This window comes from Bubalus kerabau, chromosome 20, assembly GCF_029407905.1.
Source record: "Bubalus kerabau isolate K-KA32 ecotype Philippines breed swamp buffalo chromosome 20, PCC_UOA_SB_1v2, whole genome shotgun sequence".
NCBI classification, from domain to species: domain Eukaryota; kingdom Metazoa; phylum Chordata; class Mammalia; order Artiodactyla; family Bovidae; genus Bubalus; species Bubalus kerabau.
This window is the reverse complement of record NC_073643.1, coordinates 33,145,026-33,217,114: the sequence shown is the minus strand read 5'-3', so window position 1 is coordinate 33,217,114 and position 72,089 is coordinate 33,145,026. Positions and strand designations below refer to the sequence as shown.

The following is a 72,089-nucleotide window of genomic DNA, read 5'->3' as shown; positions in this document are numbered from 1 at the left end:
TAAGCCAACTGGAAAATTATAGGATATGTGTAGGAAAACTTAGAGGACATTTTTGTTCATGTTTTTTTCTTTCCTTTTTTCCCCTTCATTCTCATTTTACAGATTCAGTAAAATACTTTTGAGGAGTCAATTATTGAATGGTTTGTAGTCTAATAATGAAGTAAGCTGGGATGGTTAGGGAAACATAAAAAGCAAAAACAAAACTAAACAACAACAACAACAAAGCGAACAAAACTTGGCATGAGCTTCAGGGAGACATTCTTACGGTATTTTTGACACGATATTGATATGTTTATAAAATTTTGTCTAATGTATTTTAAAGATCATCTTTATTTGCAAAAGTGGAACATGCCTACTATGGGACACTTAGATCATATAAACTAAAGAGAATATTAAAAAATAAATGCAGTTTTTATTTTTAATGAACATATATTGTCCCTGATTTACAAAGATGTGGTATTCAAGAGGAGAGTACCAGTGCGTGTTTTTCCTTTACTAGAAAGTCACGATTAATTGACTGTCATCCATTCCAGAATTCTTGTATACCCCCACACTTTTTGAACTAAAGAAGAAAAGGTTGTCTGGATGAATCCCAAATAACTTCACATTTAGGGAAACACACCTCTGGTGTTAAAGAAGATAAATTTTCAGAGAAATGGGGGAGTTGGCTAAGGGTTTGAATTGGCCTTGAAGGCAAGATGGGCCAGTTGCTTGCCATTTATATATCGGTTGACTAATTCTGTTTGAGATAAGATGAGATGCTTTTTATAGTTATGCTTGTACTGGAAAAAGAAGCGCTTAAGAGGGGTATAGGATCACCTGCAAAGAATTTTCATGCCGGCGCCTGAATGGTGGAAACGTGGGATAGTATTCCTTGAGGTCGGGTGGCATAAAAGAGCATCCACCAGTGCACCTGAGACCTGACCTTCTCTGCTGCTGCTGCTGTCAGCCCCGCTGTCTCAGGCACATCACTTATTCTCTTGGTGAAATAGCTAATATGGGAACTGTTCCCCAAAACTTGTTTTTCCTCCTGTGCTGGGGGAAAAAGTCCATAAAAAGGTATCTATAGCTCAGAATTGAGCACTATTCCAATATCCAGGGATCCCTGTGATTTATATTCATGCACCCAGTTAAGTGGATGGTTGAAAGAGAAATGGTAACTTGCTTTTGGAGGGATCGACTCTAATTGGCCCACGAAGAATAGCTCTTGGATTCCCAACATTCTTAAAACCAACAGGCATTTTCTTTTCCTGTTCAAGAACTGCTGCATTTATTGAAGTCTATCTTTAGACTCTTGATGTAATTTCTGAATCGCCAACCATTTTGTAGACCACAACATAGTTAAAAATAAAGTAAGAAATATTGACCAAGACTCCTGAAGCCTGCAAGTGAAACAAAGCTACCACAGCAGAGGTTTACTATGGAATCTCTCTCCTGCAGTTCTTGCACTTTGAAAATGACATGATCTATCCCAAGGAATAACTTAAAGCCTGATCCACTTAAAGAGCTGCAAGTGATTTATCAGAAATGTGCTTATTTGGAAGGTTTAGCAAGACTGCTTATGGGAGGTTGTGGGGTTAACTACCAAAATTGTGCATAACTTGGATCCTGTGTATGGCAATTAATCAAGAAATTATATTCTTTGACTTTCTAACAACCCACACAGAGTGCTACATCTGTGGCGTGTTTAAATAGAGAGAGAGAGAGATGAAATATTTCTTCTAATAAAATGCTAATGGTTTTTGTTTTGAAGAAAAATATTGAATTATTGGGGTGTTAGATTTATCTGTAGGAGGGTTTCTCAAGTCACAGTCAATAAGGACTTAGGACAGAAAACCAGCTACTTCATGAAGATGATTTTCCATTCACTTAAGTGACTTCAGGGTGATGGTGAGAGCCCTTTGTGATGAGGAGGTGAGAGCAGAGGAATAAACATGGTTACAGGGAAGGATAGCGTCCCAGGCCATTACTGTGGGCATTTCTCAACTTTTCAAGCATATTATTTAACCAGCAGCCTGTGGGCATATGTTACTAAAGACAGGTAAGACCCTCCCATTATTGCTGGTGTTCTTCTGCAGATGTAACTTTCACTTAGTTACTCTGGGACCTGAGTGTTCACAGCAGGGTTTTTGTTGGTGGACACCTCCTCGGCTTCAGAACCCAGAACTAACAGCTCTCCTTGAGGCTAAGTTTCACATATTCAATTTCTGGAAATTCAAAAGAGGTACCATCCTCGTAAAAAGAAAAAGGTTTTGGCAACCAGAATGGTTTCGTAAATGTCTTTTTCACTTCTGGGTCCTTAGTGATGTGGTTCAAGTGGTTTTTAAATTTTATTTTTCAATCATTAGCTTTTTAAAAATTAAAAAAAAAAACATTCACGAGACATCTCTTTTGTACTGATGCTGGGCAGGAGACAGGAAGCTGCAATAGCAGCTGACTCTGACTTACCTATGAAATCAGGATTTCATAGCACAGCAAAACAGAATCAAGAGAAATATTTATGGTCTGGTAGATGCAACAGTAACAAAAAAAGCCTGGTGCTGGATGCTTACTGAGTGCCCGGTATCATTAGTCTCTTACAGACAAGGGAGCTGTGGCTTGGAGGTAGGGTAGATCATGTAGTTAATAAGAGGAGGGACCAGCATTTAAAGATCTGTATGGTTCGGGTTTCCTCTTCTTTATCCTCTACTCACTTCCTACAGTAGAAGTGTATATACAAAGCAGTACCCTAGGTCATGGCTGAATTGTGTAGTGTGTTGTTACATGTCAGGTTTTTGCACCCACTGCTTCATGTAAACCTCACAGTAATGCTATGCATTAGATACTGTTATTATCCCCCATTTATAGATTAGCAAACTGAGGCTCTGAGAGGTTAAGCAACTTGACTAAGGTTGAGCAGATAGCATCCGAGAAACAATCTGACTCTAGATTCTTAACCACTACACTTGACTGATGTGAGATCAAGGGAGAGATTGTTTCTGCTTGGGGAGGTGGATAGGTATTAGGACCAGAAAAGGTATAAGGCAATCAGAGAAAGTGAGAGACATGCCCTTGATCAGGACTTGAAAGATGGTAAGACTTAATCTGACTTCCCTCAAGTTGGAGTCAATTGGAGGATGCATTTTTGAACCTTTCAGAAATTTCTTTGAAAGCTCTGTAGATCTAAATTTTAGTGAAAAGCTATTTGATTTCCTTGCATTGTGAAACTCCAACATAATGTCTGGGAATTCAGACTTATAAAACGTGGATAGAGGTGATTTTTTTTTCTTTTGAAATAATTGTAGATATATAAGAAGTTGTAAAAAAACAGCAGAGAGGTACCACATATCCTTAACCCAGCTTTCCTTTATAGTAACACTTTACATAACCACAGTATGTATCAAAAGTGAGAAACTGACATGCAAAATAGTCAACTAGGCTATAGTTCCTTATGTGATTCTGTCAGTTTTTCAATATGAACAACTATTTTGTATAATTCTATGAAATTTTATCACATGTGTAGACTTGTGTAACTGCCCAGAGGTGATGCTTTATAATGCTGGCATAAAGGAAAAGAAAATGTTTTGAACCCTCAGTTGTTTTTTTTTTTTTTTTTTTTTAATTATGTTTTGGGATTACTCTGTCCCTAAAAGAGTAGAATATTCTTTTAATTTTAATTGACTATTACCATGATGCAAGAATGATTAATCATAGTATAGAAAGGTTACACTTGATAGAAAATGATTCCTCTCAGAGGGTATAAAATGACTCCATTAAAAAAATAAAATTCCCGTACATGTACGGTTTAAACCTTACCTATTAGATTTAATTTCTAAATATTTACAGATGGAAATGACCCTTAACTTTTCTGTATATCTCCTGCACTGAGTTGTATATTGAAGGACATAACCTTGTGTTAATACGGGCTACACAGTCCATTGTAATTCTGTGCTTTTTGTTTGTAGCTCTTTTTAACTCAGAAGGATATGCAGGCAAAACCCCCAAGTTTTCAGTGTGTTCCCCAAAGCCCCAGATATCAGAGCTTCAAGAGCTTAAAAAAGGGTTAAATTTTAATGAAAATATACCCTCTCGTCATTGTGCTTTAAATTATAATTTTAAAAGCCAATCATTTGCTTTTTTGACTGACATGTGGCATTTTGGAGAAATTTTTAAATCTTCCAAGTCTGTAAGAGATGAATTTGGGGGGCTTGTAGGTACTGTATTTAGAACAGAAAAAAAAGGAGCGCTCATATCAAAGGGGCTGAATTAAAATCCTTTGTAATTCCGCATCACAAAGAGACAGTCTCAGAACATCCATTTATATGTACATCTGTACATCTGTGCTCCTGCCTCTGACCTCAGCTTTCTGGTTTCTGTCTCCTTTCTTTACAAAATCTTTGCTTATGCATAGATACACACATTAGAGAGGAAATGGGGGCAAATGATTTAGGAATGTGCTAATTAATTCTCATTTGGTCCTATGAACCAAGAAAAAGAAGTGAAAGGTTGTCTGCCTCTGCATGTACACGATGTATATTTTTCCACACTGTTTTCCTTCTGTAGGAAAGTTATGTTCATTTCCCCCTCCCGTTCCCCCTCACCCCCCGGGTTCTTACACACAGTGACAGCTCGCAGCGTCCAAAGTGCTGACATGATGACTTAGAGATGTGATAAAGAGAAACACGGACGGCATTTTCTGTAAGTAACTGTGGTTCCTGCATCCAGAGAACACACGTCATCAGATCCCTGTTCTTGAGTTTCTTAATTGAAGCATCGTAATTTCTAATGAGCAGGTAGATTGCATCCTTTGTTACTCTGTCTTTGGTTATCCGTGATGGCCAACCTTTGCTAAACAAAGATCTGTGATCCACCTTGGGATAGTCACAGATTTTCTTTTTTAAAAGGTTTTAACATTTGATAATAGGTTTTCCAGTAGCTTGAAGGGTGGCTTTTAACATTTCTTTTGCAGTTGAAGTATTTCCTGAGTTCTGTCCAAGCCCTCGATACTGAAAGCAAAGGCTTTCTGACATTTAATAGACAATGTTGTGGCTTTTTCTCTTCTTCAGACAAATGTATAGGCATTTAAACAACCACATCGTATTCTTGTAATTGAGACACCTTGCAGAAATGGCAATTATAGGGTGATTTGTGTCAAAAATATTCAGAATAAATTGTATATTACCTGATGTTTTGAAACTTTCAAAGGTACCTCTCTCTTTTCTCTCTCTTTGACTTTCTTTTTCTCTTCCTTCTTTTAAATATGAAGTAAATGCTTTGCATGTTCACATTTATCCAAGTTGTCCCAGGTTTTCTCTGGATTTAGCAGAAGTCCAAAGGAACTCTCAGAGCAAAACAATCAGTGAGACTAAGGTGTTCTTCATTCCTGAAATGAAAACAAAACAGATGTTCAGGACGCTCTGTTTTGCTCTGGCTCCCAGCTTGGCTGCTTGCTTTGAGAATATTCTTGCTCCCAAGTTAGTTCTAGATTTGTTTATTTCGTCCTGGGCTCAGTGAACTTTCCACAGCCATCCTTTTCAAACAACACTTTTTTCTTTCCTGAGCTGGAGTTTATTTTGTACTCAGCCCTCATTCCATGGGCCCTGTGAATAATTCTAACACAAAGGAAAACTCTCCTCCGGACCAGTGAAAGGGGAGTCTGAGAATACAGATAAACATTGCAGCTTTAATCCAAAAAGCAAAGGGCTTGAGAATAGAGAGAAAAGGAAAAAAACAACAACAACAGTAAAACCTTTTAATGAAGAATTCAATACAAAACAGGTGTCTGATGAAGAGTAAGAAAAAAATAAACAGCGAGAAACTCAGCAAGATAAAGGCACATCCTTGACATGTATTTTAGCTGTTACGTTGTTTTCATGTATGAGGCAAATATGTATTTCTCCAAATTTGAATGTAGAACATACATTTATATATTGAAGCCTATGTTTTTTATGATTGATAGTATTAAGTGGGGTAATAGCCCTCATTTTCCATTGGTTTAAGGGTACAATTTTTTGGCTACAAAAATTATTAAAATGATCTTTGACCTCTGTGGAATGTTGAGGCTAGTGAAATTTCTGGTTATGGAATTATCCTCCAACTGCCTTATAGGGATTTCATTTTCAAAAGTTAGAAGGGAGAGGGACTCTACTCACATTTATATTCATCCAGTGCCCAGTCGCAGATGAATACAAACTTGGGAAAGCATATAGGAGCCCAGGACTCCCACTTAGGAAGGGCACGCTGACGGTGGCAGCAGAGTGGCGCTCTTGGACGTAAATCATTTGTGGTTGCAAATGTACGGGTACAAGAGAATGGAATTGTTCAATCCTTGTAGTTTTAGGCATTGATGCATATGTTTTTGAGGCTGTCGAGAACAAGAAAACAGCTAGTTGACAAATGAAATATTCAAGTCATAAAGGGAAAGAGACGTATTTTATTTATTCATATAGTGAGTGTCTACTCTTTGCCTGCTCTGTGCTTGTTTTAGGGATTACTGTGGTGGCCAGGACAGATACAGTTCCTGCCCTCATGGAGCTTATCCTCTACCAGAGAGGTGGACCAGTGGAAAAAGTGAAACAGAATTCAGCCAAGCTCAAGTTGAAAAAGAGAAACAATCTCACGTTATTTAGGAAGAGGCAGCATCTTACAGTAGTTACCACCCCAGGCTTGGAAGGCTGTGACTCAGATTGGAATCCTGGCTCTGCCATTAACTGGTTCACAGTCTTGTCCAACAGAATGGAAAAGGATCTTATATAAAACCCAGGGCTGAGAATACTGCCTTCAAAGGAAGGTTCTAGAGATTAGATGGCATACTGTAAGTCACTGGCTGAGTTCCTGACAGATAGTGTGCTGAAATTGTTAGCTGCTAAAATATTACTGTTACTATTACCATGATTCTTTTGCCTTTTATGTTCTAGGAGCAGTGTCTGTATTATAAAATAGCTAAGAAATAGTGAATGATATATTAATCAATCCACAAATTTTCTCTGAAACCAACTACCTAGCTTTGATATTATATAACCTTATCTTTTGATGGTTTTTTTTTCTTTTTGCCCATTCACAAAAAGCAGGTTTTTTTTGAATGTTAAAGTTCAAAACTGTTTTCAATAAACTAAGTGTTTTGGATAAACCAAGACTCTGCCCCATGAGATGCGACTGATGTCTTTTCCTCCAGACATTTTGAGGACTAAAGATTAAGCCAAATTTCAGTTAGCCTGTTTAAGAGACAGGGAAATTTGTTAATATTTACTTCGATTCAGGAGCGAGTGAGACATATTCTTCAGTGTGTCTGTATAGAGAAAAAGGAGATCTGTGTCTTGTGAAATCAATCTTACTGTATTAGAGACAAACCCTAGGAGGGTGCTGGGGTAATATGTATTTATATAACTTGATAGCATGGAAGGTGAACTTTAAAAATTAAAATTGTTACTCATTTTTAAAAATCAGGGTGTCTTCTGGTCCATATTCATGACAATTTTTCTATTTCAAAAGTGCTCACATAGCCTCCCCCACATTTGGTCTTCCCCAGAGCAAAAAGATAGGAAAGGTAAAGGTGAGTCAGACAGAATTCAGATCTTTCTGTCTGTCTATACTGTGGATGCTCCCGTCCACCCCCACTCCCACACGTACCCGCCCAGCCTAGGATTTCGTATCACCAAAACTCTTTTCCATGACTAGTTGATGTACCTTCCAGCCTTCTGGTTTGCCTTTGTGGTTCAGTGTGCCTGAAATGCCCTTTCCTGCTGGATTGAAGTGTTGGATATCTCTTAAGATCTGATTCCAGTGTCAGCAATTGTGTGATTTCTTTCCCGGAGCCCTGGGCAGAGTCATCGTCTAGTCTTGTCTTAGGGTCTCGTACCGCTTTGTTCCTCTCCCTGGTATGTAATAACTTTGAGTAAGTGTCTTTCCTGCCCCTCATACACTTTCAACTCCTCAGTGGTGGGCTCTCTGTTTTATTCATTATTCCACAACTAGATATCTGTCTTCAAGGAGTTCACAGTCTGGGCAGGGAGACAGACATATAAACATACCATGGTATGTCAGTTTAGAAAGTGATATTAAATAATTGTCTAAATTAGTGCACACAGATGAGCACTAATTTACTAAAGAACTGTATTTTCTCATGTAAGAAATGAGCAGTAGGCATGTAGGTGTAGTGTGTTTCTTAAAATAGCAATGTTTTCCCCAGTGTTTGTATCAATATTTATATTATTGCTTGTGCTTTAAAAAAAAAAAAAGCTCTCAAATGACATTGTATATCTAATGGTAGTGATGAGGAATTTAGGAATCTGTTGAAACTGTGAAATACAGCAGGCATGATACTTAGTTCTCCAATCCAAATAAAGTATCATTGAACCTGAGCCGTAAGCTAAGACTTTAAGTGCCATTTATTTGTTGAGTTTTGCCACTCTAAATTGCTCACTCTGGCACCAGACCTTTGAAAGTATTTATAGTTTAATTGGTATGTGGTTTATTTTAACTTATATTAAAATGACCTGCTTGTATTAAAATGACATGTTTTCCAAAAACCTAATGTTACCTTCACAACATTGTCCTCATGGTGAAAGATTTCAAAATGTTATTCTAAAAAGCAAGGGAAGGGATTTCAGACAAAAAGACAGCCCATATCTCAATATTTTTGTTTGTATGCAGTTCCCAGGACATAGTTATAAAATCATTTTCACTTTTATAGATGGGTAGTGTTTGGGGCTTTTGGAAAAAAAATTTTTTTTAAGTATTGTTATATTTTGGTACCTGTCTTTTTTTTTTTAATACTCACTCTGAGTTAGTCAAATTACAGCAGGCTCGTGACACCGTAACCTTTATCCATATATAGTCAGCCAAAGCTTTCTGCTGTTGAACTTAGGAATACTTGAGAGAAGGAAAGCATTGCTATTCTTGAACAAATTCAGAGAGTTTAGAAACATTATTTTGAAATGTGCTTCCTTAAAGTCAGAAGAACTTAATTAAGTTCCCAGGGTTAATTGTTTCTGAAGTGTTAACATGTCATTTGTCTGTTCAAACTCCAAGGCAAATCTAATACGGGATTTAATAACCTGTTTATGTGAATAGAAATTTGGGGTGGGGGTGGCGTGGGAGCAGAGGGAAAAGCTAATAGGCTTTTACTTAGTTAGCGGGTTTAAGGAAGAATTCTTTCTTAGTTTGAAACAAAAGGCACATCCCAGGTTCCCAACTCCTTTTCTTTGAGAGCATAAATTGGGATGACAAGGAAGTTTCTGAACAAAACAGTATTTTTATACTTTGTTCATTTCATATTTATCACTAGCTTGTTTGCTAATTTTCATTTGCAAGAGGCAATTCTTCCAGCTAACTGGGTGCCTCAATGGGCCACTGATTTCTTTGAAGTGACAGTCTGTAAATATGCATAAAAAAGGGATGCAATTAGCGTGTGTGTGGTTCAGTGCAGCCTGATTCCATTGGCAAGTTTACCCACAGTGTTGATAAGCTACATTATCTAGAAAATTGGCCGCTGAAAAACAGCACCTCTGATTGCCAGCAAAGGTTCCAGATAACAGGGTGCTGAAGAGAAATATAATTGAGGTTGAATATATTAACCAAGGTGTCACATGCTCCTTAGAAGCTCTAATTTATCAGCATGTTGGAATTTTTATTAACATTTGGAATGCATTTCTACCACGCTAATGAAGTGGAATTGGCAGTCCAGGTTTTACTTATTGTCATTTCTGAGAAGTTAAATGTAATTTCTCGTTAGACACAGTTATGTAAATATATTTGTTCAGGGGCTACAAAAAATTATACATTTTGCAAAATACAAATACATTGTTAAGAGGCCGTGTGACAAATCAGTGATGGCTCCAGTCCTGAAAACCAGCACGGCCACACACCAAAGGCTGCATTTTGTATGTTACAGCTCTTCTTTGTGGGGAGAATTTGAGAGAAATGAAGGAAGCTTAATTTCATTACCTCTGCAACTTGCTCACCATTGTGAAAAGCAGTTGAAATTAGCCACTGTTTTAGCCGACTGGCACATCTGAAAGGATTTTATGATTAAACTATTCTTTTTTTAAATGAGAACGTGCTCAAATTACAAGGTGAATTAACCATTCATGGAAGATGTCTGCCTTTCTTTTTTCCATCCTTTTTGGAAATATTCAAGACTTCTGTTCGTTTTCTAATTCTGATAAGTTTTGACAAATGTTCATTAGCAATAGTATTAATTTCTATCACCTGGAAATCACTTGTGGTGTGCAAACTTGAAATGATTTCAGACTGCACATATATGGGATCAACTATATATTTTTTAAAGCAAGAAAAAGAAATTACAAACTTTGGGATAACAAAAGAGAATGAGTTAGAAATACGAGGGAAAACACACACAGGCAGCTTCAGCTCTAAAATTCTTAAGTTACATGGTGGATTTGAGAGTATTTCATTATTTTAATCCATAATCACATCTTTGGAACATATGTTTGTGTATATCATATATCATAATACAAAACATTTTTAAAGGAAATAGCTGCATTTGTATTGACTTATAAATTCTCTTTTTTTTTTGTGGAAATGATTATGAAGTCCAGTCTATAGAGCATAGTATATTTGTAACATGCTTAGTATTACTTAGCTCTACCCATCTCTGACTTCAGGGAGAAATGCTAGTATTTTTTCTTCCATTACTAATAGATATGATGGTCACAAAGCAGTGGTTACCTTAAGGTGAACGGCCTATCTAAAGCATTTTCTCAACTTTCCCTTTGCATTCACCCCTTAGCAATGGACAGCCTTCTCTTGTCCTTTAGAGCTCGTAATTTTACTACTTCTAACCACTAACCACTACCACTCCTGGCATTCCTTGATCCAACTCTTTATGCCCCTTGCAAATCTTCCTTTGTATGTTAAACTTTTTGTATCTTTTCCTCTGTCCCTCAGCTAGAAACTTCTGATCCCTATCACCAGTCCCATCATACACTAGTTATGTTTGTGTGTGTGTGTATGTGTGTATTGGGGGCCATGAATGGTGTTTCCTTTACCAATAGGGACTTAGGATTGGAACTGGCTATGTCCCAGTGAAGTCTCAAACCTTTTGGACAGGCAGCCTTAAGTTCTCATCAAATAAAGCCTTTCCCAGAATGCCTACTATGGTGAATGCGTTGGTTTCATCTTCCTTCTAGGATCATCAGTTGGGTAGCTAAAATCCACAGCTCTCTGACTCTCTTGCAGCTAGGGTTCTGAAAGAACATAGGCCCCTGCAAGTGCATGAAGATGGTGTTCGGAAGACAGAAGCGAACACCTTTCCTGTGACTCCAGCTGCTGCTGGCAGGCACAAGCCTGAAGATGTTGGGTTTGTTTGCAGACATATCCTTGTGCTGTTCACTGACTTCCTGGGGGTTGAGTGGCAGTGGTGGTGGCCCTGACCCGGGACCGTACCTGTGTCACTGTCTCTTTGAACTCAGCAGTTCCGTGGCAACCTTCTCGTGGCCCACATTCTTGAGGGAGGCAGAGGCAGAGGCTTCCCCGCTAGTCTGCCTGTCTCGCCTCACCTCACATCTGGAGATGCTATCTAACCATCTCATCCTCCTCTGCCTCCTTCTCCTTTTGCCCTCAGTCTTTCCCAGCATCAGGGTCTTTCCCAATGAGTCAGCTCTTCACATCAGGTGGTCAAGGTAGTTTCATCACTACTTACAATTTTCTAGTTGATTTGTTTACTGAAAAGACTTTCATGCTGGTGGGACACAAAAGATAAGTGTCGACTTTCCAGGGCTACAGTGCCATAGTACAGGCTCAAGAAATATTTTTAGGGTGTGGAGCCGGATGAAACCGGCGATGGGGATTAAGAAGTACAAACTTCAGTTATAAAATAAATAAGTCACTGGAATGTAAAATGCAGCATAGGTAATATAGTCAGTAATATTGTAATAACGTTGTATGTGACACGTAACTGGACTTATCATAGTGATTGTATCATTAATGTATAAAAATATTGAATCAGTATGTTATACACCTGAAACTAATATAATATTGTAAGTCAATTAGACTTCAGTGAAAAATTGAAGTATTATTATAGTGAATCAGTGAATGAGTGAAGTCACTTAAAGAAATTTACCAGCCTGTTTTTCATGAGGCCAGAAGCTTTTCCTATTTGAGCTGGATAAATCTAGTGCTTTTCTATGAAGTGCAAGTGTATACTCATGGGTCTTTTTCCTGAAATTAGTTCTTGTGTAAAAAATATAGAAACTATGCTGCATCTAAAATTGAACATTTAGATTTTGCTTTACTTATTAAGATTACATGCACTACACCACAAATTCTTTTATCTGGGTACATTCAAACAGTGAATGAATGACAACACTTTCACTAAATTTCATAATTCAAATATGTTTGGATAGCACAGAACAGCTAATAGTTAACCTGTTTAATGACTTTGTTGATAAGTGCTGACTTCTTAAAAAGCCACGCAGGACTTCTTGGGTTCTTACTTTTCCATCTTAATGACTTGATTGATAACCAAGACACTTTATTGTCAACACTTCTCTGACAAAGGTGCATGTGGTCAAAGCTATGGTTTTTCCAGTAGTCATGTATGGATATAAGAGGTGGACTGTAAAGAAGGTTGAGCACCGAAGCACTGATGCTTTCAAATTGTGGTGCTGGAGGATATTCTTGAGAGTCCCTTGGATAGTAAGGAAATCAAACCAATCAATCCTAAAGGAAATCAACCCTGAATATTCATTGAAAGGGCTGATGCTGAAGGTCCAATACACTGGTCACCCGATGTGAGGAGCCGACCCATTGAAAAGACCTGATGCTGGGAAAGATTGACGGCAAGAGGAGAAGGGGGCAACAGGATGAGATGGTTAGATGGCATCATCGACTCAGTGGATATGAGTTTGAGCAAACTCCAGGAGATAGTGAAGGACAAGGAAGCCTGGTGTGCGGCAGTCCATGGGGTCACAAAGAGTTGGACACGACTTAGTGACGGAACAAAAACAGCAGCTTCATTGCCACTCAGGACATGAGGCAAATGTAGTAGAACAGTCCACTGGGGCTTGAGCATTTGTAAGTTTCCAGGCATCCTTCTTTTGCTAGTTACTTCTGTTTGAGGATAAACAGGACTTGGGCTACACGTTGGTGGGAAAGGTGGTTTGTGGGGGAATCCTTATTGGTAAATTCACAACCTGTCTTCTCTAGAAAATGGTGCTTGCAGCACTGTTGTTTCTGGCCCTCTCCTTGCCTTCATGCACACTCACTTGCCAGTGCTTACCGGGAACATAGTACAGTCAGTGGAAAAACATGGAGCAGTTCAGACTTGTGTTGCATCCTAGCCCTGCCCCTTGCTTAGCTGTGTATTTTCAGGTATCTTTCTTCTTTTCTCTGAACCTAATTGATTAAACATCTTTCTCTCTTGGGTGTGGGGAGGATCAGCATTAGTCACCCTCCTGATGGCAGATTCTGCTCCAGTGTACCCCGTGTATTCATTTTGTTGTGTATCACATCCATGTGAGGTAGCTGCTGCTGCTGTCTCCACGTCTCAGAGGCAGAAACTGAGGTGAAAAGGTTGGGTCACTTGCTCAAGATTGCATTGGCTGTCAAATGTTGGAGCTGAAATTCAGCTCCAGACAGTCTGGCTCTCGGGTCTGTGTGTTTAGTTACTGACTCTTGATTTTGTAAAACAGCTGGCTGAGTGAGTGTCCAGTTAGGGAAACTCGGATAATCTTCATTGCCATCCCCTTGGCCATTGGGAAGTTTTGGACTCTGAAGGCCTTTGTTGTTCTGTGGAACCATTCAGGGGCACATAAGTAACTGGAAGAAGCAGCATTCACTGTTATGAAGGAGCTCAGGATCCTAGTGATTTGCCAGAACTGGTCGTCTTGAAAGACTTTTATAGTGTGCCATTTGGCTTTCATTCCGAAGCCACATGTGACGGTAACATAAATACTCTTGAAGGGATATCATTACACTGGAGCTTAAAGTTTACATGTCAGCTCCCTGTCTTTACAGAAAGTGTTGCAGGCCATTTATCTTCTTGTTTAAACTAAAACGAGAACTCGAGAAAGTTGTTCTCTTCCACAGATTTTGTATCTCCCACAGCCGTGACTCTGAGAGGAGGGCTGAAGTGGTCTTACCTCTGCTCATGCCACCTTTTAGTCATCAAATCTTGGGATGCCTGACCTCCAAAGACGGGCCCAGGACCTTTGTTTATAAGCCGTCCTCCTACCGCTCCTGGGTTTCCTTGCCTGCTTCTTGGCGTCGAGGGGAGGAAGGAGGAGATGTGCTTCTCGGCAGTGGAGACTCACACTCCTCTTGCTGCCTTTTCCCGCCAAACCTTTCCCTTGGTCTCTGCTACTTACCTCTCAGGCCTGAGTTCTGCATGACATTTTACAGCATAACCTCCCTTTCCTTTATAGTGGCTGTCATCTTTAGTTAACCTTCTTATATTTGTCACCCAGTACTGTTCACTGTGAACTACCCACCTACCTATTATCCATCCATCTATCCATTAATCCATCCATCTCTTCGTTTATATAATTCATTTGAATGTCTGTCTTTCCAGTAAAATTGTGAGCTGCATCCCAAGTAGGAGCTCTATAAATGTGGGTTGAATGAATGAATGAGTAGAGATGAATGCTGCTTACATAGGTATCTTTCCTAATGGTAGCCTTTTCAATCATCCACGTGTAATTAGAATCCTAACCACAGACATTGGTCTTTGCTATGAGATAGACCAGCGTGTGTACTTTCCACACATTTCTGTTCCCCATCACACCCTTCCATTCTGACAGCTTCGCGTCAGGTTGTACATGACATACCTGCTCTCACTTTTTTGTCTTGTTTTTCACTATGATGTGGATTAATAAACATACCTCACTGGGGCCCTCAGGAATTCATCCCAACCATTTTGACTGGAGATTATTCAGTAGGGTTTACCTCTTGCCTGCTGCAGCCTTTTGTAGCATCATGTAAGGGTAAAGTGGCGAACAGGAATGGATTTGAAACAGAAACCACCATTGCAATTGACACTAATTAACAGAGCTGAGAAAATCTTTCATTAGGAGCGTTTAAATCATGCAGCCTGGTTCTCCTCAGAAGGGAAAAAAAAGTGGCCTCTGAACCATTTAATGAAATTTGAAGAGATTATTTTTCTTCCTGCATTCTCAGAGGATATATAAGGATTGGAGAAGATACACTTGCTCAGAAGTAGAATAACAAAAAAGGATGTAGAACCCCTGCCTTCACGCCAGTCCACACTTCATCTAGTCCCCATCTCCTGTGCTCTGTGGTCTAACTGGGCAGCTCCCTGCATGACAGAACTTGCCTTCCCTCTTCTAGACTTTTCAGTACTGATAGACATAACCATGAGACTCACAGCTGATCACTTACAAGCAGTGGCAACAGTTGCAAAATGAGCCAACATCTGTTGAGCGCTTACTGAATGCCGGACACATTGCGTGAATTATTTAATTTGTAGCCAATTCTGTGAGATAAATACCATTATTATTCCCTAATTTACAGATAGAAATTGAACCATAGGAGAAGGCAATGGCACCCCACTCCAGTACTCTTGCCTGGAAAATCCCATGGATTGAGGAGCCTGGTAGGCTGCAGTCCATGGGGTCGCTAAGAGTCGGACACGACTGAGCGACTTCACTTTCACTTTTCACTTTCATGCATTGGGGAAGGAAATGGCAACCCACTCCAGTGTTCTTGCCTGGAGAATCCCGGGGACGGGGGAGCCTGGTGGGCTGCCATCTATGGGGTCGCACAGAGTTGGACACGACTGAAGTGATGCAGCAGCAGAGTTAGTGAAAAAATCAAACTAATAAATTAATCTGTTGCAATGAGTTACAAATTAATCTCTCCAGGACAAAATGTGTGTATTTTAATAGTATGTTCTTATAATTATGATGTCTTACCTTAAAAATGGGGGTGGGTTGGGATGGGTGATGTTGTACAGAAGTCAGTGAGGGGGGCAGAGAAGAGGGTTATTTACCATATCTTAAAAAGAGGTCAAGAAGTTATATTTTGTAGGTAGAAATGTTCAGAGGCCCCTCACACCAAACCATGGAGTGGGCACCATTTTCAACTATGTGCTGACCCGAAATCGCTTACATTCAGAATAAATGACCATTCTGTCACTAAACTTCCTAGTTTAAAAATGTTTTGATAGCAAGGATCAACTAATAGGTTATCTGCTTAATGATCTTCTTGTTGGTATGGGCAGACTTCTTAAAAAACCATGCAGGACTTCTTGGATTCTTTCTTTTCCATCATTTTCTTAATGACTTGATTGATAACCAAGGTATTTTATTGCCACTCAGGACATGGGACAAATGTAGAGGAAATAGTCCAATGAAGGTTGAGCATTTGTAAGTTTTAAGGCAAAATCCTGCTTTTATTATGTTGCCTACATTTTAGGATGGTCCATATAGCTATGCCATAGCCGTGTGTGTGTGCCAGTCATGTCTGACTCTGTGACTCCATGGACTGTAACTCACCAGGCTCCTCTGTCCATGGAATTCTCCAGGCAAGACTGCTAGAGGGGATTGCCATTTCCTCCTCCAGGGGATCTTCCCAACCCAGGGATGGAACCCACATCTCCTACATTGGCAGGTGGATTCTTTACCACTGAGCCACCAGGGAAGCCCTTTGTATGGTCAGTGGTGCTAATTTGATTTAGATTGATTTCCTACCTTGACTGAACTTTCTACTACAGTGCTTACCTTCAGTTCACTCTTGGGGATCTCTTCCTGATAACAATGAAAGAGGTCAACCTTCCCTTTACCCAATCCGACCTCTCCTAATTTTTCTAAAGTAAATTTCATATCCTAATTTTCAAGACTGATGTGATAATTGTTGATATTTTAACAAGAATCTCATCATAACCATTGTTAATGGGTCCATCTTAAGCCCAAAGAGTTCTATCATATCACCAACCTTCAAGGTCATAGTGCAGTTACTAGTAATTTGATGGTCTTGTTCCCCCAAGTAAGAGAAGGACTAACATGAGAGGCACAGCAATTGGACAAGTTCTTTAGACTGGAATATTCCTTTAAAGAAGTCATAATCCAATTACCTTGTGAAACCACAAACATAGTCTATGACTCCAGACTTTCTGTTTAGACTTTAAGAAAGAAAACAATATTAAGAGCTCTTGTTTGCTTACAAATGTCTAAGAATTGACTCTTCAGTTCTTCAAATCATCTTTTTTCTATATATATATATATATATATATGTATTTTTTTTAATGGCAGCTGTACTATTTCCAGAAACTTTCCAAGACAGTCTTATGGGGTGTGGCTGGTCATTTCAGTTATCACTAAGAAAAACATGGAAGGAGGCAGACTCTGGTACTGACAAAGAAAATCCTTTCAGGAGGCTGGTTCAAGGACCACAGCTCCCCTTCCCTCTCTTCTCACATCTTCAGATGTTATAGTTACACTAGACACCTCTGTCTTGTGGACTCATAGCTGTCCTTTATGGGTGCCCCACTCCCTTTATGTCAGGTCTCAGGTTTGAACAATTTTTTTCCTCATTTCAGCCAAAGCAAATTTGAGTGTTTTCAAAAGGATCTCTTACTCAGAAACTAAAGTGAAAGAAAATAAATACAAAGACAGAGAACTAAGCTTGCTGTGTTCAGAATCTTGTCCGAACATAGTTGAGGTCTTGCTTCATATTGGCTTGCCTGGTAAAGCTCATCAGGCACTCTGCCCTGGCTTTTTTATTTTTGCCACATTCATCCCTGTCTGGGTTAGATGTTAGAACAGGAAGCCCAGACTTCCAACCCATAGTAGGTTTGACTTGGAAGTTCTGCCAGTTCTGGTCAGATTTTCCTGTCCTTTCTGGAAAAAACTTGTGAATAAATTCTGGCTCCAAGTCCTGTACCATATCATTCTGGAATGCTTTCAGATGTTCTTGTTTGTGAAGTCTTCCCATGTATTTCCAATTACCTGTGTTGACTGTGATTATTTCTGATAGCAGAGTTCAAGTTTATTGAGCATTTTCTGTATGCACAGCCGTGTCCTCTGTGTTTCACACAAGCAGAAGCTCATTCCTTTAACACTTGTGATGATCACACCAGGCACCCTAGTTCATTAAGGGGGAAAATGGAGGCGTAGAAAGGATAAAGTAAGTTCCCCATGGTTGTAGACCTCATGGCTCAGACCAGATTCAAGCCATGGCGATCTGACTGAGAAGTTGGTACAATGCAGAGCTGCTTTCTCTGAGCCTGAAAGGTTCCATCTCTGAGTTTCAGGCCATCTTGAACTGGCCCTGGCCTTTCTCCTAGAGGACTCCTAGGGTTTGTTACATTTAAGTTCTCCTCTTGACTGAATCTCTGTGATGTTCTGTTTCTTAGAAATGTTTCAGTGGCCACTAGTGAAAAGCTAGGACCCAGCAAGCTGATGAAGCCCACCTTCCCAGCCTCTGACCTTGGCTTCCTGGCTTTGGACCATGTGTTGCCATCCAGGGTGATCAGTTCCCAGCCCATAATCCTGTCTACAAATAAACGTTAGTTTATTTAATTTGACAGAAAATGATATTAGAAAGTTTCCCCAAATAGTTATAGGAGAAGCACCATATTCCTTCCAACCTGTGCATCCAGCCTCAAACTCTTTTCTTTGTATGTACACATAGGCATGAAATAGACTCCTCATTTGAAATGAAGCAGCTGTATTGCCTGAGTAGTCTTGTGGACTAGGCTATCTTCCACGTGGAGCCCAACGATATCCGAGTAAAGCAACGAAGCATGATCTCCTTAGCAGAGATAACACCTGAGTTATATTCCCCAGTCAAGCCCAGAAAAGAAGAGAAAGATGATTTTCCTATTTAAGAAATGGAGTGGTCTGGGCAATGCATCGTCTTTGTTATTTACCATTCAAACTGCCTGAGGATGCAGAGAGAGGTATCAGGAATGATCGAAAGAGAACCAAGGGCATGTCACTTCTCCAAATCCTCAGGTCTGCATCAGACATGCACTGAGACAGGTCACAACTCAGAAGGAGGACAACCTGCTAATAGGTGCAGGCCTTTGTGGATGAGTGCATTAGAGAGAAGGCCAGGAAACTCATCCCATTCGGATGTAAATTAAAATGGGGTTTTACTGGCTCACATAACTGAAGAGTGTAGGGAGTAGCATTGCTTCAGGCATAGCTGAATCCAGGGACTTAAATGTTGATAGAAAAGTTGCTTTCTTCCTATTTGGGGTCTGCTTTCCTCTGTGATGGCTTTATTTGCAGGTAGGTTCTTTTCACTTAAGATCTTCAAATGCTGTAGAGTTAGAGTCTTAGACTTAGGATTGGAGTAACTCTAGGGTAAAGACAACCTCTCTCTGCTAATGCTTCCAGTGGACCTAGAACTGTAGTCAGGCTTGGGTTGCACGCTAGTCCCCGAACCAGGCATTTCTGCCAGAATCTATGTGTTCTGAGTGACCAAACCTGGGGCCCATGCCTAGTCTTGGAGCTGGGAGTACGTAGTCCTACCGAGTCTCATGAGCTGAGGATGGAAGAGGTATAGTTTTGAAGGAAAACTGGGTTTGTATTACAAGAAGGGAGAAAGAAGGCAGATATAACATATGCTAACCATGGTGTATCCATAATAGAAGTGAGGCAGGAACTAGAGTTGGAAAGCAAAGTCTACAGTTCAGATCAAAATGAGAGAAAGTCTTGTGTATACCTTGGCCAGGCTTTCTCTGTTAAGTTTGGGATGCTTTGTGGAGAAGGGAAGGCAGCAGTTTACTTGGTACCAGTGAGTTACTGTGGTTGAATTACTGAGCTTAAGCAGCTTCTTCTTTTTTTTTTTTTTGCAGCTGTGTGTAATAATATCTCTACAATAGGGTTTTTGTGTGTGTGTGTGTGACTATGAAAAGGATGTTCATGGGATGGAAGTCAAACTATTCTAAGGTATTATACTCATCCCTTCTATTCACAAATCTGCTTACTTCTCCATGGCATATGATTCTCCCTTCACGTTGAAGTGGAGATGATAAGGAAATAGAAGTGATCCTTTTGGATCTGAGATGAACTTATATCGATAATGGTGAACTGGGAGATGAATGCTGGGCAGGCAACTAGATGCCTTCATTAGCAAGTGACTTTTTTTTCACTCACAAACCTCTGATGTGATCTGAATTCTTGTCTCAGGAAGGGGAAAAGCGATTCCTTGGGGTCACTGAAAAAAAGAGTCAAAATAGAAGTTGCTAAATGAAAAAAAAAAACAAAAAAAAACAAAAAAAACCACCACATCTCTGCACTGAATTGGGACAATTAAAGATGATGCTTCAAAAAACAAACCACTTACTACTGAGGATTTTTTGGAAGCATAGCCTATCAGTATCTGAGTTTTATTCCACCCTTGTGCCTGGAAGGCTCATTTATTTGGGGGTGGGTGTCTTTCAAAGTGCCGAGAGAAGCACAGAAGACGTTTGCTGAAGAAGGCTGATAGGTTGTGCTGAAAGTCAGTAGTTATCTACTAAAGTAGCATTTCTTAGTGAATGTCCACTATGCAGCAGGTTCTAAATGTTTCGTATGCGTCAGTACATACAATCCTCTCAAATTTATGACATGGGTACTGTAGTTATCCCTGGTTTATGGATACGGAAACTGAGTCACACACAGAAGTAGTTTCAATGAGCTTATTCGGCTTGATGCTGACTGAAATACTGTCCTAAAGCCAGAAATTTTGTAAGCAGACACATGGGGGTTGGACTTCCAGTATGACCACTAGAATCAGTGGAACCTTGGTGTGATCATAGGGAAAATGCGTGTCTAAGTACAGCACCTACCCCTTTGGGTTAATTTAAGGGATAATAAGGCAATGCTTTTAAAGTGTTTAGTCAGCACTTATAGAGAAGGCTGTTCTCCAGAAATGTTATGTTAATAATAATAATAGTCATGATATACACAGGATTAAAAAAAAAATATTTGTCCACATAACTTTTGCTCCCATGGGTCAGTCTTCAAAGCCAGAGTGTGCAACTTGGCTTCCTCCAGCCCCATCTCTCTCTCTCTGGGGGTGCCCCATGGGCCTCCTTTGATGGATTAAATATTCCTATTAAGCAGATGGCTGGGCGAATGTCCCTGTCTTTGCTGGCCTTACTTTTCTTGAGTGATTTCCTATTATAGGAAGGGAGTATCCCATAATAATGAAAAATTGACAGGCACTATTGATTAAATTCTTTTCTAGCCTCTTTTCCTTGACTTTCCCCCATTAGTTAAATCTGAGCACCTCAAAGATAAATGCAAAGAGGTGAAAAGAGGTGAGCTGGCATTGGGCTGCCTTCTTTCTTTTTAAGAACAAAATATTAGTGTGTTGTTTTGTTCAAGTCCTATCTTGCTAAGAGATCAAGGGAGGAGAAAAGGTTTAGATTACCCAATTACTGGCAATAAATTATTTTCTTTTCTCGGGGCCATATGAAAGCTTGGGATGGCAAACAGCATCTGAGAAATGTTCTTCTTATTTTGGTGGCACAGCAACTCCAGAAAATAGGTTAATTGGTTCAGAGACTTGCTCTTACTGTTAATGGCATTTAGCTTGTGAAATTGAACAACTGCATCTCAAGACAGAATGTTCATAAAATCGATATTCTGGTTGCTAAGTGTGTGTTTTTAAGATATACTTTGAATTAATTTATTCAAAGCCAGCTGGTGCTAATCCCAATATAACCTCTAGGAGGAAACCTCAACCCATGTTGTATCTAAAATAATCGGATTTTCTGTTCTCTTTCTATTGAACTTTCATATTGTATCTAAGTTAGTACTTTTGATATTTCTAAGTTTTTTTTTTTAACATTTATGTAGAACACCACATAATTGCAGAAAAGATAATAGTCACATACCCTAGGGCCTACTGTACACTTATGTTAAAAGTACAGCTTTTATTGGCAACTAAAGTAATAACCTTTCCGTATCAAATTGCTTTAAATTAAACTTAAAAAAAAAAAAAAAGCCGGCTGATACCCACACTTAGTAATTGTCAAACATTAGCATAATGTGGAATAGTAAAACTGCCTAAATCTTAGGTTTAAAAATAATTATTTACTTAGATGAATTTTGTATGCAGTAGCATATTATTAGAAATCCTTCCCCCTCACCTCTTCTAAAAATGCAAGATCCATGTATATATTAGTGTTATACTTAGGCTTCATGTGTAAGTGGAACTGTAGCTTATGTTAGCCTCTGTGAAAGGGGTCTCATTTAGTCTCTCCTCATCCATCCATCATGGGCCACATACAAATGGGGTGAATTGATGCTTTGGATGGCTTTGTGCATTGTTCCTTATGTTGGGTGACCTAACATGTGACCTCAGGGGGAAAAATGTGCAAGTCTATTTTTGATGAGGCTGCAACATGGCCTAGCCTGCATAATTTCTAGCCATTTGAAGGCACTTGGGAGATGAGGGTCCTAACTGATTGTGTGTGTGAGGCCCTCAGGCATAGGTCACCACTGCTTTTCACAGGAATGCATTTGTATTTCCCGGATCTCTGCTCAGTCACAGAGCCTTCCATGAAAACAAGCCTTCAGTGATTTTCAGGTGGCAGGATTCATTTGGTTTGCCAGGCCTGACCAGAGATTGAGTACCACCTGAGCATATCTGCCAGCTAAAGCCAGAACAATTCTTGTCTACTTTTGTGCCATATGGTTAATTTGAAGTGGATCCTTATCAGTAAGGATTGGCTTCCTGTCGTTCACTGACTTGCTGAAATTCCACTTGGTCACCTTGAGCAACTACCTTTCAAATTCGTTGAAAAAGTGTCTAGAAAGGAAGCACTTTCAATATCGAAGGATGCTCATATATGAAAGTGAAAGTGGCTCAGTGATGTCTGACTCTTTGTGACCCCAAGGACTACAGCCCACCAGTCTCCTCTGTCCACGAGGGTTCTCCAGGCAAGAACTGGAGTGGGTTGCCATTCCCATCTCCAGGGGACATTCCCAACCTAGGGATTGAATCTGGGTCTCCTGCATTGCAGGCAGATTCTTTACCGTCTGAGCCACTGGGGAAGCTAATATATAAGGACAGTCTTAACAAGCACAATGGCCTTCTGAGACTGTCATTGAGTGGAACGGTCTGGCAACACCATCATTTGGGGCAGTGTGCAAATATTTGGTGATGTCATTGGAAACTAAAGACTCAGAGGGCAAGCATGTAGTAGATGCTGGAATAGACTTCAACACCAAACTGTATTCTTCTCAAGGTCAGAAGATGTGACCTTGAAGTTAGCTATGACAATGCACATGCTTGGTTATCAGGAGAAAAATATTCTTTCAGGAACATTGTTGTTCAGTCATCCAGTCATGTCTGACTCTTTGCAACCCCATGGACTGCAGTGGGCCAGGCCTCCCTGTCCCTCACTATCTCCTGAAGTTTGCTCAAGTTCTTGTCTGTTGTATCGGTGATGCCATCCAGCCATCTCATCCTCTGATGCCCTTTTCTCCTTCTGCCATCAATCTTTCCCAGCATCAGGGACTTTTCCAATGAATCGGCTCTTTGAATCAGATGACCGAAATATTGGAGCTTCAGCTTCAGCATCAGCCCTTCCAATGAGTATTCAGGGTTGATTTCCCTTAATATTGAGTGGTTTGATCTCCTTGCTGTCCAAGGGTCTTCTGCAACACCACATTTCAAAGGCATCAATTCTTAGGCATTCTGCCTTCTTTATGGTCCAGTTCTCACAAGCATATATGACCATTGGGAAGACCATAGCCTTGGCTATATGGACCTTTGTTGGCAGAGTAATGTCTCTGCTTTTCAACATACTGTCTAGATTTGTCATAGCTTTCCTGCTAAGAGGCAATCGTCTTCTGATACCATGGCTGCAGTCACCATCTGCAGTGCTTTTAGAGCCTAAGAAGAGGAAATCTGTCACTAGTTCCCCTTTTCCCCTTCTATTTGCCATGAAGTAATGGGACTGGTTGCCATGATCTTAGTTGTTTTAATATTTAGTTTTAAGCTGGCTCTTTCACTCTCCTCCTCAGGAACATAAGAGAGACTAAATTTTTAGCTCAATTCCTATTGCCTACATTTTGGGACCCCTGACTGCTTTCTTTTAGTTCTTGGAAGAAATAAAAGAGAGTTCTTCATGTTTTCCTCATGGAACCTGAGAACATAATATCCAAGAGGAGATTAGAAATGAGAAAGTGAATATCTAGCCAGGCTTTAGACCTTTGTTTCCACTGTGCTACTTGGCTTAGTTTTGGAAATGAACTTTTGGTCTCAGTTTGTCCGAATGCAGTCATGCCTGCTCTGAAATGTAAGCAATGAAATGAAAGTATGATTAAGTGAGGGTTTCAAAAATTAAATTTCTTTAAAGCTATATGTAAGTTTTTAAGATTCACAATAGGCACTCCAGTTTCCTGCAAATTTGCCTTCCTCGTTTCCACCTTTGGCTCATCACTCAGATTATTTGCACCCTGGAACAGCCTCTAATTTCCATTGGATCATCTTTCTTGACCCAACTCTGTCTTTTAAAAGGACAGACGGCATTATCCTTAGTGTTCTCTAAATGCTCTAAAATCCTATCAAACGATCATCTCAACTACATCATTTATCATTTTATCTTGCCTTGTATTGTTAAGCTTGAAAACTGCTATTCCTTGTCCCACCCAAAGAAAAACCATTCTTTGCCCCTAAACTGGGACCTCATGTAAACTCATTCTGCTCTGCATTCATCTACACATTGCAGAGCATGTAGTAGGTGCTTAGTTGCTCAGTTGTGTCCATCTCTTTGTGACACTGATTTGCATCTCCTGCCTTGCAGGAAGATTCTTTACCTGATGAGCCATCAGAGAAGCCTAATATCAGCTCAGTATCAGTTCAGTCGCTCAGTTGTGTCCGCCTCTTTGCGACCCCATGGACTGCAACACACCAGGCTTCCCTGTCCATCACCAACTTCCGGAGCTTGCTCAAACTCATGTCCATTGAGTCGGTGATGCCATCCAACCATCTCATTCTCTGTTGTCCCCGTCTCCTCCTGCCTTTGCTCTTTCCCAGCGTCAGGGTCTTTTCCAGTGAGTCACTTCTCAGAATCAGGTGGCAAAAGTATTGGAGGTTCAGCATCAGTCTTTCCAATGAACACCCAGGACTGATTTCCTTTAGAATGGACTGGTTGGATCTCCTGGTAGTCCAAGGGACTCTGAAGAGTCTTCACCAACACCACAGTTCAAAAGCATCAATTCTTCGTCACTCAGCTTTCTTTATGGTCCAACTTTTATATCCATGCATGACTACTGGAAAAACCATAGCTTTGACTAGATGGACACTGGGTTAATTGCTTTATTTTTCAATGGCTGTTCACTTACATCTCATTTTATCCTTTCCTCAATGCAAATGTCCCTTGGTCAGCAAGGAGATCAAATCAGTCAGTCCTAAAGGAAATCAACTCTGATTATTCATTGGAAGGACTCATACTGAAGGTAAAGCTCCAATACTTTGGCCACCTGATGTGATGAGCTGACTCATTGGAAAAGACCCTCATGCTGGGAAATATTGAGGGCAAAAAGAGAAGGGGGCAGCAGAAGATGAGATGGTTAAATAACATCACCAACTCAACAGACATGACTTTGAGCAAACTCTGGGAGATAGGGAGGGACTGGGAAGCCTGGTGTGCTGCAATCCATGGGCTTGCAAAAGGTTGGACACTGATTTAGTGACTGAACAACAACAATAAATACAAATGTGCTTTTGTGTGTAGGTGAGATTTGTGACCCTGGCATTTGTGGAATGGTGGCATGAGACAGCCAAGTTTAGTGATCTGTCTCATCAGGTTCTTAGGCAAGAGCCTCTGGATGCATTGTCCAGATTTTTTTTTTTTTTTTTTAAACAAGATCAATGTTCTTCAAATTTTCTTCTGCAGATGTGTGCCAGGACCCTCCTAGGACTGGCATAGTGAAAAAACTGTGAGGAGCAAGGGGACAGAGGGTTAGGGGCCTGGCAAGGCTTTTCCACTGATTTTTCTCATTAGATGCCTTCCTTTGGTCCCTGTCTCTTTCACTAGAATGTGACATTCCTTTGGTGGGGGTAGTGGTTTAGTCACTAAGTCGTGTCCTACCTTTTGCATTCCCATGACTGTAGCCCGCCAGGCTCCTCTGTCCATGGGATTTCCCAGGCACGAGTACTGGTGTGGGTTGCCATTTCCTGCTCTAGGGGATCTTCCCGACCCATGGCTTCGACCACGTCTTGAACCCATGTCTTGAACCTGTGTCTCCTGCTTTGCAGGAGGATTCTTGACCACTGAGCCACCAGAGAAGCTTGAAACGCCTGTAGCTAAGGGCTATCTTTTCTCTGACATCTGTGTTCTCACGTAATTTTCTGAATATCACCAGATGGGGCATAATCATAATGATGAACATTTATGAAGAACATATTCTGGAGACAGTGTATCATTCATTGATTACGTCTTTCAATTCTCATTGACTGTTATTATACCCATTGTGCAGATAAGGAAATTGAAGCAACAAAAACTAAATAGAAGCTAGAGAAATGTTCTGGACTAGCCATAAGACTCTAGAGGATTGTGCTGCCTTAATTGCCACTGACTTGAATTGTATATCTTTGTGCCTGAAGACAGGACTTGGCTTAGTTGCTTGGAATCAAGATAGCCTCCTCTGTATTAGACTGGCACTATAACCACTTTCTGAATGAAAGAAGCTATTTTTAAGTTGGTTTCTTGGTTAGATAGTACACTGTGGGCTTCTGTCAGTGTGACATTCAGAAATGTCCTGCCCACTATGTGCGGGGTGAACATTTTCGATATCAGGCCCAGAGAAGAGTCCTGGACAGTCATGAAAGAAAGGATTTGGGTCTGTGAGATGCCATTCAGCCCACGTGGTGGGGTGGAGAGGGCACAGATCTCATTGGTTCTTTAAAGATGCAAACTGAGACTCAGAAGTACTTCTCTAGAGAATGTTTGAAATGATGCCTGGAGCAAAACCAGATTACCCTATTCATGAAAAATATCTGTTTTCTAAAACCAAAGCTATTTGATTTTTAAATGAATGATTGAAGTCCTCAGTCAAAGCCCTTAGGTGCCTTTGGGGGATGTTTTGCAGCCCCTAACCTTCTCTAGTAAGTTTTTTTACGTTTTATGTTGTGATATATGGGGAAACCACAAACCTGACTCTAGGGGCTAACTTTTCCTGAGGCACTGCTTTTTACTTTGAGAATCATGTAACCATCAGCCCGTAGTTGGTGCACGTTGTATAAGATTCAGACTGTACATGAATGAAACCTAAGAGTTGCTTGTCCTTGGTCTCCTCTTTTCTTCCCTTTTTCCAATCCCTGTTGCTTTTCATCTCCTAAGTAGGTCTCAGTTGTGCCAGTTCCCTGCCATCCCCACCAGCAGCTCCTTGATGACGTCACCACCATTATCTCTCACCTGAACCAGTCTACTTTGCCAACAAAGGTCTGTCTAGTCAAAGCTGTGGTTTTTCCAATAGTGACATATGCGTGTAAGAGTTGGACAATAAAGAAAGCTGAGGGCCAAAGAATTGATGCTTTTGAACTGTGGTGCTGGAGAAGACTCATGAGAGTCCCTTGGACTGCAAGGAGATCCAACCAGTCCATCCTAAAGGAAATCAGTCCTGAATATTCATTGGAACCACTGATGCTGAAGCTGAAACTCCAATACTTTGGCCACCTGATGTGAAGAACTGACTCATTTGAAGAGACCTTGATGCTGGGAAAGAGCAAAGGCAGGAGGAGATGGGGACAACAGAGGATGAGGTGGTTGGATGGCATTACCGAGTCATTGGACATGAGTTTGAGCAAGCTCTGGGAGTTGGTGATGGACAGGGAAGCCTACGTGTTGCAGTCCATGGGGTCGCAAAGAGGTAGACATGACTGAGCGACTGAACTGAACTGAACCTATCTAATAGCCTCAGACATCTTTTCTGGACTCCTTTCAGTTTGTTCTCTCTGTGTGTATGTGTGTGTGTTTGTGTTCAGTTGTGTCTGACGCTTTGTAACCCCATGGACTATAGCCCACCATGCTCCTCTGTCCATGGAATTTTCCCAGGCAAGGATCTGGAGTGGGTTGCCATTTTCTCGTCCAGGGGATCTTCCTGATCCAGGGATCAAACCCACATCTCCTGCATTGGCAGATGGATTCTTTACCACTGAGCCACTTTGGAAACCCATTCTAGAGTCTAGATCATCTCAAAAAGTGGATATGCTCATGTGAGCCTCCTACTCCCTCCCATCCTTGTTAAACACCTCCAGTGCTATTCCACCTACTGATCTTAACAGACAAAGCTCCTTCATATGGTATGGATGCTCTGTGTTGTCTGGCATCTCTGCTCTCTCTCAATCTCTCCTCAATGTCTCATCTCTACCCCAGTGATCTCATTTCTCTTTTCTGCCTTTAGTCCTACCTTCCTGCCACAGGGCCCTTGTCATTTCTTCTTCTTGCTCCCTGGAATTCTTGTCTCTCTCAAATAAAGTCTAAGTCATCTTTTGGATTTCAGCTCAAGTGTCTCCTACTGCCAGGTTGGTTTAAATCTCATTTAATCTGTCTTAAGACCACATACCTTGTGTTTGTAGAACCCATCACAGTGTATACTTTGTACTTGTTGCTGTGAATCAAGTTAAAACCATGTGCATCATGGTTAAAAAGGAGGTTCAACACCCATTTAGGCCAGTTACTAGTGGTGGAATCTTGGGCCACACTAATTTCTTAATTTTCCTAAATTTCTCTTACCCTCAGTTTCCTCACCTATAACGTGTGGACAGTGATAGTTCCTAGGTGTTGTTGTGAGGATTAAATGAGAATATATATAGTAAGTACCTAGAATACTAGTAAGTACCTAACCACGGGTATTAATATGGTTGCTAAAAGACAAGTATAAAAAGCATTCCTCTGGTACATAATTGTGGGATGAATGAATACATCTAAAATTATCATAAAATTGCCAGTATTTTTGGTTCAAAATTGATTTTATTGAAAGTGGGCCAACTTTTTTCCAACTTTGTGCTCTTTTTTTCCAGAAGGAGGCTAGGCAAGAAAGTGTAGATGAATTGGGATAAACTATTACCTGCTTCTAGGGGCTTCTTGGTGGCTCAGATGGTAAAGAATCTGCCTGTGATGCAGAAGACCTGGGTTCGATCCCTAGGTTGGGAGGATCCCCTGGAGGAGGAAATGGCAACCCACTCCAGTATTCTTGTCTGGAGAATTCCATGGACAGAGGAGCCTGGTGGGCTATAGTCCATGGGGTTGCAAAGAGTTGGACATGACTCAGCGACTAACACTTTATTGCCTGCTTCTAGGAAAACTACTCAAAAACTTCTGTAATTATCTTTATGAAGAGCATAGTGTATATATTTCCATTGAATTTTACAACTTTGCTTACTGCCTTCTAGTTCAAACCCTAACTTGCTTCTGATAGAGCCGTAATCAGGATGTCTTTGTATTGGCAAGCACTGGGTATGAAGGCCAAAGTCACTTATACTGAAGTGTTTGAAATTACTGTAGCAAATTGAAACTCTAAATACAATTTGTGTCATTAACCTCTCAGGGATTATATTTTTGACTTTCTCTTGTGTGACATATATCCGGTCACATATTCATTGTGAACCAGTGCTTAAAATGCATAATCCTCAAAGGTTACTAGCAATTATTTAAAAGACCCCATATTCATCTCAAAACCCAGAACTGGGAGATAAGGTTTACGGAATGGCTGAATAGGACACTGGCATAAACAAACCATTTCATAGTTCTTAAAATAAAGTACTTATGGAGCACAGTTTTATCTACAAAGCTTGAGAAATGAATTTATTAATCCTCACAACGTCCCCTGTATTATTATCACCACATAATAAATATGGATCAAGGGGTTGAAAGGTTAAATTATGTCCCCATCCCCGCCCCTATAGGGAACTTAGTATTACTTTTTAATTGAGTTGTCTGTTTTGTTTTCCATCTCTAAGTTTGTGTCTCTTTTGCCAAATTTAACCATTTGTGGATATTTTTGAATATAGAATTCTTGAGTTAATCTTGAGACTCAAGTCCAGGTCAAGTTAGTGTCTTGCTGAATCCTCTTTGGAAAGTGCAGGGCTTATGAGTCATTGCTTAAATATATATTATATATTTTTTTCATGTTCTTTTCCATTATGGTTTATTATAGGATATTGAATATATTTCCTCGTGCTATACAGTAGGCCTTGGTTGTTTATCCATTCTCTATGTAATAGTTTGCATCTGCTAATTCCAAACTCCCAGTCCTTCCCTCTCTCAGCACCCCCCACCCCCTTGGCAACCACAAGTCTCTTCTTTTTGTCTGGGAGTCTGTTTCTATTTCATGGAAGTTCATTTATATCATATTTTAGATCCCATGTATGTGTACAGAAAATAGTATAATGAGCTCTCATATCTCTGCCACTGTGCTTTAGAAATAAAATATTACCAGAAAAAGCAGAAACTCTCAGGGTCTTTGCTCTTACCTTGTAAAACACCTTACTGTGAAGTGTGACAATGATCATTCCCACATCCCATGTCTATCTTTATATTGTCCTGCATACATGTGCATCTCTGGATAGTATAGATTATTATGTTACATGTTTTAAAAGTTTATATTACTGACATCATAAGGTATATATCTTTCTGCAACTTGTTTTTCCTTTTCTTTCTCAGTATTTTATTTTAGGAGATTTCACCCTTGATATATGTCGCTCTGGTTCATTTTCATTGCAGTTTAATATTTCACTCTGATTATGCCACACTTTTAAAAAATTTTTGTTGATGTTTAAGTGATTTATATTTTTTTAATATAAATACTGCTACTATAATGGTACTTACATATATTTATATATGATGTGAGACGTTTCTAAGATATATTACAAGGAAGGGAATGTAGGATCAAATGATATTGATACCTTAAACTGTTAGTAACTATTGCTTTTTCTGTAGAATGTTATACCAGTGTGCACATTAATAGTGTATGAGAGTTCTGACTGCTCCATATTTCATTTTACTTGGTATTGTCAGATTTTTATGTCTGATGGATTTAAAATGGTACCTTGTTATGTTTTAATTTCCGTTTTCCTGATTACTACCAAACAAAACATCTTTGTAAGTGTCTTTTTGTAATCATTTAGGCTTTGTACTCTGGAAATTGCCTGTCTGTAGCTTTTGTCCATGTTTCACCTGGATTTCTTTTTATTGATTGGTAAGTGTTCTTTATATATTCAGGATACCAACCATTTGTCAATTATACATTTTGCCAATATTACTCATATATTCTTTAAGCTTGTTCTTCAATGCGTTCAGGTTAAAATTTTCTAAAATTCTTAGCATGGAAAATACAAACATAGGTAATTTTGCCTCCTTTTCTCCTAAAGTTTTATTTTCAAACATTTTGCACCTCTTATTTATGCTTTGGCACATAAGCTTTGTCCCTTCAGATTCTTGCTTATGCTGTTTCCTCTGCTTAAAGTGCATGTAACTGTTCCTTGCTTGGCTGACATCTATCAGTCTTGACAGCCCAATCTTTCAGAAAGTTTTTGCCTCCTTGCACCATGCCTTGCATCTGTCCTTGCACCATGCCTGCCCTGTGCAGACTGGGGAAGAACTTTTAGGTTTTCTCCTCCCAGAAATAATTATCATGAAGAAGAAAATAATGTCTCATGACTTTGCCACCTAGTCACCTAGTTCTGGTAACATCTTTCTGAATGGCCTACCAAAAACACTTGTCTACAGATTTCAGGCCCTATATAAATATTCTAATTAATTTAGCCTTGGCAGTATTTTCAGTGAGTTCCATATCACCCTGGTCTTTTGGACCTGCAACATTGATTCCAATTTTCAAAGACACTTATTCAATTGAGAGGAAAGAGCTCCAAATGCAGATATGGAAGTCTACAAAAAATTCCACAGCTATTTTCCTCCATTCTTTACCAAATAGCTATTCCAAATGGAGCTTATCAAACAACTTTCTATTTCCTACCTAATGTGAATCTTTATTTGGGATACATGTCAATTTACTCTGTTTTCTTTCTTTTATAAATGACCAGGACCTGCACTGGGACATCTATTATTGTGAAGCTGGGATTTAACCCAACTAAGGGGAGGAAAAAGACCCAATACACCAAACTGTGTATTATTTACATGTTTCACTATTTAATTTCCTTTCTCCATTACACAGATTTTAGTATGCAGATTATTTGCCCAACAGGATTTATCAGTTCCTTGTTGAATCATATTCTCCTCGGGGTACATATTGTTCATATTTATAAATTCTTATTAATTTCAAGAATCACATTGTTTATCCAACAAAATTATTACAGCTTTGATGAAGCTTTTAAAGTGTAACATGTAAATCACTATTTTCTCACTTTCATAAGCAGCTGAATTTTTGATCTGGTGGATTATTATGGTTTAGAAGATACTTAGTCTTAGGGAAAATGCACAAGATGGTGCAGTCGTGTGTAGATGAGGTTATTTAATTAGAACTGCTGTTAATGACAAATTGCTATCACTCTAGCTACCCCTCCTCCAAATTGCCTTTCTTAAATAGATAAATGAGCAGCGCTTCCCAATGTTGTTCTAAATAAGAGGGACTAATATTTAAAGCTATAAATGCTCCAATAACAAATGACAGGATGGAAGAAGTAAATGAATATTAAGTGTTTATAATCACTTGTTTTCTAAATTGCATCTTGATTGTGTTACCTGGGAGACTATTAGGGGGATTGTTTAATGAAAAGAGAACTTAAGGAGTTTTAAAAGAAGATTTTAGAGTAAAATAAAATAAATATGTCTTAATGTCTTTGTGACAAAAGGTAACTTTTTATGAGTTATCTTTTTATTTAATAAAGCTTTTTCTTTTGTTTCAAAATGTAACATTGGTGGGCCCTGTTCATGCATCTTCACTAGCAGCTGGGGCATCTCCATCCTTGGTGTTTCTGGCCTAAGTTATTTGAACTCTGTGCTTTGAAACCAGTTTAATAAGTCCTTTACTAAGGGGTTCCTGAAAGGCTGCCCTGGCCAGGGAACCACGGATCTTCAGTCTCTCAGAGATGACAGCTGGAGTTATAAACTTATAGTTGGGAACTTCTTTACAGAGTTTTGTCATATTTGCTTTGTCAAACAAGACTAGGTTATTGAGCTTGTCCCAGACTTTGCCTTTGGACTACTACTTCTTTTTGGGCTTACCCCCAGATTTTTTCACCGGAGGTTTGTCTTTCTTTACCACGTTTCCAGCATGTTTCTTCTTCTTGTCCTGGGCAGCATAGCGAAACTGGGAGAGCAGCTGCAACCCATTAGTTAGGTTTTTATGTGAGACAACAAGCGTTGTCTACATAACATGCTCATTCCTTGCTAGTACTTTATATCTGAGTAGTATCTTACTTTGCCTTTTCCAAACATTTTGATATCCACTATTGCATCTTTTCCTTCCAGCATCTCTGGGATGATAGAATGCCTCATTTGACAGAGGAAAAAACAGACCAGAAATGGTTATGTAGCTTGAATTAAACTGAAAAATCAATTAATAACAAAACTAAAATTATAATTCTATGATGTCTAATGCCTTCCTGCAAATGTAGGTAAAATGGAGAAGATGGAAAAGTTGACTACTGCTTACAAGTCATGAGAATTTATAATACAAATTATGAAGTTCTGGCAGCTTTCCAATGCTAGAGTATTAGAAATAAATGATCAGTTTTCTAATTACAGACATTGGTTTCTCTCTTTGATGTATTTTCAGTATTTCCTATATGTTCTGAAATTAGGTCTTTGCCTTCAGAGTTAATATACAGCTGAGACCAGTGAGCATTCAGTTGAGGTGAAATGCTGTTTAGTGATTCTATAACTAAGGTGATCAGATCTACAATTTTTGTTACTGCCATTAGCATTTCATCTTTCTCTGCTCCTCTGTCTTCTTAGTAATGATAAGGTAAGAACCAACCTTCCCTGATGGCTCAGGGTAAAGAGATGGTAAAGAGTCTGCCTGCAATGTGGAAGATCCAAGAAACAGTAACGCCTCTTAAATCAATGGCCATGTGCTGCTATCCAGAGAATGTAACTGAATCATCATGAAACTGCCGCAGATGTTTGCTCGTCGCATGATGTAAAAACACTTGAATCTGGCATCCAAACACTCTGTTGAAATCGTCAGTGTCTAATGTACTGACATGAAAGTTCTATGAAATTGGAGGACTATTTGTAATCATTTCTGTAGGTGCCCCTGGAGTTTTTCTGGGAATCTCAATTTGTATTTTAGTGGAAACACCCCTGGAGAAGCATCTCCTTTTCAGGTCCCTACCTTTTTTCCAGATCCTTCCTCTTTCCTTGATCGGTGAGCTGGGGGCTCTGTTATACAAGGTGAATTGGGCAAAGGAGGGAGAATCTTTTCCTGTTTCTATATGAACAGCTCCAAGTTCAAGCTCATAGTCAGTGGGCTTGGAGAGAAGGCTTCTGGTTAAAAGAACTGCACCTTGTCTCTGGTCTCTAAAAGCTTGCTAAGTGGTCATCAGGAGGTGATCACCTCTTTCTGGTCATCAGGAGAAAATGGGCATGTGGACTGAAAATTAATGTGTCTATTTGGTTGTTCCTTAGACTTTTGTCAAAGGTTTATCTGTTCCTATGTTTGATTTGCCCCTAAGCTCACTCTTTCCCCTCCCTTAAGTACTATGTGTATCTCTTTTGAGAGACACTGGTTAAACAGAAGCATGCCAGCTGCTTTGAGGGCCAGTTTGGAAAACTTTGGACCAAAAAAGATGTTTCTCTTTCAGGGATCACAAGCTGAAATGCATAGTGAAATAAGAAACATAAATTAGTAAATCAGGCTGAGGATGACAGTAGATGGTGATAAGGGCTGTGGCAAACTGGCACGGCCTCATCTAAAGGCGTGGTTTGGTTTTCACTCAGCTTCAGCAAATGGGCGTTTTCTTGAAATGCCCATGGTTACCTTGAACCTCTGATTTTATTCATCAGAACCTAGAAATCTTTTTATGTGACAGCTCTTGGTTGAACAAATAAAAAAATAAATAAATCATCTGGTACGCCATACAAAATATGCCATGTTGCAACTGCTTTTTTCCATAGGTATTTGGAAACCAGGTTGAGGGAGGGAGGGAGATGAGCCAAAGCCCATGGAAAACCTGCCCAGTTAGCATATTGTTTTCTATACCTACACTTATGAAGTCATCGCAAACTAAGTGATTTCCTGCCATATAGACATGGCAGAGCAAAGCCTCTTACCCCAGTGTATGCAGAATTTTGCACACCTCTGTGTTTTTGTGGGGAAAATGTCCATGACATTCTCAATGTTATGACAGTCTCAAAGTCTGTCAACCTAAAAGATTGTGAGTCTCTTCTGTCCCATCCTTGACAAGTTTGTCTAGTTTCTGCCTGTTTCTCTAGGGACAGGGAACTTACCACTGTGCATTCCTGTTAGAAGCAGTCTGAAGATTAGGAAACTTCTTAATAGCAATTTTTTTTTTTTTCTCAACCTTTTTGTTATTGGCAGCTGAAAAAGTCACCTAATCTTTAACTAGGAAAATGCGCTTGAAAAAATAGTCTTAGAAATTAAGAGGTAGCTATAATTTCCTGTAACTATCACCCATTCTTAGAAAAAATGAACATTATTAAATTGTGATAGTTACTAATGGAATTTCTAATTCTTTTACAATTAAGGTCATTGAATCTTTATGTCTTGACCTTCATTCGGAGACGATTTACATGAAAATAAGGACTCCAAGTTTCCTCGTGTTCCGTTGACTCATTTAAGCTTTTTTCTATCATGATTTCTAGAAATGTGAAACTGGAAATGATACTAGCAGCTGCGGTAGAATGGAAGCTCTTAAAGTCAGAAGATATTGAGCTGATACTTCTGCTGCTTATTCAGTATATGATGTGAAACTGGAAGTATTGGTTTCCTCTTTTGAATGTGCGAGTCTGATAAAGTCTCTGCAAGTAGTGTGAAAAACAAATATGAACAGGCAGTATGTCATAGTGTAACAAGAGTGTGGCCATGCATAGCCCGTAGCATGCGGCCTTTGGTGCCCCATTGCCAGGTGAAGGTTTGCTGTCGCTGTTGTTCAGTCACCCAGTCACACCTGACTCTTTGCGACCCCATGGACTGTAGCACACCAGGCTTCCCTGTCCTTCACCAACTCCCAGAACTTACTCAAACTCATGTCCATTGAGTCAGTGATGCCATCCAACCATCTCATCCTCTGTGGTTCCCTTCTTCTCCCACCTTCAATCTTTTCCAGCATCTGGGCCTTTTCAAATGAGTCAGTTCTTTGCATCAGGTGGCCGAAGTATTGGAGTTTCAGCTTTAGCATCAGTCCTTCCAATGAATATTCAGGACTGATTTCCTTTAGGATGGACTGGTTGGATCTCCTTGCAGTCCAAGGGACTCTTAAGAGTCTTTTCCAACACCATAGTTCAAAAGCATCACTTCTGTGGTGCTCAGCTTTCTTTATAGTCCAAATCTCACATCCACACACGACTACTGGAAAAACCATAGCTTTGACAAGATGGACCTTTGTTGGCAAAGTAATGTCTCTGCTTTTTAATAAGCTGTCTAGGTTGGTCATAACTTTTCTTCCAAGGAGCAAGCCTCTTTTAATTTCATGGCTGCAATCACCATCTGCTGTGATCTTGGAGCGCCCCCCAAAATAGTCTGTCACTGTTTCCACTGTTTCCCCATCTATTTGCCATGAAGTGATGAGACCGGATGCCATGATCTTCATTTTCTGACTGTTGAGCTTTAAGCCAACTTTTTCACTCTCCTCTTTCACTTTCATCAAGAGGTTCTTAGTTCTTCTTCGCTTTCTGCCATAAGGGTGGTGTCATCTGCTTATCTGAGGTTATTGATATTTCTCCTGGCAATCTTGATTCCAGCTTATGCTTCATCCAGCCCAGCATTTCTCATGATGTACTCTGCATATAAGTTAAATAAGCAGGGTGACGATATACAGTCTTGACATATTCCTTTCCTGATTTGGAACCAGTCTATTGTTCCATGTCCAGTTCTAACTGTTGCTTCCTGACCTGCATACAGGTTTCTCAAGAGGCAGGTCAGGTGGTCTGGTATTCCCATCTCTTTCAGAATTTTCCACAGTTTATTGTGATCCATACAGTCAAAGGCTTTGGCATAGTCAATAAAGCAGAAATAGACGTTTTTCTGGAACTCTCTAGGTTTTTTGATGATCCAACAGATGTTGGCAATTTGATCTCTGATTCTTCTGCCTCTTCTAAATTCAGCTTGAACATCTGGAAGTTCACGGTTCATGTACTGTTGCCAGGAAGGTTACCTTGGGACTATTAATGGTCATACTCAGCCACTGGTTGGCTTGGTAATGGGCCCCTCCCCCAAGTGAGCATCTGTCAAAGAGTGAAGGTTAGTGGTCCCGCTCAGCCACTGGTTGGTGCTGCAGGGGGCCCCTCCCCCAAGAGACCAACTGTTAAAAAAGTACCTACTGGGCTAGTCTGTCAACAGTCAGTGGAGCTGTGGTCCTGAGGTAGAGAGTGAGGTAAGAGATGGGTCCTGGCCTTCTCCCTAGCTCTCTAGCTCCCCTGGCCCCTGGCCAGTGGGTGAGCTGAAGGCCCAGGGAACGGGATGGGGGATGTGTCCTGCAGGGTTCCAGAGCCCCTGCCAAGTCCGCCCACTAGCCAGGCCCAGACCTTGAGGCCATGGTGAACCTCTCCCCCATCCTTACCTCTGAGGCCTAGAGGCAGCAGTTGTCTGCTTGGAACATGGTCTGTGGGACTTGCCCCCACTGTGTGGGCAGCCTGAGTAACCTGAGGGCCTGGTAGGTCCTGGTTGCCTGACTCCCTCAGCAGTGGCGGGGCCTGAGGACTACCCCTGAGGGAGCTGCTAGCTGAGATCTGCGTTCTCTCAGCCAGGACCTGGGCCTCAGAGGTTGAAAGTTGTGCCTTGAGATCCTTGCCCTTTTTTGTCAGAACAGAGAGTAACTTTTGGTGGAGTTTGGTGGAGATTTACGGGATCATTTGTGCCCTGACCATGACTCACCTCAAGAACAAAGGCTCTCACAGCAAGAACTTTGCAGGAACTTACCATACCCCTCCCTCACCTTTCCTATGAAAGGACTTTCCTGAAAGCTTTTGGGGAGTTTGGGGTTTTTAAGGCAGGAGCCATCCATCTCCTTGCAGGGCCCTCAGTAAACCTTTAACTGGTCGCAGCTCTGACGTGTTGGTGTTGTTTGGCCTCATGGTGTGTCAGGCACAGGGATTTCATTTCACCAACTGTAGGAATCATCAAAATCCTAATTTTCTTGGCTGTGGAACTAAGTACTAGTTATTTAACTTTTCTAAGCCTCAGTTTCCATATCTGTACATTGAGAAGTAAACCGTGCTGGCTTATAGGAATATTTTAACTGTTAAATGAGAGTGTGTGTGTAAAGAGTTCCCATAATACCTGACATACAGTATGTATTTAATTAATGTTGGCTATTAATGTTTTGATGATGCTGATCAATATAAAAGCCCTGGGTAAAATGTAACATTTAAAATTATTGTGATCACTCAGACCTTTTATTTTCAGTTTGGAGACGAGGGTATGAGCAATCCCATGGTAGGAAGAGCTGGGTCAGGCTGTATTTGGAAGCATGAGGAACCTTTAACAAGTGCCAATTATACTTTGTGGCACAGAGCTTAAAATATTTTTAGAAAATCTTTAAAATAAACAGATACATTGAGAAATAAAATGAATTGTAAGGAGTTTTTGGATGCAACAAGAGTTTCACAGAAATTTTGGTAGTACATCAAGCCATATGCCAACACCTTGGGTGCATATCTCTGACTGTGGGTGGGTTGGAAAGCCTGCTTTCCAGGTTCCTGTTTTTCAGATATGGGGTCCCAGTGGGAAATAATCTGACAACTTTATGATCTTGTTCCTTTCAATGTGAATTACTGGGCAGCAGACTCTTTGCTGTAGGTTCTCAGTATCCTGAATCACATGATGAGTTTATAAAATAGTGATTATGTGTGGATTCAGAGAAAGAGCAGAAGGAAAAAGAATCAATATTGAAGAGGTAAATAAAAATTTGTCTGCCCAGGAGAGTGGGGCTTCCCTGGTGGCTCAGATGGTAATGAATCTGCTTGCAGTGCAGGAGACTAGGGTTCAATCCCTTAGTGGGAAAATACCCTAGAGAAGGGAATGGTTACCCACTCCAGTATTTTTGCCTGGAGAATTCCATGTACCGAGGACCCTCATGGGTTACAGTCCATTGGGTTGCAAACAACTGGACATGACTGAGTCACTAACACTTCTCTAGGAGAGTGACCCAAACGCTTCTCAAAGTTTGTTACTAGACCTAGAATCTCAGAGGGATTCTTGACAGAATCAAGGGAAATGGAATCCCAGTGAAAAAGATAAGGTGAAATTCTAAGGAAGTGGTCTTTCCTTGGACTAATTCGCTTTGCTTTCCCACTGTTTAAGAAAGAAGTTATTGCTTTTATACTTTGTTAAAGGTAAAAGGAATATAAAACAGCAGTTATTTTTGCCACTGGCTTGCCTGCCTTTGTTTGGGGGTGTGCTATGGCAGAACAATGGTCTTTGTTTCAGAAATTACGAATCAGAGGAAGCAGTCTGTGTACTGCATAATTTATACACAGTACTTGTATAGAGAGTACACAGAACTGTTTTATTGGGGGATTGAATATTTGAGGGATAAGAGCACCCCTCCCCCTGAAAGGGCAAAGACCCTGACGTGTGACTGCTCCCTCCTCAGTATTTGAGTGGCATATCGAGATCTTTCCAGCTCGAGGTGCATAATGTATTGTGCGGGCTGACTCCCATGTGGAAGAGAGCACACAACTTCCTTATGCATGAGGCATTTTTAGCAAATTGGACCCCATTTCAATCTTGATGAAACTTGATGACATTTCCAACTTACAAGTGCACAAAATGAAAAAGCAAATTTTTAGCTATTTATGTGTCAGAACATCAAAAGCTCAAAAGCCATAATTAAGGGTGTCAGTGTGGCAGGAAGACCATATTTCTCCTCTTTTCAGGGGTCTTCTGGATCTCTCCTCAGAGGTTATAGACAAGCTTCTCTTTCCCTTGAAGACTTGAATCAAACAGTTTGGATTTCATGAAACCCACCTGGGAAGCCACCACTCAACTTCCAACCCTGTCATGTCCATATTTAGTGTTTTTCTTCATTTTTTCATGAGAAGAGAAATTTTACTAACCACTAGATAGCTGGTGTTCCCCATTCCTGAACAGTTTTTCTGTGCTGCTTTTTGGAAAGCTGAAGGCAAAATGTAAGAAACAGTGATTTGATATGTTATTTAAATTCCTTCTTAATTTTATGTTTATATTGCATTCAATTAACTTTCAGGTTTTCAATCCTACTAAATATACTAAACTATGTACCCATTTAATAAATAGATGGACATAATATATCCAGACATAAATATATGTCCAAATAAATGGAATCAAATGAATATTTAAAATTTAATAAATATCCATTTAAACATTTGGACTGGAGCTTCTAAACTTCCATTGTGTATATTTGTTAAAGTGCAGATCTGATTCACTGGGTCTGAAGGGTATACTGATATTCTGCATTTCTAATAAGCTGCCGGGTTGAACCATGCTGTTGGTCTCTGGCTCACACTTGAAGTGGCAAGGCTTCGCATATCTTTCTAACTAAGGGATGAATTTTAAAATTCAGCTGTGGTCACTGTGATGATCAACAGGTGCACTTGTCTGGGATATACATATTTTGGTTAAGAAAGCCTTTGAATTTTATAACAGAAATATTTTTAAAATTAATCCCTAGTCCTGCTGCTGCCTGTTAATGATTCACAAAAATCCCTGCCTAATAAGAGCTATTTTCCTAAGAGCTCACATTGAATTGCAAATAGTACCTACAATCTGAGTGACATCCACAACTCACATATGTAGCCTGAGCTGCAGATAGAGCAACCTCTCTAAGTGTTGGATCCTGTTTTGTGCCATGCATTCTCTTGAGGGCTGCATGGAATCACAACATTGAATAAGGCACATATCTGCCACCAAGAAGCTTAAACTCCATTGTAAGTGGAGTGAGGGAGACACAGTGTATATGCATGAAAACTAGCATGAAATGGAGATTATTTAAGGTGATGTAATAAAGACCCAAATTAAATGCTAATTGAATTCAAGGGAAAGAAAGAAAGCTCCTCTGATGGTAGAGCCCAAAAGAATCCTTATGGAGAGGGTAGCATTTGAACTAGGACTTGAATTATGAGATTGGGTATGTAGAAATGAGGCTGTGAAGTGTGGACTGAGGTGAGAATATATTATAGGGAGAGAAAGCTTGAGAAAATAGATGGTAGGAAAAGTAGCATATGTGTCATAAACTGGGAATAGTTTCATTTTGGCTGAAATGCGGATTTCATGCAGGGATTATGGTTGACAGTATCCTTGGAAACGAAAGTTGGGTTTACAAATGGAATGACCTTAAAATCCAGTGAAAGATGTTTGGGTTGAATTTTAGTAGTCACTGGGGAGCTGTTTTTTAACCCAAGCCACTTATTCTTATTTGCCTTTCAGAACTTCTTTAGTCTTTTTCATTTGAACTATTGTGTGTGTGTTTGTGTGTGTGTGTGTAGGCAAATAGATGCTCTAATTGTTCTCAAATATTTTTTTTTCTTTTTAAAAAATTATCAGTTTGAGATAACTCAAATTTGAAATAACAACTCAAATTTATTTTGATAGTCTGTAAATTAAGAGATTATGAAAGGAAGGGATTTGTCCTAGGAATCAACAGGATTTGATGGATGGAAAGAAGGATCCTATGCACTACCTTTTGAGGGGTGACTCTGTCTCATAAACCGTAGTGAAGGGAGAATCCAGAGATGTGGAGTTTAGTTGGGAATTATTTGGATTTATGCCTCTTAAGTTGATGGCATCCTACAGTATGTTGGTAAAATGAGAAGGACAGAATAAACCTGGGGCATCTTCGTGGATCATCAGTTTCATTTGATCATAATTTTACCCTACAGTATGTAATTTAAAGTCTTTTAAAATATTTTAGAAACAATTGTATTTATCCTTTATACCAGTAATTAACAATAGTCTAAAATCAATCAGAAATATCATTTTAGATTTAAATGTGTTTATCTCTTATTTTTTACATTTTAATGTTTACCCATGCTGGTTGTGATAGACTCTTCTAACTAAGAGCTCTTTCTCAAATACACACACACACACACACACACACACACACACACAGAATTTAAGAAGAATATTAATCCCTCTGAATTCTCAGTTGTTCATTCCCATTTCTCTTATAGAACTGCTGTGTCTTCTCTTTGCATAGTATGGAATCCAGCCACTTTATACCTCCCAGGTTTAGGTACTGTACATTCAGCCACATGTAAAGACTAACTTAGCTTCATTCCATTTCAGTTCTAATTTTCCCATAGAGAATATCTTTTTGGCCCAGCTTGGATCAGTGAAAACAAGTCTGTTGAGGACTTGTTCTTGTGGAGATAGGAAAGAGGTGGTGAAAGGCAGTTCCCAGAGAAAGAGGAAATTCTTGTTTTCTGGGCAGACACCTGAAGAAATGCTACTTATCTGTAGAGTTGGAAGGATGTCCTTGGGTGTGGCAGGACACCTCTACCAGAGCATAAGAAATTAGTAAATAGGAAGAAACCTTCTTTGATCAAGTTTAAGACTCTCTGAAGCCGTTTGCTCATAATGTCCTTGGCTTTCCTGGGGACCTCTACTCCTCATTTGATCAAAGTCATGTGTCTTAGTTTAACCTCATTGATGAATCACCAAACAGTGTGCTATTGATCTGAGATCTTTATATAACACTGTGGTGTGTGGACTTCTTGGTCTTATAATACAAGGAACAGAGTTAATGAAGGAGTTTTTCTAACCTCACATGAGAACATATGGATAGGCTGGATAACATTAATGATAAAACATTTTATAGCTGAATTAAAAAGAAAGATGGGGGAAATATCCAGGTTCCAGGGATTTATAGAGGCAACTCTATCCAGTGTAGTTAGCAGGATAGCAGTTTGTATATAATCTTTGATGACAAGAGGCTGGATTCTTAACATTGATGGGGGAACTTAGTTTAGGCTCCCCACCTGCCAAAACCCCAAAACTATACCATGGAGTTGTTTTTATGACACATAGTGCATAGAACTCCCATGGAAAAATAATCTTAGCTGGAGCTCTGTTTGCAGTAAAAAAAAAAAAAAAAAAAAAAAAAAAGGAAAAAGACAAATCATGCAAGGAAATGAACTGTTAATAGAATAAACTGATTCTACAAACAGGAGGATTGACACTGAAATGAATCTGAGGTATAAGAAGGTTTTATACAAGTAAGTTTAAGTTGATTAAAGACTTCATGAATGAGGAGGGACTGTATAAATTTAATAATAGGCAATTTTGATTTTAAAATCAGGAGTTAGATAAAAGAGGAATACAGTTCTATAATAGACCTCAGTGAGAAAGTAAAAAAGCAGATTAGATATATGGGAGGTGAATGGTAGGAAGAGAGAGAGAAGAGGGACTTAAAGACATTATAGCAGTTGCTATCCTGACGGATTAAAAAAAATTGTAAAATAAGGTAGAAATGTTAAAATACATGGCAGAGAAAATGAGACAGTCCAAGAAATTTACTGGATTTTCTAGAAGGAAATAATATAGTGATTGGGAGGTAAACTATATTATATTTGGTTGATAATTTTAAGTATAAATGAAAGACATGGATCTCCTGATTGAAGAGTTACAGTGAATCCTAAGCAAGGTAAATAAAAGTAAATCAACACCTAGAAACAAGTAAATTGTGAAACGCCACAGATAAAGTGAAAGTCTTATAAAGAGGTAGAGAGAAAAGATAGATTACTTACAAAGGAGCAGTGCATTCACTCAGAGTAGAATTCTCAGCAGTAGTAACAAGTGTCAAAAAAACAATAACAAAAACCCAACCACTAAAATACCTGCAAAGTCCTGAGGGAAAGAATAATCAACCTACAGTTATGAATTCAGGTCATATGTTACTCAGAAGTAAAAGTGGTAATATAAAGCATGTTTCCCTCATAGAAGCTTGCCAAATAGTAACCAAAAGATGGGCTTCAGGAAGAGGAAAATGGAACCTCAGGAGGAAGGAAATAGTGGGACAGAAGAAGCAATGGTGAAGTAAGATGTGGGAAATGGTGGGAGTTACCTAAACGGATATTGATTTGAGGGCAAAGACTAATATGATAAAGAGTGTAAAACAGCATCAAGCTGCCATATTCCACAAAAGAACAAAAATGAGTAGAATTTAAGTATTGTTGGCTATATCTAAAAATGTTCCATGCTTTAAGATAGCATGGTAAAAATTTAACAAAGAATTTTCTTTATTTGGGAGGGACAAATAGAAATCATGGTAAATATTTACAATTTGCAAACTATAATGGGAGAAAGAAGTACAAATATTTTAATAACCACAGTTCATGTAAATGAATCAATTTGCCAGTTGATGGTCTGATATTTATGTTGGTTTAAAAAATTCCAGTTATATACTCTTTCAAAAGAAAGATGTTGAATACAAACACAGTTGGACTTGATCTCTTTTTAATCTTTGAGAATCTTAAGAAAGTCACTAAAACTCCATTTTCACAATAAGGGTTGCCAAAACTCACACACACCCATATTCTGGGGTGCCTTCTATGAACAAGAAATGATAGCAATTGAACATGGCTGGATGTAGGATTCCAAGTATTTTAATGTTTTATGATATCAAATTGAAGAACTGCTGGTTGGTGTTTGCCACAGGATTAGTTTTCACAGATGGCTTAGAGTAAAGCATATGAAGGGACATATACATCTCCTTTCAGAACAAAATGGACACATATAACAGCATATGGTAGAGTTCTTTTAATTAGGAAGTTTTACTGCACCATAGTGATAAAACAGAAATTTAAAAGGCATGAAGACTTTAATTATCTGTGATTATGTTATGACATAACTCTTTTGTTTTCACTAAATCAACTTCCCCATGTTATTAGGCTGCTGATATTTTGATCATGTACATAATTCTTAAAAGCTAGAGTAAATAATAGGCCAGGTTATATTCATGTAACTGCACACAGCCAAATTTACAAACAATTACCAAAATCAATATATATACAGAGGCAAAATTAGATGAGCTGAAAAAGCAGGTTATCAAGTCTCACTAAGTTTTTATCTCCAGACATTATTATTTATATTTTACTTGACCACTGATTCAACTAATGTAGGAAGAGCTGGCCCAAGGGATTTGATATAGCACACTCATAGATGAAAAATGATATATATGAGTTTATCTCCTACTGTGAGTTTTGGAAGTGAGATGTGGTACTCTGACACATTATTATAGACTGAATGTTTGTCCCCCCGACCCCATTCATATGTTGAATCTCTAACTCCTAGTATGATATTTGGAGATGGGGGTCTTTGGGAGATAATTGTGTTCAGATGAAGTCATGAAAGTGGAATTCCCATGATGGGATTTGTATCCTTAGAAGAAGAGGAAGAGAGATCAGAGCTTCTCTTTCTTTGCCCTGTGAACCCATGGTTGGAAGCCAGGAAGAGAATCTTCACCAGGGACTGAATCTGTCAGCATCTTGATCTTGGACCCCCATCCTCCAGAGCTGTGAAAAATAAGTGTCTGTTGTTTTAGCAACTTAGTCTGGGGTATTTTATTTTAGCAGCCTGAGCTGACTGAGACAACAGGGCTCCCTGATGAGGTTGGAATCAACAGGTAGATCAGATTGGAGGCACCAATTCATGCATCTCAGTTTTATACCCACCATAGGAGATTGTGGGAAGAAGAATTGAACCTTGAGTAGCCTGTGAACTCCATGAATCTAAATCTCTCATATGTGCTGGTCTAGTTGTGTGTGTTCCTGATGGGAATGTTTAAAACAAGATCTTACCTTATATTTTGTTGAGTGTTACAATGAGTAGGTTACCCTGTGTTTCTCAACTTATTGGACTCTCAAGAGGAATTGATGGGACATCTATATCCTTTTTTCATAGCTGGATGTTCCTTTTGACCTCAGGTAGGAAATATTGGGTAATCTTCTTTCTCTAACTAAACCTCTTTGTAAATACAGAAAATATAAATAAAAATTGAAAGGGAAGTAGTCAAACATAAGTTGTTTATGCAGATGGGCATCAAAAAACATGAATCAAAGGCATTTTTAGTAACTTTTGTATTTAGAGTATTTGTCAAGGCACTCATTTAAGCTAAAGTGGGTAGAAGTCATTTAGTTTCACAAAATGCCCACAAATACATTTCAGTGCTCATGGGTGCCTCTGTTTAGTGTTTTTCTCATTCATACCTCTTAGCCAAAAAATGAAGTCAGGGAAAAGAAGAATTTTTTTTAGAAATCAAGACATTGGGAAAAGATTTTTAAGAAAATATCTTTGACAAAGCCAAGTAGAAATGATGAACAGTAATCTCTGCAATAAAGAATTTAAATAGTGATACAAGTAAAATATGGAGTTCAAAGTATCACTATATGTAAAGATGTTAATTATGCAAGTGGAGATTTTAACTAAATATTCAAATTTGGTTTAAAAGTAGGCTTACTTTAGGAGATTCTTCCTTTTAATGTTTGCAGGTAGTGCTTTATTTTCATGTTTTTGCTGAACACTTTCATAGTCACCAATGATAATCTTGTCATATCAATGAAACTTATGTTAATATTTCTCTAGAGATAGGGAGTTTTCCAAATTTGCTGGCATGTTGAGTGCAGCACTTTCACAGCATCATCTTTCAGAATTTGAAATAGCTCAACTGGAATTCCATCACCTCCTCTAGCTTTGTTCGTAGTGATGCTTTTTAAGGCCCACTTGACTTCACATTCCAGGATGTCTGGCTCTAGGTGAGTGATCACACCATTGTGATTATATGGGTCGTGAAGATCTTTTTTGTATAGTTCTTTTGTGTATTCTTGCCACCTCTTTTTAGTATCTTCTGCTTTTGTTAGGTCCATACCATTTCTGTCCTTTATCGAGCCCATCTTTGCATGAAATGTTCCCTTGGTATTTCTAATTTTCTTGAAGAGATCTCTAGTCTTTCCCATTCTGTTGTTTTCCTCTATTTTTTTGCATTGATCGCTGAGGAAGGCTTTCTTATCTCTCCTTGCTATTCTTTGAAACTCTGCATTCAGATGCTTATATCTTTCTTTTTCTCCTTTGCTTTTCGCTTCTCTTCTTTTCACAGCTATTTGTAAGGCCTCCCCAGACATCAGCAGTGGCCACAGGGCTGGAAAAGGTCAGTTTTCATTCCAATCCCAAGGAAAGGCTATGCCAAAGAATGCTCAAACTACTGCACAATTGCACTCATCTCACACGCTAGTAAAGTAATGCTCAAAATTCTCCAAGCCAGGCTTCAGTAATACGTGAACCGTGAACTTCCAGATGTTCAAGCTGGTTTTAAATTGCTAACATCTGCTGGATCATGGAAAAAGCAAGAGAGTTCCAGAAAAACATCTATTTCTGCTTTATTGACTATGCCAAAGCCTTTGACTGTGTGGATCACAATAAACGGGAAAATTCTGAAAGAGATGGGAATACCAGACCACCTGACCTGCCTCTTGAGAAACCTATATGCAGGTCAGGAAGCAACAGTGAGAACTGGACATGGAACAACAGACTGGTTCCAAATAGGATAGGGAGTATGTCAAAGCTGTATATTGTCACCCTGTTTATTTAACTTCTATGCAGAGTACATCATGAGAAACGCTGGGCTGGAAGAAGCACAAGCTGGAATCAAGATTGCTGAGAGAAATATCAATAACCTCAGATATGCAGATGATACCACCCTTATGACAGAAAGTGAAGAAGAACTAAAAAGCCTCTTGATGAAAGTGAAAGAGGAGAGGAAAAAAGTTGGCTTAAAGCTCAACATTCAGAAAACGAAGATCATGGCATCTGGTCCCATCACTTCATGGCAAATAGATGGGGAAACAGTGGAAACAGTGTCAGACTTTATTTTACTGGGCTCCAAAATCATTGCAGATGGTGATTGCAGCCATGAAATTAAAAGACACTTACTCCTTAGAAGGAAAGACAGGACCAACCTAGATAGCATATTCAAAAGCAGAGACATTACTTTGCCAACAAAGGTCCATCTAGTCAAGGCTACGGTTTTTCCAGTGGTTATGTATGGCAGTGAGAGTTGGACTATAAAGAAAGCTGAGTGCTGAAAAATTGATGCTTTTGAACTATGGTGTTGGAGAAGACTCTTGAGAGTCCCTTGGACTGCAAGGAGATCCAACCAGTCCATTCTAAAGGAGATCAGCCCTGGGTGTTCTTTGAAAGGACTGATGCTAAAGCTGAAACTCCAATACTGTGGCCACCTCATGCGAAGAGTTGACTCATTGGAAAAGACTCTGATGCTGGGAGGGATTGGGGGCAGGAGGAGAAGGGGATGACAGAGGATGAGATGGCTGGATGGCCATCACCAATTTGATGGACATGAGTTTGAGTGAACTCTGGGAGTTGGTGATGGACAGGGAGACCTGGCGTGCTGCAATTCATGGGGTTTCAAAGAGTTGGACATGACTAATGACTGAACTGAACTGAGAGATAGGGAGAGACAGCAATAAAGAACAGAACCGTACAAATCATTAAGAATTATGGAATCAAATATACAGTGCTGGATTTGAAAGAGTCTAAATTTCACATAAGACCATAATTTCTGTTGTTGCAGGTCAACTTTGACAGGATTGGAGAAGATGCCTTTTTACTTCTGATTATTCGTTACAACAATTTGCTAGTCATTAGCTCCTTTTCTTAAGTGCTTGCTCTGTGTCAGATGCTGGTCTGAGAGTTTCAGATATGTTTATTGCCTTAGACAGCTCAGAATTCATGAGATAGCTACTATTGTCATCTCCACTTGCAAGAAAAAGAAATAGAAGTCCAGAAATGTGAAGTTAAAACTTTTTGGTAATTGATCAAGCACAAATTTGAACCTATGTCTCTTAGACCCTAAGAACCATGCATGTAATTGCTACATTGTGCGTGCTAAGTCGCTTAAGTCATGTCTGACTCAGCCACCCAATGGACTGTAGCCCACCAGGCCTCCTCTGTCCATGGGATTTCCCAGGCAAGAATAATGGAGTGGGTTGTCATTTCGTCCCCCAGGGGATCTTCCTGAGTCAAGGATTGAACCCGCGTCTCTTAACATCTCCTCACTGGCAGGTGGGTTCTTTGCCGCTAGTGCAGCTGGGGAAGCCCATAATAGCTATATTGCTATATTAGTTCTACCTAAATTCCAGCAGTGAAGGGCTTTTCAAAATGGTTTCCAAAATAAAAGTTAATACTACAACGATTCTTCTTGAATAATTTCATGAACAAGATTGTTCCTCTAATATTCATGCATTGATACATACTTAAGTATGTAAATTAAATTAAACTCATGAAGATTTAAGCATCCATATCTCATCTAGAGAGGCAGTGCTGAAAGATGCTCCTTAAGAAAAAATGTGGATTCCGTTTCTTTTATTTTGTCATTAAAGTATCTGTCATTGAAATAAACCTGAAGCATTTTATAAAGTGGCATGATTGAAGGTAATAGATGTGGCTGTTAGAAGGTGTTTCTTATCCCAGCTGGAACAGGGTTCACAGATACTGGGATTAATTCACTTACTCTTGCCCTAATCTAGTTTCCTATTATAGTGGAGAAACAAGTTCTTTCCTTAAACACGATCTGAACCAAATAGAAGACCCAGGAACTTAAAATAATTGTCAGAAAACACTGAATTTGACTTGTGCCTTCACAGTTTCCACAACATTGCCATCCCAAACATGTTGGCTTTGGTTTGTGAGATAAATTGGTGATATCCGTTGGAGGAAAAGTTCAGATTTCTGTGTTATTGAACTCAAGAACACTTCCCGTAAATCTTCTGAAAGTTTGCATTATAATATGTTCTAGAATTCGGAACACAAAGTGTTCCAGTCACGAGTTTTCGTTGAAAGAGTATTGTACAAAGCTAGTCACCGAGTTAAATTTGTGACTCCCCCTTCAGTTTTGAGACATGAAGATTAAACAAATGTAACTAAATTCCTGTCTAGAGAAAGAGTGAGGAAGTAGATTATAAAGAATCTAACATTTATCTGAGCACAAATATTGGAAATTATTGCAAAGGGAATATAGAAAGTGACTATTTTCAAGTTCAATGAGAAAGGCATTGCTTTTTTTTATTTTAAGAAAACTGTGTTGCCTTTTTTAAAATATTTGTTTTGATTTAAATTATTTTCTATAGTTTTGCTGTGTTCTATGTAATTTCCAATAAATGATGTATTTATTTATGTGAAAAGTAAGATTTGCTAATGCAAAGGAAACACGAAAGACCTTTTACTACCAATTTTCTAATGAAAATCAATGACATTTTTTTTTAATTTGGTTCTAGGTTTCATTTGCTTAAAATGAAAAATGTATTCTTAAAACTAAATAAAAAATATCATATTATCAGTATTTCTGGCAGCAAGTGAATGAGGACTCGTTCTGAATAGATCTCTCTGAATGGCTGCTCTATAACTACTGTGTTTTGTTAGAAAAGTATATTAAAAAGTAGAAACAGCATCAAGAATGAATAAAAAGGATAGAAACAAAGTATAAAATATGTAATCTTTTAAAAGGACTTTATCAAGGAGAATCTTAGTGAAACTTTAAATGGGAAAGTCATACAATCCTAAGACTTTCCCATTTCCTATTCAATGAATAATTTACTTTTTAGATGAGATTTGCTAACATTATTGCAGAATAACTGTAATTGAAAATTATTAAAGCTCCATCTTTATTGCATTAAAAATCCTTGCATTTGGTGTTTGACCAGGTCTGCCTCATCGTTAAGAGTTTTGAGGGAAAGCAAATCTGTCTCCCAAAGAATAAAGAGCTAAAACCTTAATTGCTTTCTTGTTTCCCACAAAGATGCTAATATGGTGAACTGAATGTCAGGAATAATAAGACAAAATGATGGTGTACACCCTGCAAAGAGAAAATAAAACATCTTTTTATGTAAACTGTCACCAGAACCTCAAGGAAACTCTTTGCTCTTTCTCTGCCCTGATTTTGAACCGCTTCATTAAAAGTAATTTTGTTTTTCAGAAGGAGAACTCCCACATTATTCTATAAAAATAATTTTAAGAGAAATCTTCAATTAAGGGGTTATTGTTGTCTGAAAGATTTTTCCATAGTTGGTTGGTAGCTGAAAATGTGATCTTCTCAAGTTTGAATGGAAATATGACATTCATAATGGTTTAAAATAGACGTGTCTTGTCTGTTTGAAATGCCAATGAACTTGGTATTATTTATCAGATCCTTTGAAAATGTTGGAATTTTCAGAGGACAGAATTTTCAAAAAGGAGAGAAATTAATCATCAATTCTTTCTGTCTTCAAAGGATCGAAAAGTTAAATTAGATTGATAAAGCTCTGTTCAATGCAATATTTTAGCTTTTGAGAATCAAAAATAAACAAGAAATCATGGACTTCAGCTACACCTGCCTGAAAATATTCTTTTTATTTTATTTTTTGGGGGGAAATATAGTAAAACTCATCTCACTGGCCATCTTACCCAGTGCTTATCCTAAATTTAGATACCTGCTTGGTCTGTAGTCCAACTTGATAAATGTTTGGATACATAAATGCATATAAACCACTTGCAACAACATCGCAAATTCTTTTTTCAGTTGAAATATAGCTGGCATGCATTATTTTGTTAGTGTCAAGTGTACTGCATAATGCTTTGACGTTTATGTACATTATGAAATGATCACCGCAATGAGTCTAGTAACCACGTGTCCCCATATTACTGACCATATTTCTTAAGCTGCATATTATATTTCTGCGACTTATTTGTTTTACAACTGGAGTTTTGTACCTCTTAATCCCTTTCACCTATTTTGCACCCATAATCCCACCCTGGGAAGTCTCTAATCTTAGTTTAAAAACAATTCTGAACAATGTATTTACTTAATAATTTATCCTCCAGAGAGTTTCTTCTTAATGGATATAGGAAAAGTAAACTTGTCATTTCGGGCCATGGAAATCATTTTGCAACTGAAGCAACAGTGACCAGGGTTAGCAAAGAGTCTCCCAGTTCTTGTGACATGGTCTACATATGCAAGTTGAAGTATGCCATAAAAGGGTTTCTCTTGACCTAAGATGCCCCTTAGAACCACCATGTTGCCAACTGTATTTTGGGAAATGCTAGTCTCTAGAAATACTCATCATAAAAATGTTCCAGTTTAAATAATTCTGTGGCATTCTAAACATTGAGCTGTACCCGAGATTAAAAAGATACCTGAACCTCTCGAAGGCTCTGGGAAGGTCTGCATTCTTTCCTGCCATCTATTTACCATTGTTTGATGCAGAATGAATTGTTTGGTATTGCATCTTCTCCACTTATTTAACCATGAGAACATCTCCCTGCCGTTTAAAAGTCTGAACAACCCTAGTTAGGTAAATGTTTTTTTTTTTTTTTTTTTAATAGATGGGAGGAAGCTGAACTTAGTGAAGTTAAATAACCTGCCTGTGGTCATGCAACTGTTCAGTGATATAGAGGTAAGATTTGAAGGCTGAAGCCTGAAGCTCTATCAAAATCTGTCACTGTGATCTGAAAATATAAGGAGCTACATTCATTTGAATACATGTATAGTTTCTACGTTGAGCAGTTTTTTTCTTGTGCACTCCTTAATGGATTTCTTTTTTCCTCATGTCCATGCTATTGGGATTTTGTTTAAAAAAAAAAACAAAACACTAATTACATACAGTATATTTACTTAGAAAAAGGTTATTAAATTCCATGCAATACTGTAGTTAGAACTGAGCCCAAATTTATAATCAATATGTAAAGACCTGGAGTCAAGCAAAGCCTGTATATTATTTAAAGCCAGGAATGATGCTCAGTAAAATAATTGTAAGTCAGTAGAACAACATGAAGACATCAATTTGCCTTTAAGGACCTTGTTTAAGTTCTAATCTTTTCAGATATTGAAAAGATTCAATTTTTTTATATGATATTCAAATGAAAGTAACATTGAGAAAAAGCATTTAAACTCATTAAGAATTCCTTCATAGTGAGAAAAATATATATGTGCTTTTAATTTTTATATAGACCTGTTCCTTACACGTGTACTGTAATTCTCTATGCATACCTGTGTATTTTTGTGGTTAGAAGCATGTACATGTATATACAAGTATATATCTATATAAATATATTTAATAAAAACAACATTGTGTCTGAATTGTTAAAATATCAATTTTTGTTATTTTAAATGTAATATAATTTTAGACTCCTTTAATAAATGTCCAGTGGACAGATTTATTATTATTATTATTTTTAATTTCCTGCATCAGATCTAGGTCTTTGATAAATGCCACAGACAACCCCAGCAGTGTGGGACGGGCTTGACAGTTCTTCAATAAAGGGCTGTGTAGTTTTTTTTTGTCAGTGTCTTCCTCCCAGTGACAGCTGCTTTGTTCTTTTCTAGTCAGATTTTCTAGTTAACACATCAAAAGTGTATCTGTGTACACAAAGTACGAAGAAAACAGTTCAAAGAGGTAAGAGATTCACTTTTAACTCTTCACTACATTTTCCCCACCCTTGTCACAAAAGACGTCTCCCGTGGAAACTTCAGAACAAGGTGAGGAGTTCATGATGGAGCACCAGGGTGTGTATAACATTTAGGAATTGGTGTGTTAGAAGGCGAGTTGGTCAGGCAAAGCGCTGAATGACTCCACATCAGTGAGTGCTAAGCTGCGGTGAGGAATTTGTGTTTTCCCAAGAAAACCGAACCAGACAGGCTTTTACATTCAATTTATTGTCAAAGCCTGATTTCTTCTACTTGGCATATCTTGATGACAGTAGTTGCCTGCTTTATGCTCACAACTTTGGAGTTGTATCTTGCACCAGTGCCAGCTGGAGTTCACACTCACACACACATACAGATACACACAGACACACACACACACACACACACGGACAGTGCTTGCTCCCATGCTTAAGCAAATGTCCTGGTGCTGAGACTCCCAAGATCTTTTTGACTAAGCTAGTTAAACCTGGATTGGTTTTAGAATATTCACACTTAGGAGACAAGGCTCTAGCACTTGGCTCCCTCTTGCAGATTTTTAGTGATATGTGGAAGCTTAGTCAAGGATGTATTAAAGCCAAGATCGACAGAAAGACAGACTTCCTTCTCCCTTTCCCAGCCATACTTCTGAGAAGCCCTGAGTTGGAAAAATACGGAGAAAAGTCTAACACCCTCTTCAGTGAATCAGGTTGAAATAGGCCAGCCCTGGATCATGTTGTATGCATGTTTTTAGTGTACCAAGTGAAGCCAAAACAATAAACATTTATTTTAAAGATTTTTTACATTTGATCTTTTAACAAAGCCTCAGAGTAGTAGTCATGAGAAAAATAAAAATCTTGTTGGACTTTCGTAGGCTTAGTTTATAGTTGAGTATAGTTTTAAAACTAGAAATATGTCATCTTTTCAGTACTTTGGGACTCTTTAAGTCTTAAGCCAGGCCAGACAGAAAGCCATGTGCACAGCAAACAAAATAGCCCTGCATTTGCCGAGCATTCCTGGTACCTGTTGTGTTCCTAGTTCTGTGTTAGGCTTCATGGAGGGGAAGAGATGTGGGCTGGATAAAGTCTGCCTAGGGTCAGCTGAGGCAGCCAAGTGGCTTAGCCTCTTTAACATTCAGCTGTCTTACCTGAGGTGGGGATTCTAATGATCCAGCACTCACAGTGGATTTTTTTTTTTCCACAGTGGATTTGTGTGTATGTGTGTGTGTAGGGGTGGGAGTGGAGAATTACGCATGAAAAGCACTTGACACAGTCCAGACACAAGGCATGAAACTTGTAAAAGACTCGGAGGGACCATGTTCTTAACACAGGGCTCTACAGACCTGGGATTTAGCAAGCGTCTGTTGGGTTCCACAGTGTAGCTTATTAGCATGCTTCTGTGGGATATCTGTTTGCAGTCAACAAGCAGTAAAAAGTCATAACCATTAAAGGTTTTGTTTTCACCTGTACTATATGCAGTCAACAATCAAGAGTGTGATGGTCTTTCTAGCTCTTACCTCCTTCCTATTAATTTTCAGTTATTAAACAATGTAAAGCACAGATAAGCTTAATTAACAGAGATATACTCATATTATAAACATTTAAAATACACTAATGCTTTAAGCTAGTGTTAAATGTAAATAGAATAAAATGCCACACATTTATCCAAGATAAAAAGCTCTCTTTTTATCAGGACATTTATTTAACAGAACTTTTTTTTTTTTTTTTTTTTTACTATTTCAGGCATGTATTCTTTAAATTGTTTTATCTTAAAAATCATGGCTTTAGAATAGATAACTTTAAAAGATTAGGTTTGTAGGTGTCAAAATAGGCTCAATTTGTGAAATAAATGTGTTCTTAAAAACATCTTATAGTGTAACTTTTGAATGTGTTACTATTGATAGCAATACCCTTCAGTTTGTGAATTCTCTGGCAGATTTCTCTCCTTCTCCAAGGCTTTTTCCATTATTTTGTCTTGTACATTGTTTATCTCACCTTTCTGAGGCATTCCAAATAGCATTTGGAGCCATAAGGAGTACTCTCCTTTTGGTTCTCAAACTCATTTGTCTTCAAAGTTACCTGAGGTGCTAAAAAAATAATTCCTAGCGCCTACCCCATAAATTCAAGATCAAATGGTTAGTACCTTAGAAGCATTTAGAGTGCTTATTAGAGCACAGATCCCTAGGCTGCACCCACAGATCTTCTGATCCAGTGCATCTGGGGTGCAGCCCAAGATTCCTTCTCTTGGATGTTTCTTTCTCTTAATTGAAGGATAGTTGCTTCACAATGTTGTGTTAACTACTGTTGTACAGCAAAGTGATTGTTATACACACACATTTTTAAAGATATTCTTTTCATTATGGTTTATTATAGGATATTGAATATAGATCTCTGTGCTGTGCAGTAGGAACTTGTTTATCCATTCTTTATATAAGGCCTTATATCTGCTAGCCCCAACCTCACACTCCATCCCTCTCCTAACCCCCTCCGCCTTGGCAATGACTAGTCTGTTTCTATGCCCGTGATTCTGTTTCTGTCTCATAGGTAGGTTCATTTGTGTCATATTTCAGATTTCATGTATAAGTGATTCTGTGTATTTGTCTTTCTCTTCTTTCCTTACTTCACTTCGTATGATAATCTCTACGTCTGTCCATGTTGCTGCAAATGGCATTATCACGTTCTTTGTGGTGGCTGGATAGTATTCCGTTCTGTTTGTGTGCCACATCTTCCTTATCCGTCAGTGTACATTTAGGCTGTTTCCGGGTCTTGGCTATTGTCAGTAGTGCTGCTGTGAACATAGGGGTGCATGTACCTTTTTGAATGACAAGGTTCTGCATTTCTGATAAGTTCTTAGATGGTCCTGATACTGCTGGACTGAGGACAATATTTTAATCATCTCTGTGCTAGATTGTGCATTTCTAGGAAATTTTTGTTTTTAAGCACTACCCCATCCCCCACCCCCAGGTGATTTTGGTGTTCTGCCAGGCTTGGAAACCAGTGATCTGGTGATAGTTCCCTAGGATGTTAACTACTCACATGTCACCTGGTCAGGGACCTTCAGTTCAGTTCAGTCGCTCAGTTGTGTCTGACTCCTTGCGACCCCATGAATCGCAGCACGCTAGCTAGGCCTCCCTGTCCATCACCAACTCCCAGAGTTCACTCAGACTCACGTCCATCGAGTCAGTGATGCCATCCAGCCATCTCATCCTCTGTCGTCCCCTTCTCCTCCTGCCCCCAATCCCTCCCAGCATCAGAGTCTTTTCCAATGAGTCAACTCTTCGCATGAGGTGGCCAAAGTATTGGAGTTTCAGCTTTAGCATCATTCCTTCCAAAGAAATCCCAGGGCTGATCTCCTTCAGAATGGACTGGTTGGATCTCCTTGCAGTCCAAGGGACTCTCAAGAGTCTTCTCCAACACCACAGTTCAAAAGCATCAATTCTTCGGTGCTCAGCTTTCTTCACAGTCCAACTCTCACATCCATACCAGGGTTAAAAATTAAGGTGCCTCCAGGTTTGGGGGGCAGGGGAGGAGGGTAGGAACAGAAAGGTTAAAGCCTGGAGGCTCTGCATGGCCTCTGAAGATTTCTCTTTCAGAAGAGTTTTGAGACATTGTCAGAGTAAAGTGGAATCATCATCTGAGGGGTGAAATGGGCACACAGCCAGCACCTGGAACTCTGTGGGAAACATTATCAATTTTGTTACCTCTGTACAGGATTGGGAGGTATGCGTAGGGGGCTGGTTCACTAACTAACTTAATGCCCTGGTCCAATCCCTAATTGTCTTGGTTTTGGTTGCTTAGACTTTTTTTCATTTCTTGGGTTCATCACTGTGATTATTTGTTCATGACTCTCCCCAGACTCTATCTTATCTTACTCACCCTTCTGTTTCTAGCATGTAGCATGGAGCCAAGCTCATAGAATTTGTTGAATGAATGAATGAATTTCTATTCAATCCCAATCAATATCCAAGTAGTTGGCTTAGAATGGATAATTCTGTAAATATTTGCTGAATGAATTAATGAATAGACCTGTAAGTTAGAGGTGTGACTAAGCACAGATTTCACCATTTGGGAAAGAAACATATATATATATATATATGTGTGTGTATATATATATATATTAAAGTTTATTCAGTAAGTGCTGGAGAATCCCATACACGCACGCACACACACACACACACACACACAGTCTTATATACACATACATATAAAAGTCCAAGTCTTCTAATGTCAGTTGAGAATACTTTTATCTAACACATAAGCTCTTTCATGATTAGACTATTAAAATACTGTACCTGCCAAATTTGAAAGTCCATTTCTCTATGAAATTTGCCTAAAAGCAAGTATATTAGAAATAGACATTTTGTTAAGTACATTTTACTGTAAAAATTATCTATCAGAAGAAAGTTTCATATAATTGTTTTGGATTGAAAATTTTCTCCTCCTCTCAGTTATTTGGACTCACAGCCTTATGTGGCAAGATCAACTATGTAAAGCTGAGCAAGGCTGAAAAAAAATGACAATTTTAATCAAGTAAAATTAAGTGGAACATTTTAAAATGTCAAAGATAGACAGAGTATGTTATCCTTATGTGAATGAGTGTTTTAAAGAATGACCAAGACTATCCCCCTGAATACAGGCTCCCTGGTGGCTCAGTGGTAGAGTCCACCTGCAATGCAGGAGACATGGGTTCAATCCCTGTGGCATTCTGAAAACCCACTCCAGTATTCTTGCTTGGGAAATTCCATGGACAGAGGAGCCTGGCAGGCTAAGTCCACGGGGTCTCAAAGAGTTGGAGATGACTGAGTGACTAGACAAAAATAACAACAAATACCTCTGAATACAGTGAGCTTCAATGTCTCTAAGAATTTTGGTATCTAATCCAAAATTTTGCAAGTAATATGTCATTTGTTTTTATTTGAAAAGGAAGAATAAAGTGTTTATAGCCAAAGCTTTATTGTCACTATTATTATTTTTAACTTTTAGACTCCATTTATTACATTCTTTCTTATAAGGGAGACTTTGGGACAGAATCCAGAGAAGAGCTGTCTGTGGATTTATTAGGCTCATCATTGTAAACAGTCAAGACTTAATGGACCCGCAGTGCAGGATAAAGGTCCATCTAGTCAAGGCTGTGGTTTTTCCAGTGGTCATGTATGGATGTGAGAGTTGGATTATAAAGAAAGCTGAGCGCCAAAGAATTGATGCTTTTGAACTGTGGTATTGGAGAAGACTCTTGAGAGTCCCTTGGACTGCAAGGAGATCCAACCAGTTCATCCTAAAGGAGATCAGTCCTGGGTGTTCATTGGAAGGACTGATGCTGAAGCTGACACTCCAATACTTTGGCCACCTGATGCGAACAGCTGACTCATTTGAAAAGACCCTGATATTGGGAAAGATTGAGGGCAGGAGGAGAAGGAGACGACAGAGGATGAGATGGTTGGATGGCATCACCAACTCAATGCACATGAGTTTGAGCAAGCTCTGGGAGTTGGTAATGGACAGGGAGGCCTGGTGTGCTGAGGTCCATGGGGTTGCAAAGAGTCGGACATGACTGAGCGACTGAACTGGAGTGCAGGATAGCAGCTAGGAAGGCCATATGTTATCGCTTTCTCCACCTGAACCAAAGGCAGATGTGAGTGTATGACAGTGCTTCTACTTCCCAGCATGTCACAAATGAGATAGAAGGTTTCACTGTCTTTAAAAAAGTATTGTTAATAAAAAGAGATGGAAGTGCCTGTGATTGATCAACAGTGACAAATTAAAACTTACTTGACCTTGAGTTAGTCTGTGCCCCAGGTTTTTGATGATAGTTCGTATTCTGGAATAAAAGGATTAGTTGGCTGAAGTCTCTCAATTGAGCACTTTTAGAGTTCACTTGTTAAATAAGTTGAATAGTCTGGAGAAGTTTGCAGGATGAAAGAAAATAGTGTAAAGCACAGTAAACTTACCTGGGGTAGCTTCCCTCTTCCTGTTCCCACTTTGCAGACATTATTATCTTCCTGTTGATACCAATGTCTGGGTATTTCCAGTTGCCAACTAATCTAGGACTGTCTACTGCAGAAATGCCTCCATGCCTTTTACTGTCTTTCCAAATCAAAACTACCATTTCTACCAGATCTGTTTATCTGACACCATTGTGTGAATTCTTGATAAATCCACCCCAACACTCTGTGAATGAAAACTAGTATTCCAATGAATACTAGTCTAGGAAGAAAAATAAAAATGAATTTCAGTTCAGTTCAGTCGCTCAGTCATGTCCGACTCTTTGCGACCTCATGAACCACAGCACGCCAGGCCTTCCTGTCCATCACCAACTCCTAGAGTTCACCCAAACCCATGTCCATTGAGTCAGTGATACCATCCAACTGTCTCATCCTCTGTCATCCCCTTCTCCTCCTGCCCCCAATCTTTCCCAGCATCAGGGTTTTTCCAATGAGTCAGCTCTTCACATTAGGTGCCCAAAGTATTGTTGAGTTTCAGCTTCAACATTAGTCCTTCCAATGAACACCCAGGACTGATTTTCTTTAGGAGATGAATTTCAAGGTTAAATATATCTGTGAAATTCTTCATGAACCCTCCTTGGAGACTCTCAGATGTTAACTCTGAAAAGTCCTATGGTGATAAAACTAGTTTAATTTTTTTTTTAACTTTTTGTATTTTTGAAAAGTAGCTTGGTGGTTCTCTGTACTGTGTTTCACAGTGGCTGAAGGGGGTCAGATGTACAGTGATGGATGGTAACATACCTTTGGTGGTTATCACTTTGTAGTGTAATTCGACACAGATGTTGAATTATAATGCTGTAACTTGAAACTTATATAACATTATATACTAATTTTACCTCCTTTTTTTTTAAAGGGAAAAGCGTAGCTTGGTAATTGAAACAAGGATTGAAATAAGGATATCATGTGACAAGATTTTTCTGTGTCCCTCTACTTTTAGTATTCACTTCTCGAATTTTAGAAATCCTCATTTGAAAAGGAAAGGTTGCCCTTTTCTATTCTTTAAATTGTCTAACTCTTTAAGAAAGGAAACCAGTCCTTGGCTATGCTCTGGGGTGACATGAGGTTGAGAGGGCCAGACAAGGAATTCTTTTCAATCAGGAGCAGATAAGAGGCATTTGGGGCATGAAATTAACATTGTAGTTTATTACTAATGATGTCTATTAATAACCCTCAGTATCTCATAACCATTCTTGCCTGGTATATCTGGTAATGCAGAAAAGTAAAAAGTATTAAAAATGTGGAGAATATATAGCAATGTAGAAGGTAATATTTCATAGGGTAGGGAGAAGTAGCAATTTTTAATACTAAAAACTGTCTTATAGGTTTATGTAAGCATCAAATGTGTGTCAATCTTTAATACCACTCCTGATATCAATAAATATTTACTATTAAAAATAGCAAAGAATAATTTCTATTCACATTTATTTGAGACTAAATTTGTACACATCTAAGTTAACATTTTGATAAAAGTCACCTCTTTCACAACATTTGCTTCCCAAACTAGTATGGTGACTTTATATTCGATTAAATTAAAGGCAATATGTATTGAGTACTTATTATAGTTTAGGTTGTACTCTAAGCTTTTCTACATATATTATCTTATTCTCATAATGACCTTAAGAGGGAAACATTGTTATAGTCATTTCACAGGTGAAGATTCTGGTATTTAAACTTGGTCTCTGGGTTGAGAAGATACCTTGGAGGAGGAAATGGCAATGCATTTCAATATTCTTGCCTGGAGAATCCCACGGACAGAGGAGCCTGGCAGGCTACAGTCCATAGGGTTGCAAAGAGTTGGACATGAAGCACAAGGAACAAGAATCACACAGTACCTGATGGAAAACATTCACCCATCTTTTAAAATAGATGAGTTATAGAATATTTGACATGTGAAGAACTTTTAGAAATCATCTGTTTAAAATCTTTTATAAATAGTACTTCTGTTTTTAAATAAGTAATGATACTGAGACCTGCAGAGGAATAGAATCTTTTTCTGGATGACCCAGCTTGTAGGCAGACACAGGTCTTTAATCTGCCCCATGCTTTTTATTCAGTGATTTTTGGGCTGCTTATAAATTATAGTGTATAGAAATAAAAGTGTTCCTAATCAAACAGATCTCCAAGCTTGTTCTAGCAGATTGCACTTTCCATAATGGCCATATCTCCATATATTTCATCCTGTATGCCTATTTTTACAGTATGAGACAGATGCCATTCCATCATGGGTGATGTCTTTCTTCTCTCGTCTTTAAACTGGGTGGACTTTTGTAATCAACCGACAGATAATGGCGAACATGACATTCCGTCTAATTCAGTAAAAGGGCTCTTGCATTAAAAGGGATGTGACTTCTGACCGGCTTTGCTCTTTCTCAAGACTCTTGCTTTCGAATCCACGAAACATGTTATGAGGAAGCACAAGATATGTGGAAAAGCCATGTGTTGATATCCTTGGTAACAGCCCAGGATTAATTCGCAAATAGTTAAGACTTGTGAACCTTCAGGTGATTTTGTCCTCTAACCTTGGGGTCTTCCTTATGATGTCCAAGAAATCATGGAGCAGTGACAGGCCATATCTGCTGTGTCCTATTGTATTTCTGTTAGCACAATAACCAGTTATTTTATGCCAGTAAGTTTGGGGTAAATAAGTGTTTAACTGTAATAATAGGAATATGTTTTGTAATGTAGTGAGGAGATCCCATGGCAAAAATCTGAAATGTTCTATACATCAGTGTCTCTTTTGCTGTCTCGTATACAGGGTTATTGTTATAGAACAGTCTTTTGGACTCTGTGGGAGAGGGAGAGGGTGTGATGATTTGGGAGAATGACATTGAAACACATATAACATCATATATGAAACGAGTCGCCAGTCCAGGTTCGATGCACGTTACTGGATGCTTGGGGCTGGTGCACTGGGACGACCCAGAGGGATGGTATGGGGAGGGAGGAGGGAGGAGGGTTCAGGATGGGGAACACGTGTATACCTGTGGCGGATTCATGTTGATATATGGCAAAACCAATACAACATTGTAAAGTTAAAAAAAAAAAATCTGAAATGTATGGAAGTGGCTTTGAAACTAAGTAACAGGTGGAGTTTGAAGGGCCGTGAGGACACTCTTAGTGCAAACATGAGGGATCTCTAGGATTTTGACAGGGTATATGGATAGTGGAAGTCTTAGGACCCTTGAAGAAGCTATTGGTGAGGTCTTTAAAAAAGTGAAGAGAATGACACTTAAAGCTGAAAATGAAGAGCTCTTGTTATATTGTGGTGGAAACTGTATCAACACCTGGATTCATGTGCAAAATGGGAAATGTACCTAATGAGCTTGTTGAGTTTTCAAGAGACATTTCAGGGGAAACATTAAGGAATAAGACTGCTAAGTTTAGACATTAAACTGTTTCTTATTCCATACTCTCTAAAGTTCTCAGATTAGAAGATGTTTTCCTAATCAAATGGTGGAAATCAAATACAGGATAATGTAAAAAAAGTATAAAGATACAAGCAAGAGTGTAACTATGAAGCCTTTTATTAAGACCTCAGAAATGTTTGAAGTACCACTTCAAATGGTAGGAATTTTAAGGGTCCTAAAGGTGTTATCTCATAACAACCTTATAAGAAACCCAAGTGTAGAGAATGGGTCATCTTGAGAGATATGTAAGTATGACAACTTTTGTCTAACAGAGTGGATTATAAATTAATTTGTAAAAATAAACAACAATTTTAAAAGAATTAAATCAGTCTGTAGTGAAAGGGACAGACGCAGTAAGTACAAATTGAAAAAGGGAGCTTTAGATTCTGTAGGCGGGAAGCAGGCTTCCTTCTTGCTAACATGGGCTCCATTTTATTTTTTATTTTTATTTTTATTTTTTTGATTTTTTTTAAATTTTATTTTATTTTTAAATTTTACATAACTGTATTAGTTTTGCCAAATATCAAAATGAATCCGCCACAGGTATACATGTGTTCCCCATCCTGAACCCTCCTCCCTCCCCATTCCATCCCTCTGGGTCGTCCCAGTGCACCATTTTATGGAAAAAGAAATCTGACCCCAAGGCTGGAACTAAAGGTCGTAGTATTAATAAAAATTCCTAGGACTAACGTCCAATCAAAGGATGTATTAATTTTAGACCTGCAGTGGAGCAGTGATGGCAGTGAGTCTCCCTGTCCTATACTTACGAAAAAGGACCATCTTTAGCAGTTATTCTGTGTCTGTCCCACCTTTGGATGGTGGAAGTATCAAGCGCGGATAACTTGCCTCTTTGGCTCACAGTTCTTAAGATGGAGAGGAATATGCTTAAGGGTCCGTATTTAAGGAAGTGATGTTCAGAATCCAGGCTTTAGGTATACACGGATGTGAGTTTCATCAACTGTTAACTGGAGATAATGTTTTGTACCTTGACAGGGGGTTACAAGATTAGATGAAGTAATAATTGTGTGTGTATTGTTCCTACACATAGAAAACACTCAAGAAATGATTACTGTTATTGGTTTTTATAAAGCTTATTCATTATGTGGAAAATTCTGAAAGAGATTGGAATACCAGACCACCTGACCTGCCTCTTGAGAAACCTATATGCAGGTCAGGAAGCAACAGTTAGAACTGGACATGGAACAACAGACTGGTTCCAAATAGGAAAAGGAGTACGTCAAGGCTGTATATTGTCACCCTGCTTATTTAACTTATATGCAGTGTACATCATGAGAAATGCTGAGCTGGAAGAAGCACAAGCTGGAATCAAGATTGCCGGGAGAAATATCAATAACCTCAGATATGCAGATGACACCACCCTTATGGCAGAAAGTGAAGAATAACTAAAGAGCCTCTTGATGAAAATGAAAGAGGAGAGTGAAAAAGTTGGCTTAAAGCTCAACATTCAGAAAACGAAGATCATGGCATCTGGTCCCATCACCTCATGGGAAATAGATGGGGAAACAGTGGAAACAGTGGCTGACTTTATTTTTTGGGGCTCCAAAATCACTGCAGATGGTGATTGCAGCCATGAAATTAAAAGACACTTACTTCTTGGAAGGAAAGTTATGACCAACCTAGACAGCATATTAAAAAGTAGAGACATTACTTTGCCAACAAAGGTCCGTCTAGTCAAGGCTATGGTTTTTCCAGTAGTCATGTATGGATATGAGAGTTGGACTGTGAAGAAAGCTGAGCACCGAAGAATTGATGCTTTTGAACTGTGGTGTTGAAGAAGGCTCTTGAGAGTCCCTTGGACTGCAAGGAGATCCAACCCGTCCATCCTATAGGAGATCAGTCCTGGGTGTTCATTGGAAGGACTGATGCTAAAGCTGAAACTCCAATACTGTGGCCACCTCATGCAAAGAGTTGACTCATTGGAAAAGACTCTGATGCTGGGAGGGATTGGGGGCAGGAGGAGAAGGGGACGACAGAGGATGAGATGGCTGGATGGCATCACTGACTCGATGGACATGAGTCTGGGTGAACTCTGGGAGTTTTTGATGGACAGGGAGGCCTGGCGTGCTGTGATTCATGGGGTCACAAAGAGTCGTACATGACTGAGCAAATGAACTGAACTGAATTCATTATGTCACAACCTGGGACATGGAGAAAAGTTTAAAATGCTACTTGGATAAATCCTTGCTTTTCAAGATTTTTGTTAATTAGAGTTCTGATGACACATAGTATTTTACCAAAAGAAAGAAAGAATAAAGAATATATTTCTTAATGGATATGTACTGGAAACAGCAGTCTGTAATACTATGTAAACATATGGCTAAACTTGCAGGCTTTACAGTCAAATGTACTTATATATTCAGCAGAAGCCACAGCTAAGGTATTTCATTCTTAAAATGTATATGACCTAACAATATATTACAGTATATAATTTAAACCCAGTAAAATAGGAAAGCACCTTTATAACATATTTATAATTTATTGTTATTTTATTACTTATACATATGATACATATTTATTTCTAAAACAAATATATATCTTTGGCCACCTATTTTATTTTCTTAAGTTACAGGCAGTACATTACTCATGAATGGCAGAGTATGTCAGTTATTTATCTTTCCAAAGTATCTAAAAGTGAATGAAGCTTGAATTGAGCAAGGAAGTATCATAAATTAAAAAGTGAATTCTCTAAGAAAATCTGGGAAAAGGTTTGAATATAAAATTAAAGTACATTTTGCCATAAAATGTAACTGTCAGGGTGGCGTGAACCCAAATATGAATTATGATTGGATTGAATTTGTTTTTTTATCTGATGGAGCACTAAAGAATCATTTTGAAATCATTGATCTTGGCTAGCTTGAATCTTTATTTTTCTGATAATGTGTCAATGAAGTATAAAGCTGGTGAGAGACAATTTAAGCCTCTGCATTTATTTGTCAATAAAACGTGTGCTCTATTGGTTTTTTTCTCAGTTACATTGTTTTATCATGTCAATATTTCATAAGATTATAGGACTGACTAATGGGAGTAGCTATTACCACTGTTGATGTACTTTGAAAACAGCAATCCATATTTTATGGACCAGAAAGATACAAAACCTTTACCTTTGACCTTATTGAACATAAAAGTAAAATAATGCAAATGAAATTTGCTTCATATTTCACTTATTCACAATTAGTTTCCAGTAGCCTCAGGAATAAATGTTAGAATAGGTAATTTATCCTTTTTTGGTTTGTAAGAAAGAGTGATGGATCTCAAATAAAATTCTTCAGAAGGCAATTTAGGTAACAGAAATATCTTAATGCCAGGCAGAAAAATAGACTATAAGCATTTTTACATGAGTCTTTTCTCATTATAAAAGTGATTGATTCATGTTCTCTGCGGATGTCCTAAATAAACCCACAAAAGCCGAAAGGAAAAAGTCGTGTCCAATCCAAACACTCAGAGACTACTCTTAATGTCATTTGTATGCTTCCAGTCTTTTTTCTATGCATAAACATTTTTATTCAAAAATATATTCTATATACTGGTTAGTAACCTGAATTTTTTTTTTTTTTAGTAACCTGAATTTTTAACAAATTATTTTTTGTACTTTTAATTTTATACCAGTTTGCCAAGAAAATAATAAGCTAAAGCAGGCAATTTTTATAATATAAAGTTTTTGCACTGATCCCTCTTATAGATCCCCTGGCGAAGGAAATGGAAACCCATTCCAGTATTCTTGTCTGGGAAACCCCATTGACAAAGGAGCCTGGGGGGCTACAGTCCTTGGGGTCACAGAGAATCGGACACAACTTTGCAACTAAACAACAACAGTATGCTTGTATTAACAATTCCCTATGTTATCTAATTGTTTTAAAAATGCGGACTTGTTGGTTGTCATGTATTTGACAATTTATAGTTGTGTGCTTTTAACATAACAAAGATTTTTTTCCAACCAACAAAATTAAAATACTTTTAAAATCAGATTTAAAAATAGATTTAAACCATACTCCTGACTGTCTCTAGAAATATTTTTGAACATCTCTGTGTTAGCCAGTTTCTAAGTTGGTGTCCAGTGACTGTTGCTTCTTGGTATTCATGTTCTGTATAGTATCCTCCTACCTTTAAGTGGGACTGACCTGTATATCCTTAGGAAATTGTGGTTTTGCAACTTCAGGGCCTAGGCCAGAAAAGGCATTACCGCTTTCACTTTGCTCTTTTGTAACACCCCTTCCGGGGAAGTTCATGATCTGAGCCACAGTCAGCTCCCAGTCTTATTTTGCTGATTGTATAGAGCTTCTCCATCCTCAGCTGCAAAGAATATAATCAACCTGATTTCAGTATTGACCATCTGGTGATGTCCATGTGTAGGGTCATCTCTTGTGTTGTTGGAAGAGGGCATTTGCTATGACCAGTGTGTTCTCTTGGCAAAACTCAGCCTTTGGCCTGCTTCATTTTGTACTCCAAGCCAACTTGACTGTTACTCCGGATATCTCTTTACTACTACTTTTGCATTCCAGTCCCCTATGATGAAAAGGACATCTTTTTTAGTGTTAGTTCTTGAAGTTCCTATAGCTCTTCATAGAACCATTCAATTTCAAAGAAAGACAATGCCAAAGAAAGTTCAAACAACCATACAATTGCACTCATCTCACATGCTAGCAAATAATGCTTAAAATTCTCCAAGCCAGGCTTTAACAGTATGTGAACCGAGAACTGTAGATGTTCAAGCTGGATTTAGAAAAGGCAGAGGAACCAGAGACCAAATTGCAAACATCTGTGGCATCATAGAAAAAGAAAGAGAAGTGCAGAAACATCTACTTCTGCTTCATTGGGTACACTAAAGCCTTTGACTGTATTCAGTTCAGTTACTGATCAACATTTCAATATGAAGTCTTTGTGGATAAATGATTTACCTTTTGTGGGTTTCTTTTGAATTTAGTTATGTTTTATCAGGATTTTAATTATGAGTCATAATTGATTCCATTGATTAGGGAAACTTGACACAGACAATGTCTTCCTCTTTGCTTCCAATCTTATGTCCAGTGGTAACAGGTTAGGTAAATAGATTGGTGTATATTGGAGCTTCAGCTTCAGCATCAGTCCTTCCAAAGAACACCCAGGGCTGATCTCCTTTAGGATGGACTGGTTGGATCTCCTTGCAGTCGGAGGTACTCTCAAGAGTCTTCTCCAACACCACAGTTCAAAAGCATCAATTCCTTGGTGCTCAGCTTTCTTCACAGGCCAACTTTCACATCCATACATGATCACTGGAAAAACCATAGCCTTGACTAGATGGACCTTTGTTGGCAAAGAAATGTCTCTGCTTTTCAATATGCTATCTAGGTTGGTCATAACTTTCCTTCCAAGGAGTAAGTGTCTTTTAATTTCATGGCTGCAATCACCATCTGCAGTGATTTTGGAGCCCCAAAAAACAAAGTCTGACACTGTTTCCCCATCTATTTCCCATGAAGTGATGGGACCAGATGCTGTGATCTTTGTTTTCTGAATGTTGAGCTTTAAGCCAACTTTTTCACTCTCCTCTTTCACTTTCATCAAGAGGCTTTTTAGTTATTCTTCACTTTCTGCCATAAGGGTGGTGTCATCTGCATATCTGAGGTTATTGATATTTCTCCTGGCAATCTTGATTCCAGCTGTGCTTTCTCCAACCCCGTGTTTCTCATGATGTACTCTGCACATAAGTTAAATAAGCAGGGGGACAATATACAGCCTTGACGTACTCCTTTTCCTATTTGGAACCAGTCTATAGTTCCATGTCCAGTTCTAACTATTGCTTCCTGACCTACATACAGGTTTCTCAAGAGGCAAGTCAGGTGGTCTGGTATTCCATCTCCTTCAGAATTTTCCAGAGTTTATTGTGATCCACACAGTCAAAGATTTTGGCATAGTCAGTAAAGCAGAAATAGATGTTTTTCTGGAACTCTCTTGCTTTTTTGATGATCCAGCAGAGTTGGCAATTTGATCTCTGGTTCCTCTGCCTTTTCTAAAACCAGCTTGAACATCTGGAAGCTCATGGTTCATGTATTGCTGAAGCCTGGCTTGGAGAATTTTGAACATTACTTTACTAGCGTGTGAGATGAGTGCAATTGTGCAGTAGTTTGAGCATTCTTTGGCATTGCCTTTCTTTGGGATTGGAATGAAAACTGACCTTTTCCAGTCCTGTGGCCACTGCTGAGTTTTCCAAATTTGCTGACATATTGAGTGCAGCACTTTCAGAGCGTCATCTTTTAGGATTTGAAATAGCTCAACTGGAGTTCCATCACCTTCTGTTATGTCCATACCATTTCTGTCCTTTATTGAGCCCATCTTTGCATAAAATGTTCCCTTGGTATCTCTAATTTTCTTGAAGAGATCTCTAGTCTTTCCCATTCTGTTGTTTTTCTCTATTTCTTTGCATTGATTGCTGAAGAAGGCTTTCTTATCTCTCCTTCCTATTCTTTGGAACTGTGCATTCAAATGGGTATATCTTTCCTTTCCTATTTGCTTTTCACTTCTCTTCTTTTCACAGCTATTGGTAAGGCCTCCCCAGACAGCCATTTTGCTTTTTTGCATTTCTTTTTCTTGGGGATGGTCTTGATTCCTGTCTCCTGTACAATGTCATGAATCTCCATCCATAGTTCATCAGGCACTCTATCAGATCTAGTCCCTTAAATCTATTTCTCACTTCCACTATATAGTCATAAGGGATTTGATTTAGGTCATACCTGAATAATCTAGTGGTTTTCCCCACTTTGTTCAATTTAAGTCTGAATTTGGCAATAATGAGTTGATGAGCTGAGCCACAGTCAGCTCCCCGTCTTGTTTTTGCTGACTGTATAGAGCTTCTCCATCTTTGGCTGCAAAGAATATAATCAATCTGATTTCGGTGTTGACCATCTGATGATGTCCATGTGTAGAGTCTCTCTTGTGTTGTTGAAAGAGGGTGTTTGCCATGACCAGTGTGTTCTCTTGGCAAAATTCTATTAGCCTTTGCCCTGCTTCATTCTGTACTCCAAAGCCAAATTTCCCTGTTACTCCAGGTGTTTCTTGACTTCCTACTTTTGCACTCCAGTCCCTTATAATGAAAAGGACATCTTTTTTGGGTGTTAGTTCTAAAAGTTCTTGTAGGTCTTCATAGACCCATTCAACTTCAGCTTCTTCAGCATTACTGGTTGAAGCATAGACTTGGCTTACCATGATATTGAATGGTTTGCCTTGGAAACGAACAGAGATCATTCTGTCGTTTTTTTAAGATTGCCTCCAAGTTCTGCATTTCGGATTCTTTTGTTGAGTATGATGGCTACTCCATTTCTTCTGAGGGATTCCTGCCCACAGTAGTAGATATAATGGTCATCTGAGTTAAATTCACCCATTCCAGTCCATCTTAGTTCGCTGATTCCTAGAATGTTGATGTTCACTCTTTCCATCTCCTGTTTGACCATTTCCAATTTGCCTTGATTCATGGACCTAACATTCCAGATTCCTATGCTCTTTACGGTATTGGACCTTGCTTCTATCACCAGTCCCGTCCACATCTGGGCGTTGTTTTTGCTTTGGCTCCATCCCTTCATTCTTTCTGGAGTTATTTCTCCACTGATCTCCAGGGAGTTCATCTTTCACTGTATGGATCACAACAAACTGCGGACTGGTTCCAAATTGGGAAAGGAGTACATCAAGGCTGTCTATTGTCACCTTGCTTATTTAACTTATATAGAGAGTACATCTTGAGAAATGCCAGGCTAGATGAAGCACAAGCTGGAATCAAGTTTGCTGGGAGAAATATCACTAACCTCAAATATGCAGATGACATCACACATATGGCATAAACTGGAGAGGGACTAACGTGCCTCTAGATGAAAGTGAAAGAGGAGAGTAAAAAAGCTGACTGAAAACTCAACATTCGAAAAGTTAAGATCACAGTACCCAGTCCCATCACTTTATGGCAAATAGATGGGGAAACAATGGAAGCAGTGACAGACTTAATTTTCCTGGGCTCCAAAATCACTGCAGATGGTGACCCCAGCCATGAAATTCAAAGACGCTTGCTCCTTTGAAGAAAAGCTATGACCAACCTAGACAGAATATTAAAAAGCAAAGACATTACTTTGCTGACAAAGGTCCATCTAGTCAAAGCTATGATTTTTCTAGTAGTCGTGTATGGATATGGGAGTTGGACCATAAAGAAAGTTGAGCGCTGAAGAATTGATGTTTTTGAACTGTGGTGTTAGAGAAGACTCTTGACAGTCTCTTGGACTGCAAGGAGATCCAACCAGTGCATCCTAAAGGAAATCAGTCCTGAATATTCATTGGAGAGACTGAGGCTGAAGCCGAAGCGCCAGTATTTTGGCCACCTGTTGGGAAGAACTGACTCATTGGAAAAGACCCTGATGTTGGGAAAGATTGAAGGGAGGAGGAGAAGGGGACAACAGAGGATGAGATGGTTGGATGGAATCATTGACTTGATGGTTATGAGTTTGAGCAGGCTCTGAGAGTTATTGATGAACAGGGAAGCCTGGCATGTTGCATTCCATGGGGTCGCAAAGAATCAGACACAACTGAGTGACTGAACTGAACTGATCAACATTTCTATATGAAGTCTTTGTGGATAAATGATTTACCTTTTGTGGGTTTATTTTGAATTTAGTTACATTTTATCAGGATTTTAATTATCAGTTATAATTGATTCCATTGATTTGGGAAACTTGACACAGACAATGTCTTCCTTCTTGCTTCCAATCTTATGTCCAGTGGTAACAGATTAGGTAAATAGATTGGTGTATATTCATCCTTCCATAGGCCTCTGGTCATTTAAAATTAAGTAAATATATAAACATAATTTTTTTTTCTTTTCTCAACATATGAAATCTCATTCTATATATTATTCTGCAGCAGGTTGTTTTAGAGAAAGTACATATTGTACTGACCTAATCCATTCTTCTCAATACTGCTTAGTAGTCTAAAGCAGGGGTTGGCAAACTGGCTTTTGGGCTCATTTGTCCTGCCACCTGTGAGTTAAGAATGTTTTTTTACATTTTAAGACTGTTTGGGAAAACAATAAAGAACAGTATATCCTGATGTGTAAAAAAAATGTATGAAATTTAAATTTTAGTGTCCATAAATAAGGTCTAGTGGACATATTTTTAAAAAGTAAAAAAATTTTAATTTTTAATAATATTTTAGTTAACTAAGCACTCTAAGGTATTATTTCA

The 72,089-nt window shown here is 38.8% G+C and overlaps 1 long non-coding RNA gene across 1 annotated transcript in view; it reads left to right on the top strand.

Moving 5' to 3' along the window:
• The window catches only part of LOC129634883 (uncharacterized), a 4,570-nt gene extending 4,098 nt beyond the window's left edge, over positions 1–472 (top strand). The window contains exon 3 of the long non-coding RNA XR_008705969.1: positions 103–472. This is a non-coding gene — a long non-coding RNA (uncharacterized LOC129634883). The remainder of the gene's footprint in view (positions 1–102) is intronic.
• The last annotated feature ends 71,617 nt before the right edge of the window (positions 473–72,089 follow it).